Raw genomic sequence first — 60,948 nt, forward strand, 5'->3', positions numbered from 1 at the left:
ATACATGGATTTTTTGGTTTTGAAAACATTGTTTATTATTGCATAAAGTAAAAGATACTGTAGCCCAGGAAAGCAACAGGCACTGTAAATCAGTGCATCATATGTAGCAAACACAGATTCCTACTAATGTTGGAACCACTGCACTTCATTCCCATGCAGGGCACCAACATTACTGGTGGCTTTCAACATCAAATTGCTCCCTCAAGGCATCCCTAATCATTGCAGCCCCGTATTGGGCCTCTCTAATAGCCCTGCTCTCTGCTGGCTGTTCAAATTCAGCCTCCATGTTTTGAACCTCCAAGGTCCAGGCCTGAGTGAAGCTTTCACCCTTCCCTTCACAAATGTTATGGAGGGTACAGCACACGGATATAATAGGGGGGATGTTGTCATCGGCCAAGTCCAGCTTCCCAGACAGACAGCACCAACGGCCCTTTAAATGACCAAAAGCACACTCCACAGTCATTCTGCACCGACTCAGCCCGTTGTTGAACCACTCCTTGCTACTGTCAAGGATCCCTGCGTAGGGTTTCATGAGCCATTAAAGGATAAGCGGGATCTCAAAGGATCACAATGGGCATTTTGACTTCCCCTACAGTGATCTTCTGGTCTGGGAAGAAAGTCCTGGCTTGCAGCTTCCTGAACAGGCCTGTGTTCCAAAAGATGCATGCATCATGCACCTTTCCGGACCAGCCTGCATTAATGTCAGTGAAACACTCCCGGTGATCCACAAGTGCCTGGAGAACCATAGAGAAATACCCCTTCCGATTTATGTATTCAGAGGCTAGGTGGGCTGGTGCCAGAATTGGAATGTGTGTTCCATCTACTGCCCCTCCACAGTTAGGGAAACCCATTTGTGCAAAGCCAGCCACAATGTCACACGTTACCCAGAGTCACGGTTCTTCTGAGCAGGATGTGATTAATGGCCCTGCAAACTTGCATCAACACGATTCCAATGGTTGACTTTCCCACTCCAAACTGGTTAGCTACCAATCAATAGCTGTCTGAAGTTGCCAGTTCCAGACTGTAATAGCCACTAGCTTCTCCACTAGCAGGGCAGCTTTCAATCTCATGTCCCTGCACCGCAGGTTGAGGGCGAGCTCATCACACAGTCCCATGAAAGTGGCTTTTCTCATCTGAAAGTTCTGCAGCCACTGCTCATCATCCTAGACTTGCATGACGATTTGACCCCACCAGTCAGCGGCATTCCATGGTGGTGAGCATGTCCGTGAATGCCACAAGCAATCTCGTGTCATATGCATTATGTGAGTCAACTCCTCACTGTCAGTTTGTAGCTTAAGGAGTAACTCGACTGCAATTCGTGACGTGCTGGCGAGACCCATCAGCATATTCCTCAGCACTTCGGGCTCCATTCCCACAGACCTAAAGGGAAGACAGAGCATGCAGTACAAAAAACGTTGAAAGATGGCGCCAAATGTGGACTGAAGCACAGAGATTGCTGGGATGTGAAGCGATGCATCATGGGGCATTAGGACAGGACCCAGAATGCCCTGAACCCACTCACCCCCTTCCTGCAAGCCACAGCGCAAGAATGGGAAGAGGTGCTCTGTGTGATAACTGCCCACAATACACCGCTCCCAATGCCGCTGCAAGTGCCGCAAATGTCACCACACCACTGCTCTTGCAGCTGACAGTGTGAACACACTGCAGTGCTTTCCCTGCTGCGGTCTCCGAGGGCTGGTTTAACTCACAGCACTCTACATCTGCAAGTGTAGCCATGCGCTGAACATTCAGTTATTTGTGACTGTAATTGTATACAAGTATCAGAGGGGTGGCCGTGTTAGCCTGGATCTTTAAAAGCAGCAAAGAGTCCTGTGGCACCTTACAGACTAACAGACTTTTTGGAGCATGAGATTCTCCACCAGCAGGGCAACCTTCAATCTCATGTCCATGCATGTCATGCATCCGACGAAGTGGGTATTCACCCACGAAAGCTCATGCTCCAAAATGTCTGTTAGTCTATAAGATGCCATAGGACTCTTTGCTAATTGTATACAACTCTGAAAAATTGAGCTTAAATAGCTCAGTGGTTTGAGTATTGGCCTGCTAAATCCAGGGTTGTGAGTTCAATCCTTCAGGGGGCCATTTGGGGATTGGTCCTGCTCTGAGCAGGGGGTTGGACTAGATGATCTTCTGAGGTCCCTTCCAACTCAAATAATCTATGAACATAATTTACAACATACTTCCCTTGTCCCTGACTGCAGTGTAAAATAAAAAGGAGAATGCTGAAGAATCGGGTGCCCTGCCCTCATTTTTATTATGGCTTCTACGTACATTCCTGTGCAAACACAAAGAGAACTGTCTTTATGATTAAAGTTTCTAAATTTGCTAAAGCAGGAGCTAAACTTGAATATGGCAGTGATAATTTCTGAACACATCTATTTCTTTTCAACAGCTGCTAAAAAAGGGTGACAGGTTATTTAGCCATAGCTAGGCATCATAAAATTACCTTAAAAATACCTATTTAACAAGGGGGGGAGGTTGTTTTCCACAAGAGTTCTGGTTCCAATATAAAAGAAACTTCTAATTAGCAACACAAAACAGCCAGTTAAAACAGCTGCAGTAATCTGTCCTGCTTTTACAGAATTATGGGTAACCACATACACTGGAACTGGAACTTTCCACAGGGGAGAATCTCCCCAGAGTATATTAGTGTAATATATTCTCATCAATTCATCCACATAATGCCAAGAAAAAGTCTTTTTTTAAAGTAGCCTCAGAAGCAACTGAGCTGCCTAAAACTGGAACTTCTAAAGGGAAGAGTTGAAAGTGTTGCACGGGATTTGACTTGCATTGAAATCAGCAGTGGCTTTGCAGCTACAACCCTACACGTTGCTTTGAAAATGTAGAGATTAATGTAAATACTGTATGGCTTTGTCTGATCATCCAGTAGAAAAGTATTAAACTCCCTATGTAGCTGACACCCAGTTTGAATTCAGATTACAGCTTTAGGGGTCTATTTCTCTATCAATTCATATTCATAACTTACATTAACAGCAACATTTATGTCCCAGAGACTGTAATGTTAATGGTAATGGGATCTATTCATACACATCAAAGAGAGAATTAGACCCATTAGGTTGAAAGGGAAGCATAGTCTAGTGACAAACATTTGTATATCCATGAAAAATACTCTTAACCAAGGTACTTGCTCCATAAACACACTAAGCTGAAAATACATGTAACTGGCACTGAAAACCATGACTCATCCAGACTGCTCTTTGACTATATAAATGTGGGTAGCCTGGCATATTTCCATCAGCATCATCAATGCTGATTTGATTTGATTTTCAACATGTTACTATGCCACATTTGGCATTTCTGATTCTGTAAATGCTCTTATATTCTAAAATTAGAGTTGCTGAAGGAAATTTTTAGGAAAAATTAAATAAATCTGCTAAAAAAGTTGATATCCGGTTAATTATAGATGAGATGGTATCACCACTTATTATTAAATTTGCCTGACCCTTCCCATTATAAGAGCCATACAGCTGCTTATAATTTTGCCAAATTTTAACCATTCCATGCTGGGTGTCTGTCTCAGGCTGAATTTTTTCTGGAAAATTTCAGCCAAAATGGTTCAGACATTTCTGAGAATGAGGTTAGGAGAAAATACATTGTTTTGTTTTGCCATTGCTAAAAATTCTAGTGACCTTTTCTTTGAAGCACTCTACCATTCATATTCTCTGGAGCAAAAACTTCCAATCTGGCAGAGCGTGGCATTTGTGTCAGGGGTGTATCCTTGGCTGTTCTTGTGGAAATCTGCTCAAATTTGGCCAAATGATAAGCCTTTGAAAAATCATTGTTCACACATACTCAGTAGAGATTTGCAAGGGCTTTGCAGTTAAAAACTCCAAAGATTCCATCCACACTGAGTATGCTCCATCCCATGATGGAGCAGGGCTTTTCTTGCAACTACAGCTCTGCGCTACTGCAGGACGCACTGGGGCTGGGCACCAGCCTGTCTCCCCTGCTAATGCCCAGGCAGTGTAGAGGAGGAAGCTGCCTAGACCTGAAGACAAAACCAAAGCTGAGCTGGATTGAGGGGGGAGTATATTGGGAAAAGGAACTTGTGAGATAACAACACATGACTAAGACTGGAGGCTGTATGGGAGAGAGGAAGACTAGGACTGGAAGCTGTAGGAGGAGACTGGGACTGGCTGGAAAAGGTCACGAGGACTGGGAGCTGGTGGGGGAGGATGGGGACCATATAGGAAGCAGAGGATTTATAGACTCATAGTTGTTAAGGCTATGAGACCATTAAATTATCTAGTCTGACCTCAGAAGAGACAGACTGGCTGGGCAAAGAGACTGGGATAGAGCTGTGGGGAGGGAGGACTAGATTAGATGAGGAGCCCAGGGAAGGAGACTGGGAGCCTTTGGCAGTGGAGAATGTAGGTGAATGGGGGACAACTGGAGACTGGGGAGAAAAGAGAGAGATTGTGCAAGGAATGGGGGAGGGATCTAAGACTGACTGGTCAAGAGACTCAACTGGGCATGGAGAGGACCGGTTAGCAAGGATGGAGCAAAAAAGATCAAGCTTGGGAGGAACTGGCGGAAGAGATTGTGCTCACTAGTGAATACTCTCTTCCAAAATATGGAATGGAACCCAAGAGTTCTGAGTCACACCATTCCTCTGCTGTCAGCAAATATCTGTGAAACCCACCAGCAAGGTGTCTGATCCCCCTCCAGTGCTGGTCCACATAGAAGATGACAACCTGCTACTGCTATCAGTTATTCTGTTAGCTCAAGTAAAAAGAAGATAATTATACTTCTCAATGTCACCAGGAGGGTTGCAAAGCTTAATTAATCAATGTTTGCAAAAAGATTTGGTGGAATATCCTAGATGGATGTGAAATATGAATACTATTACATATTTTCTTTCCAAAGGACACTGACAGTATGTTGCACATTAATAGAATTAATTCAATGAAATTAATTGAACTATACATTACTAATTTTATTATAGAATGAATGATGTTTATTTCACATGATCTTAGCAAAAACTAATATCAATTTTACCAAGAGCAGAGCTATGCTGTTATGTAATAAGATTGCACATAAGTAAAATAGCTGGTTTGGTTGAGGAAAAGCAATAACCTGAACTTTTGCTGGGGTTTAAGGTGAATTATTTAAAACTTTATCATGCCTTCCACTTGTTGCACAGTATAAATCCTGCCCTCATTTCATGTGGCCAAATTGGCCTCTTCAACTGTTCTCTAGGAGTTTACCTAATCAGTGTCTCTGCCATCACTAATCAAATCATGGAGAATTTTAAGTGGTTTATCCTTTATTCTTCACCAACACTAATCAAAATATTCTGTATTAGCACAGCAGGAAAACAGTTACAAACTGCTGCCATCTGGCAAGTGAGGGCCCAGTTCTGAAGACTTTTGGGAAGTAAGAGACTCCCTTTGACTTCAGCAGGAGTTATACACATGGAGCAATTGTAGGATCAACCAAAAATGTCAAGGAAAGGAGGAAAGAAGTTACTAGTGTGGTCTGGCAAAGGACTCTTCACATTTTCCTTCACCCTCTCTGCACACTGTCCATGTTCCCAGCCTCATCATTCTGTCTGTCAGCTATTTGAACAATTGCCTCTGTGCTTTATTCCACATAGCCCTCTACGTGGTGCGCCCTCCTTCAGCACATCAGCAAGGCCCTTGCCCTGTCTACATTTTAAGTCTCCCTTAATAAACTTTTTCTGCCATGGTTCCTACAGTGAATCTAGGTCCCTATTTGCTGTTCTTCTTCCCCTAACCTCTGTCCATCTGACTGTCTATCCTTGCATCATGAGCTTCTCTGGGCAGGCACTATCCCTTCCTGAAATTCTAGAAAGTGCCCAGCACATGGTGGGAGATTCCATAAACAGATGATGACAATGATGATGATGCGGGGGATAGCTCAGTGGTTTGAGCATTGGCCTGCTAAACCCAGGGTTGTAAGCTCAATCCTTGAGGGGACCACTTAGAGATCTAGGGCAAAATCAGTACTTGGTCCTGCAAGTGAAGGCAGGGGGCTGGACTCAATGACCTTTCAGGGTCCCTTCCAGTTTCTATGAGATAGATAGGTATATCTCCATTAAAAGACTGCTTAATACTTCTGTCTTCTTGCCCATAAAGTGGCAAAAGTGTTCAGTTTTCTTTCCCATGCCGGTTTGTTTTCAGACTGCTAACAGTAATCCAAGACTGTATGGGACAGGTAGCAATCTTATTATATGAATGTGTACATCAGTTAGCTTACAGTGTCCATGAGAAATGTGAATGACATTGTATCTTGTTGAGCGAGTTATACCTGCCTGTCCAGACCAGCTGTGCTCTGTGCAGGACTGGAGGGGGATAGATAAGTTGGACTTTATGCCACTTCGGCAGTTTCCTTAGAATGGCTGCTGGGCAGGTTAGACCTTGGAGCAATTTACAGCTGATACCTCAGGCCTGCTCTATATCCCACCCTACTGCCTATGGCCCAAAAGGACCATTCCAGTGGCTGGTGATAGTGGAACACAGGGACCTTTTTGCTAAATCCTTATTCACCAGTGATATGGTGGCATAAACCTTATGTGTTGGCTCCACATCATCTCTGGCATTCCCTCTACTCAAGGGAAATCATCAAAGGGACTACTAGGCTGATTTCACACCCCTTGAACTGCCCTCACAGGGCAAAGGATGTCGCCAAGTATTTCTGGGCCACACTATCATGTCTTGATCCTTGTCTTAGCAAATTTAGAGCTCTGGGACACTGAGGCAGACTTTACTACAGTAGCTAAATCACAAATCACTATTTCATTCTAGGAATCGCTCTCCCTGAACAAGATGGTTACCCAGCTGACAAGCATGATCCCTTTGAGCTAGAACAAGCTGAAACCTACACGGAGATGAAATAGTATCACGTTACATATAACATAATGCCTGCCAAGTTGTCTTTATAAGAACAAGGAGTTTAATTATGTAGAATGATTTTAAATGACTCAAAGAGAAAAGTCTGAATTGCATATTTTGCTTCTCAGGCAAAGTGTCATCTTTGTCTTAACGAAAAAAAAACCAAAACACTGTCAGGCAATCAGAACTCAGTAAGATTCTCAGAGACACAAGGATCTGGGATGACTGGAAAAATGGTGGATGATGGGGAAAATATCCTTCCTAAAGTGCAGCAGATCTATTTTCTAATAGATAGCCTTATTATACCTAGTTACAAAAATAACATGAAAATTGCACAAACATTTGTTAAACAAATGTGTTATCATTGGGCTGCATTGAATAATTTTACTGCTCCAACTGGAATCTGAAGCCAATTTTCAAGCTTAAAATGAGAAGCAACACCACCATCATGTGGTAGAAAATAATCAAATCACAAAAAGCTCAGAAGAAAGTTGGAGATTTAAACCTACAAAAGCATGGCTATTCAGTTTAGCTTCCCTCATCCTTCCTCCTCTGCTCCTCCCTATTTTTTGTTACACTCACTGGGCTGCTTCTTGTCTTGAGTTAGGCCCAGATCCTGCCATCAGATCTGCTAATTCAGAATCCTGAGTCCATGTGCAGTCCTATTAGCTTGAAGTCACTCGGGTTCCATATGGACACAGGGCCCCATGCTAGTGGATCCCATTGCAGTTTGGCCACTAGACTATAAACTGTTTAGGGCAGGGACTATCTTTTTGCTCCATTTTTGTAAAGGGCCTACCAGTCCAGATTGGGGTCTCCAGATACTACCGAAATGCAAGCTAATTAATTAAAGCTCCAGGGGAGACAGGGGGAGGGAATGGGACTCTACCAGCTCTGCTCTTCCTACACAGCAATCGTTAGCACTCAGGTCATTTTGGGGTAGGCCCAAAGCAGAGCTTAGGCACTGCGGGGATAAAATGTATCAGAGGAAGGATGGGGTTGATCAGCACTCCAGTGATTCTGCACCTCCCCCATGCCCATATGGGCTACTGAAGCAAGAACTCAACTTATCCTTCACCAACAACCCCACCAGACCCTGGCAGCTCCTGAACTGAGGAGGCACAAGCCATCTCCTCTCTATAACTGTGTCAGCACCTGTGCCAGGGCAGAACTAAATCTCGCCCTGTCACTGTAGTTTGTCTTTCTTTAAATATTCTTTTTTTCTACTATTATTTAACATATGGACCAAATTCTCCTTTAGTTATATCCATGCACCCTAACTGATCTCAATGGAACTTTGTGGGTGCAACTGGGCAGAATCTGTCCTTAATGCTAACTATTTTGTTTTATTTTTGACCATATAGTCTCCCAATATCCAGGCAGGAATGGGCCTTTTTCAGACTGCTATTTCAGATCTAGTGTAGCACTAGTGGAAAATCAGCTACTCCCTCTGTGCTGGAATATATCCTGATGTGGTAGAGGATATACCTGGTGATCTAGTCTTGATGGTCTTTTCCATCTGACTTTATGGCCTTTCCATCTTTTCTATGAATACTAAGACCATATCTGCAACGTCTATTCCAGAGCTCCAAGAAGATGGAAAGGATGGATAGTAGTTTATTCCAGAAAACAACTTCCGCCAGTGGTTTCTAAGCATTTTCTTATATCATTCTTTCAAGCTGTACTGGTCTTTCAGGTCACTTTACAGGGTCACAAGATCATTACACTACAAGTTTTGAATTAAAGTAATACAGCCCCAGGTAACAGAAAGACAAAGTTAACAAAGAATTCTGCTTGCCATGCTCTGCTAACAGCATCAGCAATAATGACCTTAAGATTGTGTGAATGCAATAGCTTATTCCTCTGCCAATGTAAACAAATTGGGGAAAATATATATATTTTCACAAGTTAAGAAAACTAAATAGCCTTAGAAAAATCCTGAGTGACTATTTAAGGCATATAGAAATTATCAGTAGTTGTCAAGAGATCCAATTATAAGTAAACCTAGTATTGAAACTACTGCTTGCTACAGTGTTTGAAGATATATAACAAATTTATTTTTCTTATAAGCAGTCTAGGAAAGAGTGAAAGAAGAAAAGACCTCTGACTCGGTGAGTGAAAATTACCCATTTTGGCAAACACTGAACACTCACTCACTATGTAGTTCTTATTGTTCAAAAACGAGACAGTGTATTCAATCAACTGCTATAATACTTCTGATTTAACTGTCTACGTCAACCCAAACATCTGCTTAAGTGGAAATTAAAACATCTTGCTTGTATCTCCTAACGGGGAAATTTTACTGCCCTCAGTGGGAAGGGCAAGTACTTACTTGATTCAAATGAAAGAGAAATGAGGATCCTCCAACACAGAATGGCTCTTAACCAAGAAAACAGCTGAAAGGTCCCATAAGGAGAACAATAAGGATGAAGGAATGTCAGTGCTAAGTTTCTGATAGCTAGCTACAGTGTTTTGTTAAAGTGAAACACAGTGTACACAAAGCAAAATTAATTGTAATATAATACGTTTATTCAATAGTATGTCACATTAACCAGTATTGTAAAAGTGATAAGTAATTGGCACTAGAGTCTGATTCAGCAAAGCACTGAAACATATGCTTAACCTTACAGACAGGCTTATGTGTTTTGCTGACTTGGGGCCTTATCATCACTTCTCATTTCCAAATCACTTTGCAGACATTAAGGTTCCAGTCCCGCAGACTTTACTCAGGCAAAACTCTCAGTTAAATCATAATTTTGCTTGCATAAGGACTAAGCCTCACAATACTGCTCTGAAGTAGAGAAGACCTTATGAAAATGCATAAATACAAGGGCACAGAGTAAAGGTTTACATGGAAGCCTCCATTTGCATTTTTTAACTTTTGTGAGTTCATACTAAACTCATTATTAATGAGTAATTCAGCTGTTTGCACCGGAGTCGTATCAGTGGTGAGGAGCTGTACTGGTAAATTAAGGTTCCATGGTTAAGGAACTGACAATAGTTTCATTATAGCCCCCAACATGGGTACGGAGTTGGTTTAATAATGGGACCCCAGTAATGAGCAACTGTTGAAAGACTGCGGACTCGGTCAGTGCTACGCTCGGCTGATGTGGCAACTCATGGTGTCGGATGCCATCAGGTGGTCGAGGGACATCTCCATAGAACACATCACCAGACATCAGCAATACTGGGAGGGATGAGCTGGAGCGTGGATGAGAAGTAAAGTGGGGAAAGTAACTGAAATATTTCCCTCATGGATTGTATTTTCTAAATGGACAACCTATCCTACATTTTCAATTACTGAGGGACAATCTTTACTTATTGCTATATTTGCTTTCCACAACCAACTCTCTGTATAACTTTTCATGAGTGATGTACCTGAATACTTGGATGCTAACACCTAAACTGTATTCTTAAATTTATTCACCTATATTTTGAGTTAGTGCTGATTATGCACTATATGTATCGTATGACTTTAAAAACAAACTTTGTGTTTGTGGATAATCTAAGCACTATATCCAGATACACAAGACACTCTTTTCTTAAACTGTGTACTATATAATTTTTTAACATTAGCTTTAATAAAAATTTTAAATATCTAGACATCAAAAAGAGGTTGCTAGGGAGACTAGATGGCTCAGGAGACTGATAATTGCCCATAGAGTCTTTCCTCTCTAAGTTGCAAATTCAACTCAAGTCCAAAACAGAAGTGACTGAAAGTTGTTACTATGGCTGTCAGGTATTGAGTTAATGAATTGATAATCTAGTCCATTTTTTAATGAATAGGTGACCAAATTTCTTGCCCCTTCCCCCATTTCCGTTAGTTGAAAAAAGCAGAGAAACCAAGCACTGAACAGTATGAAAACTGCACTACCCTTTCAGCTGAGGTAGAGAGAGAAGTTACTACATCTGCTGTACTTGTTCAGTGCATAAATCAAGCACAGTGATCTCCAAAGCTGTTAAAAACCACAGAAAGGCAATGTTGGGTAGTTTAGTCTTACCGTGTGTGCGTCTTTCCCATTAGCATCAGTGGGAGTGATATTTGTGTACTGAATAAGGAATAATAGCCATATCGCGTCAACTCAGTGATAGGGATAAGTCATCTGTCCATGAGATTTGGCATAGGCAGACTCCCTGGAACAACAGATTTGAATCCTGGCAAGGCTAACTCAGCTCTTCTGATGTAGATAAACTGAGTATTATAGACTCATAGACTCATAGGTCAGAAGGGACCAATCTGATCATCTAGTCTGACCTCCTGCACAAGGCAGGCCACAGAACCCCACCCATCCAATTTTATAACAACCCCTATCCCAGGACCGAGTTATTGAAATCCTCAGAATTGATTTGAAGACCTCAAGCTGCAGAGAAACCACCAGCAAGCGACCCGTGCCCCACGCTGCAGGGGAAGGTGAAAAACCTCCAGGGTCCCTGCCAATCCGCCCTGGAGGAAAATTCCTTCCCGACCCCAAATATGGCGATCAGCTAAACCTTGAGCATGTGGGCAAGAGTCACCAGCCAGCACCTAAGAAGGAATTCTCTGCAGTAACTCAGTTCCCATTCCATCCAACATCTCCCCGCAGACCATTGAGCAGACCTATCTGGTGGTAATCCAAGATCAATTGCCCAAATTAACGATCCTATCATAACATCCCCTCCATATACTTATCAAGCTTTGTCTTAAAGCCAGGAAAGTCTTTTAAAGCCAGGAAAGTCTTTTGCCCCCACTACTTCCCTCGGAAGGCTGTTCCAGAACTTCACTCCCCTAATGGTTAGAAACCTTCGTCTAATTTCAAGTCTAAACTTCCTAATATCCAGTTTGTACCCATTCGTCCTCGTGCCTACATTAGTACTAAACTTAAATAATTCCTCTCCCTCCCTAACGTTAACCCCCCTGATATATTTATATAGAGCAAGCATATCCCCCCGCAGCCTTCTTTTGGCCAGGCTAAACAAGCCAAGCTCTTTGAGTCTCCTTTCATAAGGCAGTTTTTCCATTCCTCGGATCATCCTTGTAGCCCGTCTCTGAACCTTTTCCAGTTTGAATTCATCCTTCTTGAACATGGGACACCAGAACTGCACACAGTATTCCAGATGTGGTCTCACTAATGCCTTGTATAACGGTACTAACACCTCCTTATCCTTGCAGGAGATACCCCGCCTGATGCATCCCAAAATCGCATTTGCTTTTTTAACAGCCGTATCACACTGGCGACTCATAGTCATCCTGCTATCAACCAGTACCCCAAGGTCCTTCTCCTCCTCTGTCGCTTCCAACTGATGCGCCCCCAACGTATATCCAAAATTCTTATTATTAATTCCTAAATGCATAATCTTGCACTTTTCACTATTGTATTTCATCCTATTTCTATTACTCCAGTTTACAAGGTGGTTCAGATCTTCCTGAATAGTATCCCTGTCCTTCTCCGTGTTAGCAATACCCCCCAGCTTTGTGTCATCCGCAAACTTTATTAGCACATTCCCGCTCTTTGTGCCAAGGTCAGTAATAAAAAGGTTAAATAAGATCGGTCCCAAAACCGATCCTTGAGGGACTCCACTAGTGACCTCCTTCCAGCCTGACAATTCACCTTTCAATATGACCCTCTGGAGTCTCCCCTTTAACCAGTTCCTTATCCACCTTACAACTTTCATATTCATTCCCATCTTTTCCAATTTGACTAACAGTTCCTCGTGCGGAACCGTGTCTAACGCCTTACTGAAATCTAGGTAAATTATATCTACCGCATTTCCTTTATCTAAGTAATCCGTCACCTTCTCAAAGAAGGAGATCAGATTGGTTTGACACGATCTACTTACTAAATCCGTGTTGCAATTCGTCCCAATTACCATTGACCTCTATGTCCTTAACTACTTTCTCCCTTAAAATTTTTTCCAAGACCTTGCATACTACAGACGTTGAGCTAACAGGCCTATAATTACCCGGATCACTTTTATTCCCTTTCTTAAAAATAGGAACTACATTAGCAATCCTCCAGTCATACGGCACAACCCCCGGGTTTATCAATTGCTCAAAAATTCTCGCTAACGGGCTCGCAATTTCACGCGCCAGTTCCTTTAATATCCTCGGATGGAGATTGTCCGGGCCCTCCGACTTCGTCCCATCGAGCTGTTCAAGTACGGCCTCTACCTCAGTTGCGGTAATATCCACTTCCATATCCACATTCCCGTTTATCATCCCTCCATCATCGCAAGGTTCCTCACTAGTCTTATTAAAAACTGAAGCAAAGTACTTGTTTAGATGTTGGGCCATGCCTAGGTTATCCTTAACCTCCATTCCATCCTCAGTGTATAGCGGCCCCACTTCTTCTTTCTTTGTTTTCTTCTTATTTATGTGGCTGTAGAACCTTTTACTATTGGTTTTGATTCCCTTTGCAAGGTCCAGTTCAATGTGGCTTTTAGCCTTCCTCACTTTATCCCTACATGTTCTGATCTCACCAAGGTAGCTTTCCTTACTGATCCTGCCTTTCTTCCACTCCCTGTAAGCTTTCTGCTTTTGTCTAATCCCCTCTCTGAGTTGCTTGCTCATCCAATTTGGCCTACAACTCTTGCCCATGGTTTTTTTCCCCTTTCTCGGGATGCAGGCTTCCAACAGTCTCCGCAGCTGCGACTTAAAGTAATTCCAGGCCTCCTCCGCATTTAAATCCACTAATTCCTCAGTCCAATCCACTTCCCTAACTAATTTCCTTAACTCTTTAAAATTAGCCCTCGAGAAGTCAAAAACCCTAATCCCAGATCTACATTTGTTTATCCTTCCATCTAGTTTGAACTGAATCAGCTCATGATCACTCGAACCAAGGTTGTCCCCTACCACCATTTCTTCTACGAGGTCCTCACTGCTCACCAACACCAAATCTAAAATGGCATCTCCTCTCGTTGGTACTTCAACTACTTGATGAAGAAATCCATTCGCTATCACATCCAGAAAAATCTGACCCCTATTATTCTTGCAGGTACTCGTCCTCCAGTCTATATCCGGGAAGTTGAAGTCCCCCATAATCACACGTTTCCCCTTTGTGTTTACTTCATTAAAGACATTAAAGAGGTCTCTATCCATATCCCAATCAGATCCCGGCGGTCTGTAGCACACGCCAAGCACTATCTCAGGGGAAGCTCTAGTTGCTTTTTTACCCAGTGTGATTTTTGCCCAGACAGACTCTGTCTTATCCATTCCATCGCTTCTTATTTCGCTACAGTTAATTTCATCATTGATGTACAAGGCTACTCCACCACCTTTGCCTTTCTTCCTGTCTTTTCTAAACAGCACATAGCCTTCAATACCTGTGCTCCAGTCATGAGTACTATTCCACCAGGTTTCAGTTATCCCTATAATATCCGGTTTCACTTCCTGCACCAGTAACTCCAGTTCCTCCATCTTGTTACCTAGGCTCCTCGCATTAGTGTACAGACCTTTTAATTTTCGGCGTTTGGCATCAGTGACATTCTTTCCCCCGTCGTGCAGAGACCTTTTACCACCAGCATCACCCGTTTCTCTGGTTTCTACTCCACTATTCCTCCTTGGATCAAATCTTGGGACCGCAAGGGTATCCCCTCTCACTTTGTTTACTTCCCTCTCCAGGTTATATTCCGGCGTGGAGATCTCCCGAACATCTCCCAACCATCTCCCCCAACTTCCTAGTTTAAAGCTCTCTTGATGAGGTCGGCGAGCCTCCATCCTAGAAGTCTATTTCCCTCCTTGCTTAGATGAAGTCCATCCTGAGCGAACAGTCGTCTATCCGTAAACGCTTCCCAGTGACCGTACATCCCAAAGCCCTCCTTATAACACCACTCCCTAAGCCATCTGTTGATCGCCATAATCTTGTCACTCCTTCGTCGCCCCGCTCTAGGAACCGGCAGAATCCCACTGAAGATCACCTGAGCCTCGATGTTTTTGAGCCTCTTCCCCATTCTGGCATAGTCCTCCTTGATACAATCCAGCGAGTAACTAGCCGTATCATTCATACTTTACTGTGGATTTTTTTTGGAAAAGACCTTAAAAAACCCAGATCCTGATAAGTCTTTGTGAATGTTAAAAACCCTACACATCACTTTTCCTAAAAATAGTTTCCCTTCAGAATCTCTGATCAACATTTGCCTTCCCCTGCTGTTGTACTGTGTACTGGCTGGCTACCATCTTCCACCCTAGAGGTAGCTGCATTTCAGTAAGTAGTGCTGAATATATATTATATGTAAGCAGAGTCAGGATAAGCTCTACCCTGACATCTGGTGGAAAGAATTTCAGAGAGTGTATTTGCATAGGCACGCCTACCCTGTCCCAGACAGCCGAGCTCTGGGACTGCTTGGTGACAAATGACTCACCCTCAGTTGGGTGGTACTTGCTAGACAAGGGACATGGGTTCCAAAACCCAGTGAATTCAGAGAGGCTGGGGACAAGTATCTGTGCCTGGTGGTGCAGTCTCCTTGTGGAGCCAGAAGCACCAGTTCCACCCCCCTCCTCTCTCCACTGTAGAATGTCAGAGTTGATTTTTTTATTCCCTCAAGAATCTAAATACAGCTTACTGAGCTGAACTCACTTTGGGCTAATGGTGCACTAGCACCGGGGCTCCCCTACTAAGAGCTGAGATCACTAAGAGTTGAAATCACTAAAGAGCTGAAATTGCCGAGCTGAGAGCACTGAGTACTGTGCTAACTAGTGGGGGAGCCTGAAGATATACTGTGGAACAGAGCAGCTGGCGGAGCAGAGCAGTTGTGGGGACGGTTGGAGCAGATCACGGGACAGCTGGTGGCAGCGGAGCGGCTGGCAGAGCGGAGTAGCTGTGGGACGAGTGGAGTGGCCCACAGAGCGAGCGGAGCTGAGCAGTTTGCAGGGAGAACTGGAGCAGCTCATGGAGCAGAGCAGCTGGTGGAGCGGAGCAGTTTCTGAGGACGGCTGGAGGAGCAGAGTGGAGCGGCTGGTAAAGCGGAGCAGTTCGTGGAGAAGGTGGAAGCAGAACCCACGGAGAGGCAGGGCAGTTGGCCTGGACCACATAAGGTGCCCCTTTCTACCCAGGCTGGGGGGAGGAACCTCTACAGATAAACTCTCGAACTCTGGGGTGGCATTGACCAAAGACTTTTGGGTTGTTGGACTTTGAGGTGATTGGACTTAAAACCCTAAGGGGAAAAAGGACAGTGCCAAACGTACTTGGAGGTGGGTTTTTGTTTATGGTTTGTGTTATAACCCTGTTTGTGGTGTTTCTCCAATGGGATGCCGCATTGATTCCTTCCTTTATTAAAAAGATTTTGCTACACTCAGACTCCGTGCTTGCGAGAGGGGAAGTATTGCCTCCTAGAGGCGCCCAGGGGGGTGTGGTATGTGAGTGTCCCAGGTTACTAGGTGGGGGCTCGAGCCGGTTATGCATTGTGTTACTGAAACGGAACCCCTGGATACTGAACCTGGCCCTTGTTGCTGCCAACTCAGAGGGGCAGAAGGGTTACATATATATTTTGTGAAATATTGGGAATCTTTGTGATGAAGTGCCCATATAAATGTACAATATTAAGAATTATATATTCTCTACAGATTTCAAATTTCATAATGCTTAAACTGTAAATTATCATTTCTGTAGACTGGGCCAGATTCTTCTTTTGATGTGTGCATGAGATTTCCACTAACACCAATGGGAGTCATGTATATGCATGAAAAAGATAATACCCTATTTAGTAGTCTACTCTTGTTAAAACATATGTGTTCTCATCCTTTGATGTTCTGAACAATTGGTTTTCCAATTGCTGCAATATGAAGTATATTTACATACACTTTGTATGGATGGTTAAAACCAAATGTATGATTTAGCAACAAAATGTTTGGAGTAAACCAGTTGAGTAAAACAGTAGAGGATATGTATAATCAAGCTGGATTTGAGTATCAGCTGCTTCACATTTACGGAATAATAGACCTGATGAATTAATCTGTGACAAAACTGGGCCCAGCTGTACTGCAGTTTACAAATGACAAATTGTGAGCTACTGCATAAGGGAACTAAATTTTTCAGAACAACTTGGCTAAAACTGTGTAAAGTTTTAAAATGAAGAAGTAGCTACGTGGATCGCAGTAACAGGAAAAAGCTATTGTTTGTACTCAAAGTAACAATTATTTAAGAGTTCATAACCGAATCAGAAAAATAATTGCCTTTTGTACAAGTGGTTAATTCAACTGAGTTTAATAGAAATTGCATGAGCAAGATGGACAGGTGGAAGCAAAGTGCTATTGGGTCCCAGAGAAACTTCACTATAGCTCTTCAATGTGTCAGGCTACAAGCATTAAATTATCAGAACTTTCATTGGCTATTCATTGTCAGAAACAGGCCATAGTTTACATCTTCTTGAGGTAGCAGTTACCTTTTACACATTAACCTTTTAATGGATGTAACATATATTACAGAATTCCTGACCCTTGCACAAAGCCTATGGAGCAGTGCTTGCCAAAGGGTATGTCAATATGTAGTGAATCTATAATTTAAGTTACTAAAATAAAATGCAGTTAAAACAATCATATGTTGAAAAGTTGAAGTACCACTATCAGGTCACTTTACACCCAAATTTAAACTGAGCAAAATCAGGCATTTGTTTTTTCAATTTGTTAGCTATTGTAAAGGAACTGGTCCTACGCATGCAGAGATCAACCTGAGAAATAGCACTGAAAGCACTTACTTTTTCTTAAAACATACAATTAACACTCTGCTTTTGATGACAGCGGAGACTGATCTGACATGATTTTCAGTGAGAAAATAAATACCCCAAAGAGCTTCCTTATGTCTGGATGGAAAAGGCTACGAATATAGTCTCTCGGAACATTAATAGGCTTACTTTGTTTTTCTGCGAGCAATCTGTGGTCATTACACAATAATTCTCTACAAAATATAGGTAGTTTTAAACTACTCCTGCCATACTCTGAAAAGGGATTATTTAACTAATATGTAGTAATGCACATAAAATAAAAAGATACAGCAACCCACACTGCAAAGTTGATGCTATCAAAGGGACCAATTTGGCAATTTAATGGCCTAAAAACTGTGGCCAATTTTAAACATTACAATAATTGCAGCAAAGGAGGTCTGCTTCTAGGATTCATATCTTTTCTGCTCTCTTCCTGCTTCCTAGGGCTGTTTATCTGTTCCATTTTTCATTCCTCTAGTTCAGAGATTGTAAAACACATACAGCCAGCTCTCCCTGTAACACAATGTGCACTAATAATAGGCTTTTTAAAAGCCTCTAGCACCTAACTCCCAAATCCTACTATGAAAACTGGTCCTCTAGTATTAAATCACCTCCTTTAGTTTGAAAGATATATGTCAGTCAGTGGGAAGGAAATACAGCGCTTGCTTAGCTGTGGCTATACTAGCATTCTCTGGAATATCTCCCACTGTTTCACATCCACTGGTGAAGCTCCACAGAAGGTACTAATAATTAGAAAGCTAGTGCAGACAGGGCTCAGCATTTTTAACCATCATATATCATCTAGGGCTAGATTTTTAAAGGTATTTAAGTGCCTATAGATGCAGGTAAGCACCTAGTGGGATTTTTAAAAGCACCTAAGCAGGTTAGGTGCCTGACTCCCACTGAAATCAATAAAAGTCAGGGGGACTTATGCAACTAAGTCATTTTTGAAAATGGGACTTAGCCATCTGAGTCACTTAGGCTTTAAAATGCAGAGCAGAGCAATGCGTAAATACCTTTAAAAATCTGGCCTTAGGCATCTAACCTGTTTAGGTGCTTTTAAATTCTCACCAGTAGCCCATCTGCATCTTTGGATGTCTAAATAACTTTGAAAATCTGTCCCCTCACCAGATAAATCCAAGGACACTTTACAGATTTATCCACCATAGAAATGAGGGCAACTCTGTGGTAATTGTTTAAGAGCACACACTACACAACAGTTTAAGACAAGATGTGAAGAAAACCATATTCACTTAAATCTGCAGAGAGACTGGTAAGCAAAATGTACTTACCAGCATTAGAATTTGCTCAGGAAACCAGGGATAACAACCTTTCTGTCATAAAGAGTGCCTTGAGTGCTTACATGATCACAGACAGCCAGGACTTCATGTTTTGTCTTACCTGAAAGGTAAATAAATAATACATGCACAGCAAAATGACTCTCTCTTATGATTGGTTCAAATTACTTCAAGCTTTACAGTAGCTGTATACATTAAATGCTTGGACCCACAACATCTTATGTGTATACTCCATTAAGATGTTGTTTACAGCAGCAAACTTCAGCAACTGTGTAAACATTAGTGTCTTGCAACTGCAGATGTTGCAGTGGAAATAGACATCATATATGGTTTATCATTTTTTGTATTGAATGAATCTGAGTCCTATGAAAAATAAAATTTGGTATTAAAACTCTGGCCATTTTCCAAGAAGGGTGTAATGCCGTAGTTATTAATTATAGATTAAAAATTTCTGTAAGGCTTGAAAGTATATTTGAAGTTAATGTTAATAGGCTAAACTCTAAACCATCCCTTTCTGAACATATCTTACAATTCAAAGATCACATCATCTTAATTGTTCACATACATTTGATGTTAAATTAACATGTCCTTGCAAGGAGAGCAAACTGTAGACATCAAGCAACCTATATGAGTAAAATATTTATTGTATTAATTTACTGCTCACTGCTACAGTTATGCTCACTTTGCTAAGTACAATCTCTTCTTCTCCAAAGCTATTTTCTGTATCTCATCTTAAATATCTTCTCATAATTAGTTGTTAATTAGTCACTGATCTGCCAGTAATTGTTGAAACATTTTGTTGAATTTTCTCTGTTTGATATTCAGCTAAAAATTGAAATGTTTACATTCCTCCGATGGTGAAAAGGCTACAACTCTCGCTACTCCTTAGGTTTGCCATCATTTTAGATTTACAACAAAGATGGCGAATAAGATACAATTAGTGCTCAATTTGTAATGAAAGAGGTGCCGGAGCTCAAGCAATTTTTTTACATTAATGACAGATGCAGCAAGTCTAGAGGTGCCAGAGCTCAGCCCTGGCAAGCCTGGCACAAATTAAGAACTGGGTACATTGATTTTCTCTCTCTTTCAACAATTAATTTCACTGGGGGAAAATATATAAGGTGTTTTTATAAAGTAGGGGGCCTGCTTTAAAACATTTGGTCGGAAATACATTCTAGGTATTTGAATTTTGAATAGCAGAAATTAAAGGCTTGTAGGGGAACCTAGGGGCAGGGATTGTGCCTATCAAATCCAAGGCCAACACAGATTTCAGGGCTTTCCTGATGACCCCATCAGTTATACAAAATATAAATGTATTGTCTCAGTTTTTGTTAATTGCTGCCGAATGGCCACTTGAAAGAGCCACTGGTAAGCTGAACTGATGAAAGTGGCAACAGGCTCACTGAGGGCATGTGCACCTGCATGGCAACCCCACACCAGGCCTGCCACATGCTGAGACCTTGCCCTCTCTGTAGCAACCTCCATGGAACCTGGAAGGAGGAGCATGGGTTGAAGGAGGGAGGAGCTTAGAAGTGGCACCAGCAAATAGGTCTGCCTGCAGCTCTACAAGTAGTTGTTTGAATAAAGAGTTTGATTTAATAAGAATGGCATCGCCCCATGTTATTCAGCTCATAGAATGAAAAACTCCCCACTTCAGACTCTCCAGTAAGCCTCCCACTACATGATGTCTTAAACCAGCCTTTCCTTGCATGTAGAGTCAAATTCGCAGGGTAGCGGGAAAAGAGTGGGGGGCTTGGCTGACGAGTTAGAAAAGTGAAAACTTTGTCATGTATACCTCCTGATGCCCACCAGAACCATCCCTGCATTCTTTTATCTCCTCTTCCCCACAAAACTCTTCCATGATAGGTGTCCCACTTTTCAGTGGGAAATTCTGGTTAATCTATCCCCAGGGATCTGCTGGTGTTGTTAAAATATGGCATTTTGTACAAACTGGTGAATTCCAGAGGCAAATAATTGCTTTTCAGAAGAATTTTTATTATCATGAAATAGTGATAATTCCTATGGGCTTTTTTCAAAAGGGATTTTTCCTATAGGCACAAACTCAAGGGGTTAGACCTCATCTTCAAATAGCACCCTTTGTATAAAGTCTATGTCCTAACTGAAAACAAAACAGCACTCACTACTAAAAATATTTAAGGAATGGCACGAAACTTGGTTTGAAAGAAAAATGAATTTCCTTCAATATTTTATCTGCAAGCATACAGGGATGACTCCTTATCTTGTAAATCCCACTGACACAATGAAAACTTTGCATAAAACAACACTAAATACCTTTTAGTGCTATGTTTTTATACTAATTGTTTTATTTTCTTTGATTAAACATCAGATTGATTTGTTTAGTCTATCATAGGTGTAAAACTCATGTTCTAAATCTCAAGCGTTTGGAAAAGAACTGACTAGATGCTGCAATTCTTCTCAAGCTCTGACAAGTCCAGGTGCCACACACTACATACTGTGAGAACATTATAAAGACTGAGAAATTATCTCTGTAGAAGATCAGAGGGGAATGTTTATATACATGTGTGCTAAAGTACAGATGTGCAAATATTATGTTGGAAGCTTATATTTAATTATATGTAAGTAAAACAAAAGTGGCAAAGTCTGTATAAGGAATAACTGTAGATATACTACCCAACAGGTCTTTTTTTAATAGTTATTCATAGTATTCCAAATACTATTTATATTGTTTTCTGTGTGCATTAATTTCAATTTACTGGAAACAGTATTATACTCCAAAGCTGACTAGGAACTATTAACACATATTTATCAGGATCCTATATACAACAGCTCTTAAGTTTAAGTCCATGAGATGCCTTCTGAAAAGAAGGAATCCTGGCTTGTGCTTTAGCAAATAATTAAACTGAAGTGCAGGAAGAAGGGGGGAGAGGCTTAGTTATACATAATACTGTCTCAGCATCTCTCTACCCCACAATAGAAGCAGCATTCAAACATTCTTCTCACAGTATAATCTATGTTTGTCCGGAGTGTCTTGGTAGACTACTAAATGTAGACCTCTGCTCAAGCAAAAAAACTAACAAACATTAGATGCACAGGAATGAGATGATGAACAATACAAAGAGTCTTATCATACCTTTACATAAATCTATGATGTTGCCTTAGCTGGAATACTGAGTGTAGTGCTGATTTCCTCATCTCCAAAGGCCACTGCAGACTTGGAAGGGGTTCAAAGAGTGACCAGAATGATCAAGGGCACGGAAAAGCTCTCTTAGGAAAAGAGATCAGAAGGACTGTGATCGTTTAGCTTAGAAAAGACATGAATAAAAGGGAATGTGATAAAACATATACAATTATTAATGATCTAGAGAAGGTAGTTTGGGAGCTTCTGTTCTCCCTATCTCATAAGGGGCCATTCAATTAATTAAAAAGTGGGAAAATTAAAACCAGTAAAAGGAAATATTTTTCACATGATGTGTAATTGTTGAACTCACAGGAAGTTGTTGAGGCCAAGAACTTATTAAGATTCAAAAAACCACTGAATTGTATGAATAAAAATATCCAGAGTTATTGTAAATAATAGTATAAATATTGTAAGTGACATTAAATCTTATGCTTTGGGGCTTAAACCAATCTCTAATTCAGTGGTACATAATCTTTTCCAGTCACGCCCCCCTTCACCATTAACAGAATGTGTCCATATCCCGTGCCTCATTACTGCACAGCCAAGGCTTCCTCAGAAGCAGAGCCTGGACTGAAGGTGCAGCTGCAGGAGGAACAGCGGATGGAGCAGATAAGTAAGAATATATGAGGGTAAACTCAGATCTGACATTTCAATGTGGACTAAAATGTGCTGCTTCTAATAGGGTGCAAGGTTATTTGACCCCATTTGGGTTCATAGGTAATTTATGACTGATATGCCTGCCAGTACATCACTCATTACCACTAAGGCCACGTCCAGACTAGAGTATTAAAATCGATTTTAGATATGCAACTTCAGCTACGTGAATAACGTAGCTGAAGTCGAATTTCTAAAATTGAGGTACTCACCAGTCTGGACAGCGCAGCATCTATGTCCGCAGCTCTCCGTGTCGATTCCGGAACTCCGTTCGGGTTGATGGAGTTCCGGAATCGATGTAAGCGCACTCGGGGATCGATACATCACGTCCACACTAGACGCGATATATCGATCCCCGAGCAATCGTTTTTAACCCGCCGATGCCGCGGGTTAGTCTGGACGTGGGCTTAGAATACTTCCCCCTGCATGTTGATGAGGCACAATGCAAATTCGTTTTTGCTGCCTTATTTGTTTTTAGGGATGATTTTCACAAGACTGCGCTGTTCCACAAGCAGAAAAAAAATCCTCCTGGGGTTCTTCTTGTGTCTTCTGTATCAATCAATACGATGTATGTTTTCAAGCTTTTCCTCTGCAACCTGGAGGACTAGCACCTTGAAAATAAAGCTGAGATACTCCTGTAATTCCCTGAATCCAGGCATTAGGGCTTTAAACACCGAACCTTTTGAGGCAGGCAATAAGAGTAGGCAACACGGCAAACGTGATTTCTAGAGCTGCCCTGTGAGTCGTGGCGTGCTGCTAATGAGACACATGGCTCCACCGTGTTACAAACAGCAGGGGTGGAGCTGCACTGGGGATGGGGTGACCCCCCCATGCAGTACACCACCGAGGTCGCTGCCTGGCCAGGTCTCGCAGCCAGCCCCCTAGCTGTGCCAGCGGGAAAAGCTTTGAGCAGAGGGAGGGTGACGCTGCCGTAGGCCCCACCCATCTCTTGTTCCATACCAACGTGCCTGCCCACCTCTCCCGTGCCGCCGGGGGCTGCTTCCTGCTAAGTCACCTGATCGCGAGTTCTGTCATGTGGCCGCCTGGCTCCTCCAATCAGCGGCCCCGGAGCGCTCGGGCCGTCAATTCAAACAGACCACGACGGTTAGCAAGTGTCATCCTGCTGGGTGGTCGCTCCCCCCAACCCCCATCCCCGGCCTGCGTACGGGGCCGCGGCGAGCAGCATGGAGAGCCAGATGGTGACAGCGGGGCCCTACCGCGCCACCAGGCTGGTTAGAGGGGATGGGGGCTGCGGGTCAGCACACGGGAGCGGGGGGAGGGGACTCTGCCGATGGCGGGAGAAGAGTCTGTGGGGGTCCCGGAGTGTGAAGTACAAAGCGATTCCTGGTGGGGAGGGGACTGGAGCCCCTGAGGGGACGGGGAAGGGCAGCAAGGAGCGATGCGGGCCGGGGGACGAGCCCCTGAGGGGACGGGGAAACGGAGCAAGGAGCGATGCGGGCAGGGGGACGAGCCCCTGAGGGAATGGGGGAATGGCAGCAAGGAGCGATGCGGGCCGGGGGACGAGCCCCTGAGGGGACGGGGAAACGGAGCAAGGAGCGATGCGGGCCGGGGGACGAGTCCCTGAGGGGACGGGGAAGGGCAGCAAGGAGCGATGCGGGCCGGGGGACGAGCCCCTGAGGGGACGGGGAAGGGCAGCAAGGAGCGATGCGGGCCGGGGGACGAGCCCCTGAGGGGACGGGGAAACGGAGCAAGGAGCGATGCGGGCAGGGGGACGAGCCCCTGAGGGGTCGGGGAAGGGCAGCATGGAGCGATGCGGGCCGGGGGACGAGCCCCTGAGGGGACGGGGAAGGGCAGCAAGGAGCGATGCGGGCCGGGGGACGAGCCCCTGAGGGGACGGGGAAACGGAGCAAGGAGCGATGCGGGCAGGGGGACGAGCCCCTGAGGGGACGGGGAAGGGCAGCAAGGAGCGATGCGGGCCGGGGGACGAGCCCCTGAGGGGACGGGGAAGGGCAGCAAGGAGCGATGCGGGCCGGGGGACGAGTCCCTGAGGGGACGGGGAAGGGCAGCAAGGAGCGATGCGGGCCGGGGGACGAGTCCCTGAGGGGACGGGGAAACGGAGCAAGGAGCGATGCGGGCAGGGGGACGAGCCCCTGAGGGAATGGGGGAAGGGCAGCAAGGAGCGATGCGGGCCGGGGGACGAGCCCCTGAGGGGACGGGGAAACGGAGCAAGGAGCGATGCGGGCCGGGGGACGAGTCCCTGAGGGGACGGGGAAGGGCAGCAAGGAGCGATGCGGGCCGGGGGACGAGCCCCTGAGGGGACGGGGAAGGGCAGCAAGGAGCGATGCGGGCCGGGGGACGAGCCCCTGAGGGGACGGGGAAACGGAGCAAGGAGCGATGCGGGCAGGGGGATGAGCCCCTGAGAGGTCGGGGAAGGGCAGCATGGAGCGATGCGGGCCGGGGGACGAGCCCCTGAGGGGATGGGGAAGGGCAGCATGGAGCGATGCGGGCCGGGGGACGAGTCCCTGAGGGGATGGGGAAGGGCAGCATGGAGCGATGCGGGCCGGGGGACGAGCCCCTGAGGGGATGGGGAAGGGCAGCATGGAGCGATGCGGGCCGGGGGACGAGCCCCTGAGGGGACGGGGAAACGGAGCAAGGAGCGATGCGGGCAGGGGGATGAGCCCCTGAGAGGTCGGGGAAGGGCAGCATGGAGCGATGCGGGCCGGGGGACGAGCCCCTGAGGGGATGGGGAAGGGCAGCATGGAGCGATGCGGGCCGGGGGACGAGTCCCTGAGGGGATGGGGAAGGGCAGCATGGAGCGATGCGGGCCGGGGGACGAGCCCCTGAGGGGATGGGGAAGGGCAGCATGGAGCGATGCGGGCCGGGGGACGAGCCCCTGAGGGGACGGGGAAGGGCAGCAAGGAGCGATGCGGGCCGGGGGACGAGCCCCTGAGGGGACGGGGAAAGGCAGCAAGGAGCGATGCGGGCAGGGGGACGAGCCCCTGAGGGGACGGGGAAACGGAGCAAGGAGCGATGCGGGCCGGGGGACGAGCCCCTGAGGGGACGGGGAAAGGCAGCATGGAGCGATGCGGGCCGGGGGACGAGCCCCTGAGGGGACGGGGAAGGGCAGCATGGAGCGATGCGGGCCGGGGGTCTGGTTTGGAGGGGTGGGGACCCGTGGTCTAAGTGCGTGCGATCAACTTTTTGCTTTAATCTTCTCGCCCCCCTGCGTGCCCCGTCCCCGCTCCCTTGCAGTGGAATGAAGTTACTAAATACTTCCGAGCAGGGATGCCATTGAGGAAGCACAGGCAACGCTTCAGAAAACACGGGAACTGTTTTAGTGCCGTGGAAGCCGTGGACTGGCTTCACGAGCTGCTAAGGAACAACAGGAATTTTGGTCCAGAAGTTACTAGGCAACAAACAGTTCAGTTACTAAGAAAATTTCTCAAGAATCATATAATTGAGGATATAAAAGGAAGATGGGGATCAGAAAATCTAGATGACAACAACAATCTATTCAGGTGCTGTACCGGTGTACACACATTGCTAAACTGTGAAAACTAACCAAGAGTACTTTGTAAGGAGATCAACAGTTACTTTCTGTGAGGACAGTAATTGTCAATCAAAAGCAAAACTGATTCACCAGGAAGTCTGCTTTTCCTCTACCCCTTCATTAATAATGCTGTTATGGGCTGCAGCCCAGCATTTCTGTAGCACTAAGTGCAAGGGGCCTGTCACCAACCCCACCCTGGCCCCAGAGCAGGCATAAGCATCCTACATTGTGCTGTCTCCCTTCTGCACCAGTGCCTTCTACAGTGGTACAGAAGGTGTAATCAGAGGAGAATCTGCTCCAAGGACTTAACTTGAAAGTTGAACTTTCCCCTACTGACCTCCAATGAATTTGCGAGAAGGGAATGATCGTCCAAAGCTAATTTGGAATTTTGCCTAATTTAAATTATGTATAAATTGTAGAGGTGTTCTGTGTTTTCTTCTTTTTATTTTAAGCCTCTACAGAGTCTTACTGGAATCATCACTGGGCACTAAATTTTTTGATGACACTAAGTTCTTATTTTTTAATATATTCTGAATGTATTTACATTTCTCTTGTTAATTATAGATTCCCTTCAACCTCTCCAGTTAAAACTTTGCAAAGGAGGTCTCTATTGAAAGAGAACACAGAAAATATTCCAAAAGAGGAAGGAAGTCTCTTTAAACTACCACATTTCTCCAGGAGGACTCCCAAAAAACATGAATTACTTCATACCCTGGTAATAACTTGTGCTTCTTATCGAACATGTGTTCCTTTCAGCATTGGGAAAACAAAAATAATTACCTCTTTTAGTGGCTGCATCATCTACTTCTGCAGAATCTTCATCTCCAGTTGAAAAAATAAGCTTGCAGTTTCCTCTGGACTACTCTCAGGCCTGGGCTACACTAGCGGGGGGGTTCGAACTAAGATACACAACTTCAGCTACGCTATTCGCATAGCTGAAGTCGAGGTATCTTAGTTCGACTTACTGGCTGTCCTCACGGCGGCGAGTCGACTGCCATGGCTCCCCCATCGACTCCGCTTACACCTCCTGCCAAGGTGGAGTACAGGTGTCGATTCGCAGATCGATTTATCGTGTCCAGATGAGATGCGATAAATCGATCCCCGATACATCAAACACTACCTGCCGATCCGGTGGATAGTATAGACGTACCCAGAATGAAGTACAACAGTATGAGAATGCAACAGAAAGCACAGCAGCCCTGGTAACAAAAAGCCTTTATGCTATATGTGGCTGCTTACAGCTTGGAGTGCAACCTAAGATCTTAAGAAACTTGAACAGTAGATGTTCAAAATATTGTTTCTATGAAAACCATCTTAATTGTAAACTTATGTGTACTTGCTGAAATCTGGCAAATTGAAATAGTGAAATTAAGTATATGTGGCTTTGAACTGTATGTAGTAGATGGAACTACACTGTACAGTACAAGCTGAAATCTATATATACAAGCTCTTCTCTTACCTACAACTTTAGATTAGATTAACTGCAGACTAGTATTCGCTTCTTTTTTTCTCATTTAGTCACATAATAACGGAACTAAAAAAGATCATTTAATGCTCCTCATTCCCCCCCAAATATGTTTTATATCTTTAAATATTTGATTCTTTTTTGTCAAATGATTAAGATTCCTCATAAATTCTTAGAAATTTTATATATTTTAGGAACACTAAATCAGGGTACATTACTTAGCTGGTAACTTGCCTAACTGTACAACCTTGAATGTAGCTGCCCGGTCATTATTTGTTTTGTTCTTTTGCAGATTTTTTTTGTGCTTCTGACTTTTTGAATTTAGGCCCAGTCCTGCAAGCACTTATGCATACATTCAATATTTAGGGCCTCGGTCTCCCATTTCATTCTGCATTTCGTTACTTTTGCCTTTAAATTTCAAAATTACGAATTTTTTTTTGCTGTAGTGAACAGTAAACATTAGCTGGGGATGGAAAAGAGCTTTAGCCTTCTATTTTAAAATGGGAGAAGACCCATTTAGTGATAAGAAAGCTTAAATTATAAAAAAGAAAATTTAATGCATTCTTTATTTTGGAATAAAGCCTTTTATACAAGTGTATGTGAGTAGGTTTTTGTTTTTAAATAATATTTTACTAGAATTTTGAGTTTGGCTTTTGAGATCCTTCAGAGAGTCAACAAAATATAATACGTATGATTGCTTATTTGTAGGAGAACATAGAAAACACAAAAAGTGAAATAATGGAAGAGGATAAGGAAAACTTACATAGGAAGAAAATAAGTCAAGAGGAGATAGAAGAAATTTGGCGAAACATAATTTTGATACAGTAAGTCAATAACAAACTGGAAATAGTTGGGGAGGGTGTGTGTATATATCTTTTCCTGCCAGTACATAGGGATTAGGCCATTTTAGCTTCAACGTACCATCACAGCAGAAGGTACATCCATGAGTACATGCTGTGTCAATAATCAATGATCTAAAGAAGTATTTAAATTTTTTCAGAAAACTTTTTCATCATGCAGAAGGAGTAGTTCTGCTAAATTACACAGGTAACCCTTGCACTTTCAAATATATTATCAAGGACCACAGTATTATATTTAGGAAAGCTGCTAAAATAAATGTTCTAGGGAGTCAGAATTGCACAGTGAGTAGCTGCTTTTCTTTCCTCCTTTCCTTTGTGGAACACTTCCTCAAAACCTGAATTTATGGCTTGCTTCTTGCTGTTGGCTCTTTCTATTGATTCAGACAGACCTTTAGTCGTCTGGCATAAAAACTTACCTCTGACACTTGGAAGCATTGATCTTGGACTAAGAACTTAGAGTTTAATAAGTTAAATTTTGAGTTTTTCCTTGTTGAAGAGGCCTTAAAGTAATTAGCTTGTGTTCACATGCTATCAAGACTTCTGAAACATTTGTTCTCTTCCACCCTACAGCTTGCAAACCATTTTAGGTCTACCATCTTTGGAAGAAGTCTTGCACTCAGCCCAAGTAATTCCTCAATATGTCATGTACAACATGACTAACACGAGTAAACATGGTGTTGTTGTTCTGCAAAACAAATCAGGTTTGGTTTTGTTTTTGACATTTGCTTCAAGTGCCAGTATTTAGTTATTGTCAAGTGGGAGATGACAGTAATTAACTATAGTAGTACTTAAAACAGATTTGCTTAGGGTGATAACTTCTGTAGTCTACTTTTCTTTCAAAATTAAAAAGTAGGGCAGGTGAGAATGTAATAAGTATAGTGATTTAAAAATCATTCTATGTGTTCTTTTAAAACTAGTTAAATTCTATATATGACCTTTCTGTATTTAAAGTTTAACATCAGGTGGCTAGTTTATACAGAATATAGTGACAGTTGCTGAACAATTTTCCTTTTTTTTTTTTTTTTTGTAGAAGACCTCCCTCATTGGGTATTGTCAGCCATGAAGTGCCTTGCATACTGTAAGTTATACAAAAGTAGTCTTTACAATTTCAGATATGAAGAAGCTTATTTTGGGGAGTAGAAATTCTAAAATGTTTGCTTATATGTGAAGATACTAGGCTTTTCTACACAGGATGCAAATTCAATTATATCTAACAACCTGACATATTCAGAAGATCTAACAGTAGACTGCGTAAAACAATTGTGTACAAAGGTGACCTGTAAGGAAGAAGAGATAAAGATACTGAAATTACGTGGTGTGCATTAAAGAGGAAAGAGATCTTCTAGACCAATGTACTATTCCAAATCATTGAGTAGACTACCTAAATCTCCTAGTGCCAGATTGCTTTCTATGGATCCATGCATGAATCTCTCCCTGCCCTTTCAGAAGGGGATGATCAGCTGGGGCGTTTAACTGAAGTGAGGGAAAGACGGCAACATTCCCCAACCAATTAGGAAATCTGCAGGAACGTACAACTTAGAACTCTATTAATGTTATATGGAACTCTGCTATTCTGGAAGACCTCCCTATCTCTTCTCACCATAAGGAGGGGTCCAAGTGGTAGGTCCTGAGTCATTGGAAGAAGCTATGCTGACAGGGAGCTGGGCAGAGATGAAACTTGAGTCTTCAGGCACAGTGCCTCTGTGTGTTCCTTCTCAGATGTGGTATTTCAGGGACTAAGCTACCTGCTTCTTGCACAGAACTGCCTGCTTCTCCCAGGCTGTGAAATAATTCAGAAAAAACTCTGAGCCAAACCTTAAAGAGTTTGCTAGTTTGGCTTGGCCAAGCCCATAATGTGATTATTTTTATTTTTTCTTAGTAGGCATCAACAGTGCTCAAGATTTTTGCCATTTTTAATGTAAAATCTGTTCTCATTGCAGAAAGGAATATTCCATAGTTTCCACTCTAAAGAATTATCTTTATTAGCTACTATCCTTAATTGAAGGTGTGACAAACTTGCAGCACAGTTCTCTCCGCTCTAGTATTTATATAGAAAAGAGGGAATGAAATGAAGAAATGGAATATTTTCAAGACATAGGTATATGTTCCTGCATTGTAGAATCAGTATAGCAAAATTAAGCAAATTCTTTTGAGAAATGAATGGTTGTCACTTCTATCTATGTAATGATCTGCACTGCATTTTTCAGGTTGTTGGCTTTGATCTGGATTAAAATAGCCTTTTTAAAAATAATGTAAAATTTAGCAAAAGTTTATAAACTTTTTTAAAAAAATACTTTGCACATGTGAAGTGGGCTAACAGAAATGACTTCACTTGGGCTTTTGGGATATCAGTCTTTCACTTAAAAAAATAAAAAGCACACAATTTATAAATGCTAATGAATGAATATGCATGACTGTTGAAAGTGTTGTATCCAGTTGAATTCTTCATCAGTTGTACAGTGTCTGATGTAACTTTTTTGAGAGAGAGAGAGAGACTTTGGAGAGGTAGGGAAAAAATGAGTTTGACCTCATTGAGTTTCCTGCAGAGCAGTTCTCAAAGAAGCAGTTTGGGGCATGCAAAATTTAGAAATGTCATGTCTCCCAACTCAGTTTTCACCATTTCACATGTACTGTATCTGCACTGGTGCCTATGCCATTTTGCGGCTTTTTTGCTGCCTCTTTCCCCACAACCTCCAGCAAAGCTCCTTAAGAAGTTATGGTGGCACTGGCTGTGTCATTGCATGCATATATGTATCTCTCTAACTATTCAGTAGCAGTTGCAGGAGGGCCCCATATGCAGCTAAGAGAGCTTGGAGTTGAGTTTGCAGCGGGTGATTCACAGAAAGTGACATTTCCCCCCATTCCATGCACAGCACCTAAAAAGCCAGAGTCCATTTGTGAAGAAAACTATAAAGGAAAATGGGGATAGGGCAGAGGATGCTGCTTTGCTTCATCCTAGCCCATCTTTCTGTGGGAGTATGGTGGAGACCCATCTGCAGGGAAACTCTGGTTCAGTTTATTCTCTCCTTGTCCTTACCCATGCCCATAAATTGGTTAATTACATGGTTCATTGCCCACTTTTGAAGATGCTATATTGGATGAAGAGCAAACCTGAAGTGCGCAGTTGTGATCATCCAGGGGAGGGTGATACAGGTGAACAAAGTTTGCTGTTATTGCACCAGTTATGTAAGCTTTCGGTAGTGTGTGCGCACTTTTTTAAAAACAAAAAAAGCACACCTGTCGCCCAGCTAAAAAAAAAAAATTAGTAGCTATGTTAGTGAATTGAGCCCTAAGCATCTTGAATATGAAAAAAATCTTAGATTTATTCTGAGTATCTGAAAATAAATTCCTAGGTGCTTGTAACTTTTGTTTTATTGCTTATCTGTATGTAATCTGTTTGATCTGGGGTATTTTGGGGGGGGGGAGGGGTAGTAATTTTAACAGAAAAACTAAGATTAATTGCTTCTTATGACTCCTTTTTTAGGGGTGGGTGAGAAGGAGAAAGGGTTGAAGTAGTCAAATAAGGGACTTCCTCTAAATTATTAATATTGAAGTATCTATCTTCTAAAGTTGAGTGAGAGCTTCTTGCTCTTCTGTTGCTATATAAACAGTTTTATTCTGTTTCTGCATACTAGTTACTCAAGGCTGAACACTGGGCCAGTGTTTGTGTAAGGAGATGGCTGACATGACACTCCTTGAGAAATACTAGGCCGTCCCTATCATTCTTTCAGCTAATGTTACAGAAGTTTTTGTTGTGTGGTTTGGTGGTGTTTTTTTTTAAAAAGGTGGTTATGAGAATAGTCCTGTCATGAGCCTTCTTTCCTCGCCTTCTTTTTAGGGCCTAGAAGTAATGACATGAGCCAGCCAGCTTACATTGGTTTTGAACGGGATGTGTTCAGAACAGTCGCTGATTACTTTCTCAATCTACCTGAACCATTGCTTACTTTTGAATACTATGAACTGTTTGTGAATATTCTTGGTATGTATGACTTGAGAAATAACCTATTTCGTTAAGAGTTAAGTACAAATTTGGGTCTAGTGGGTTGCACATATGTAACTGTGTGCAGAATTTGGCCCCCGATCTGTATGGCAGTATGAATTTGTGGGAGGCCACCAGTGCAGTAGTAGCTCTACATTACAATCTGAGTGAAAATACAACTACATTCTTGTGACAGTAAATCTATATAAATTATCTGGTCTGACACTGTCAAAGTATAATAACCACAGTCTCAAATAGTGTAAACTAATCTTAGACTTGGTTTTAAAAGCTAAATGTAAAGTTTTATTGTCCTTTGTCTTGCATGTATGGGCTGTTTGTTGCATGTCTTGTTTAATGCTTTTTTTTTTTTTAGCTACAACTAACAATGTGGACTATATTAATGTCTTATATTTGTTCTGTTTTACTTAGCTACTTCAGTTCATTCTTATCTTGTTCACTTTCACACCACTTGCATCTTAACTTGTATTTCATTTTCTGATAGTTGTGTGTGGCTACATCACAATTCCAAATAGACCCAATGGAAAACACTGTATCCGAGATGAGGCGTGTGACTCACAGCCTTCAAAAACTCTGCACTTGAACTCTTTCAAGTCAACTGAATGTCTTCTACTAAGTTTACTTCGAAAAGAGACTGAAAAACAAGAGGAAGAATCTGAGTCTTCTGGAAATATTTCCCAAAATGAACGTACTCTTCAAAAAGAATGTGCTAAAAAATTACAGCACTATAACTTGGCATGTAAACGAGCCAGTGCTCATGATCTAAGAGGAGGAAGCTGTAAAAATCTGTCAGGTTTAAGGAATGAACAGGCCCAGTCTCTCAAACTTAGGGCAAGGTGCTATTCTTTGGAACGAATTGCAGCTACTACCTCAAGTTTGTGTAGTGAAGTGGGATCTAACTCCCTCTATCAATCTGACATTAACATAATATCAAGCAAAAATAAGGAAAACCCACTACTACATTCTGGGTACAAAGCAGAATCACTGTTGGATCTTGGATCAAATAGCAATGGGCAGAAACAACCGTGTGGTTCCAGGAGAGTGTCTGCATCAACAGTTCACAACCAAGAGCTATGTAATGGGAATCGCAAATCTAAGCAACTCTGCAGGTCTCAGAGTTTACTTGGAAGCAGCAAGTCCAGAAACTGCAGTGGCATCAACACACCAGTTGCTGAAATCACAGTAAACCCATATGCAATAGTTCATCTTGGACAGAGGAAATCAAGTACTACCAGTGTGGTTACTATAGTAGAAAATGAGCCTAGGGATTCTGATATCACAGTCAATAAAAGACTCTGCAAAAGTGCAGTAGAACTTTCAGAAAACTCTTTCACTCCAGCTTCCTTTATGTTGACTGGCACGCAAAGTAAGATTGCTCTCTAAAGCATGTGGTATTTGCTTACTGTGTTGACTAACTGTCTCTGCTTTCCTACTTTCTTTGTCCCCAATATTGGATTTTTAAATAGCAAAATCGGTACTTCATGGTTTGTTTAAAGAATATTCTAATGGCTATGAAGTTAAGTAACTTAACTAATTATATTAAATGCAAGCTTTTGTATCTTCTATAATACATGCTCATGGGTAGTATCCTCTCTTCCCCAAATAGTGATGTCTAAGCAATTCACCATTGCTCTTTGTTCGAGTAAGTACTATTCCCTGTGATACAAACATCTGAGAGAAAGGGAGGAATCAGCATAGATTTCCCTGCTTCTAAGTGATGTCTCTTCACATTCTTTGAAACTGGATGCTGAATGAAGTTTCTAGGAGTCTTTAGAAGCCTGGAAATTGGCCAAACAATATATAATGTAATAACAAAAAGTACTCAACACTAATGTGCAGAAATAGCTTCAGTTATATTCCTCAGCTGGTCTTGACCTGTGTCAATAATATGTGTCAGAACAAAATGAGATTAACTGGGGGTGAAGACTATGCAAAAAATGTTGAAATAACGGATCCCTTTTTATGTTAGAGCAGACTGTGCTATAAAGTGGCTGCTGTCTTAATTGAATAAAATGAAATTGCTGATATTGAGGTACCACTGTCCTTCATATTGTTTCAAAACTTAATTACAGCTGTTTTTATAATTATTAACTTCTAGATCTTCTCCGGCCTCATTTAGAAAGAGTTGCTGTTGAAGCACTACAGATATGCTGTTTGTTGCTTCCTCCACCAAATCGTAGAAAGCTTCAACTCCTAATGCGTATGATCTCTCGAATCAGCCAAAATGTTGATATGCCTCGACTTCATGATGCAGTGGGCACGAGGTCTCTGGTAAGACACCTTTTTCTAAGAGTATGGATAACTTTATTCAATAGCATAAAAATAATGCTTAAATCTGAGAAAAGCAAGAATATTCAATGTTAACAGAGGAACTTAGTCTTTGTCTCACTAAATCTAGTATGTAACACAAATATGTTACTCCTGGTATACGTGTGAAAATCTGTATCAAAGTAAACTCTCTTGTTTAACTCCATCTGAACATATTCTAAATATATTTTTGGGAAAACTTTTTATTTGAATAGCCTTTATTAACTTTTTAAAAGAACAGAAAAGATTCATTATCCTTTTGCTACAATGATTTCCTATTCCTTCTACACCTCACTATCAATAACTAAATTGATATTGTGAATTAAATTCCTACAAAACCTTGTAAGTAATTTTTAATTGACTGTCTGTTTTAACTGATATGAACACAAAACTTATTTTGCTTTTCTGTAATTGAAAGGTCTAATGGATATGTTTTGAAAACTAGATTTTGGCTAAAACTCTTGCAGTGTGTCTACTTGAGGTAGTTTATTTTTGTTTTGTGCAGTGTGGAGTGAATTTCCATAGCCGAGCGTCAGCATAGCCTTTTTATTATATAAATGTTATGTCAGGACTCTAGCTATTGTACACAGATGCCACTGGATGTTAAAATTAAAGAATAGACCTAACTGTAGGGTTTACATTTTGAACTCTAGTAGGTCCGATGCCAAAAAGGAAACAGAACTGAGTTTGTTAAAGGTTTAAAGAATAGCTGTAAGGACTGAATTTAAGCTTGCAGTGGAAAAAATAGAGGTATTTACAGTTGTTAGAATGACATCAAACCTTTGTTTAGTTCTTTTACCATACTACCAACAGTGATTTTAAAACAAATTAAACAATACTGATTAAAGAATGTTAATTAAAAATGGAAAACAAGAAATGAGTATATACTTGTAAATTATTGCAAGTGATGAAACAGAGGTTCTGACCATTTATTTATGCCATCTTGAACTCTCATAATGTTCTTTTTTGTGTAAGAGACAAGGGTGTTAGCCAGTGAAACTAAAGTTTTCCTACATAAACTGAAAGGATGGTGAAGAACTTAGTATAGTTTGTTTGAGGTATGGAACTAGAACAGTGGTTCCCAAACTGGGGTTCGTGAACCCCTGGGGGTTCGTAAAATGTTACAGGGGTTCTCGGGAAAAAATTCCCTCATGGTGGACAGAGCTGTCCCTAGGGACCCCAGGTAGCTTGGGGCCAGCAGCCCAGAGCTCCTGGACTTCCAAAAGCTAAGCAGATCAATGCAAGCATATCTATCACACTGAGGAGATTTAAACTTCAAGACTCCTTATAAGAAGTGGAAAGGGAGGTGGATATTTTTTGCTGTTTTTAAAATTAAATAAGCCACTAGTATTGTTTTCTAAATTATTATGAAGAACAAGTTTAAGATTTGTTGTAACGTGCATTGTTTGCCTGGACTGCTCAAGACTTGAATGCTTGTGTAGGAGGAATTCTTTGACTTGGCTTCTTAAATACCTTCATGCTGTTTCACATCTGATACTCCTTGATGAAACATAGGAGCCTTGTCTTATAACAGGCTTATTCAAAGTGATACAAGCTATGAAAGTGAGAGCTAGGAAGACAGTTGCCTTTTCATAATGTAATAAAAATACTGTAATGATAAATAATTAATAATTAATAGTGTGTAATAAGCATGTCATAAAAACAAATCTTATATTTCCAAGATCACTGCTTTTATAATTTATACTCAGGTAAAGGAGAAAATCCCTGGAAATATTCATTTTCAGGAGGGGGTTCGTGAGACTTGACATTTTAATAAAAGGGGTTCACAGGTTGTTGAAGTTTGGGAACCACTGAACTAGAAGCTAGGGAGATCTGAGTTGTATTCCCAGATCAGTGTATACAGCCCTTACTACAGTGGGGCCTTTATCACTGATTGTGTTGTGGCAGGATCTAGAGGCCCCAGTCTGTAATGATTCTGGGGAGTTCATAAATATTATTAATAAAGTGATTTGAGATCTGCAAATGGAAGACCATGTATAAGTGCAAATTATGTGTTGTTTGTGATTGGCTTTTTTTTAAGGAGAGCACTTCCCCTAACTTCAACTGAATATTGTTCACTTCTTACCTAAACTATTGCTGTATTGCTGCAAAATGTTCAGCAGCTGCCACATTTCATCCCAAAGATGACTGTTTCATAGACAAACTTATTCCTATTGTATTTTGTAAGGCACTTGGGATCCACTAATACGTTTGGGTGAAATGTGCCAAATAAATACACCTCTACCCCGATATAACGCGACCTGATAGAACACACATTTGGATATAACACAGTAAAGCAGTCTCCAGGGGAGCAGGGCTGCAGACTTTGGTGGATCAAAGCAAGTTCGATAGAACATGGTTTCACCTATAATGCAGTAAGATTTTTTGGCTCCCGAGGACCGCGTTATATTGAGGTACAGGTGTGCTAGTTCATTATTCATATAGAGCTGTTGGCTTCCATCTGCTACCTTAAGCAGAGGGGAGCTAAATTTGGAAGAACCTAGTGGGCAGGTGAGGAATAGAAATATAGACTCTGTGGCATGTTAACCTCTAGATCAGTGGTTCTCAACCTGTTTACCATTGTGGGCCACATATGCAGCTCTCTATATGTTATGTGGGCTGCATCCACACTATATACTATCTGTATGGCCCTGAGGATGTTATGTGAGCCACAGCTGTGTGCTGATTGGGCCAGGGGTTGAGAACCACTGCTCTAAATTCTGCAGTATTAACTCCCTCCGAGTCTCCTTTTCTGCTGCTACTGTACAAAACCAGGAGATGTTTCCGTGGGGAAAAGTAACCTCGATAGCTATTTCAAGGTGTGTGGCTTTTCCTACACAGCGGAGAATGTGAATGCAGTTTTCTTGGACTCTTCTTCCTGGTTAAATTTTTTTGAATTTGAAACTGAAAACTATAAGCTCTAGTTAATCATAAAACTAGAGTTATACTCTGTTCTTATACAAGAATCACTTTGTTTCAAATGGGGGGAAATGGCAGATTTCCTTCTAGCTTCATCAATATATGTCAATAGTGGAGGAAGGTGAGGTACTTTGATGCAAATTTGTAGCAGGGAATGCAGTATGGAGCTGCAGGGAGAGGGAAAAGAATCCAAATGCCATAGCTGTACATACTAACATCCTGTTAAATACTTCTAGATGATACAGACTTTTTCTCGATGTGTGTTATGCTGTGCAGAAGAAGTGGACCTTGATGAGCTACTTGCCACAAGATTAGTTTCATTTCTAATGGATCACCAGCAGGACATTTTTAAAGTTCCAACTTACCTACAGGTTGCAGTGCAAGATCATATAGAATCTCTAAAGACAGCTCAGGTGAGTCCTGTGACAAAAAAGTTGAACCCCCTTGGCTAATTGCTGTTTATGAATTGTAGGGTATTAAACTACTACTGTCAGTTTAAAAAACAAAACTATATTCCATTCCTTTTTTTTAAAGTACAAACTTTCATGCAACTAGCTTTACTATTATAGATAGGTTTTTTACTTTTTTTTAGCAATTTAACTTTTTAAAACTTGCATTTAATTTACAATGTAACTGAATGCCAGTGAGGCAATAACTTTGCAACCAGAAAAGATCCTTCAAGCATGTGTAGACTTTTTTGTTGCCCTTCTTGTTTCAGTTCCAATATTCAGGAGAAGAAATCAGTGCTATTTTGCCAACTTATTCATATTGTAAGCGGATAACTCCTCAGGAATTTGATGAACAAAAAGTTTCTACCTCTCAAGCTGCAGTTGCAGAACTCTTGGAGAACATTATCAGGGACAAAAGCTTGTCTCTGAAAGACAAAAAGAAAAAGCTAAAACGGGTAAGAAAAGAAATGGGCTGTTCTGTGTTTTGTTTTTTTTGGAGGGGGAGACTCTGGTTTGGGGATTTTTTTTAGAGCGCTCAGTTGTAGTGTGCAAGATGGTTTTAAAAAATGCATAAAAGAGGAGGAGAGAGTTATCTAATTACTAGATCCTGGCACATCAGCAAACTCTTAAAAAATGAATTCTAGTCTGATAGCAAAAAGAATTGGGTACAGCCATCTGGATGAGTGCTTGTTGTGATGGCAAGTTCTGATCCTGTTTTGAAGGGAGCTTGGTCTCCACTATAAGAATTCATGTTAGTTAGCAACAATGTTTTTCAAATTAAGCACAGTTTAAGAGTAAAACACAAATCAATTTTTTTCAAAGCCCTCTGCGTTAAATACCAACTCTGTGGTAGGAATTAGAGTTATTTCTTGTGATATACTAAATATGCCAGGTTTCTTGTTTAATTTTTGAGCCAGGATCTTCACTAGGTAAAACTCTGATGTAAAGGGTGCAAAAATAAAAATAAGTGGTTTTGGTTAAAATTTTAAGACTAGGTTATTCGGAATGAGATTCAGATTTGGCAGGGAGGGATAGCTCAGTGATTTGAGCATTGGCCTGCTAAACCGAGGGTTGTGAGTTCAATCCTTGAGGGGGCCATTTGGGGAGCTGGGGTAAAAATCTGGGGATTGGCCCTGCTTTGAGCAGCAGGTTGGATTAGATGACCTTCTGAGGTCCCTTCCAACCTTGATATTCTATGAGAAGCCCTCTTCTGACTAAGTAACTGGTACTTTCTAACATTCTGATAGAGTTCTGAACAACTTACATATTGCTTCAGGTTATCTGATATTTCTAAGTTCTACTAATCTGCTGCCTAACAGTCAAACTAAAAGCTCAACAACTTTGGCAGGACTTAATGCTGGAGGATTTTCTTCTCTTGCAGAAAACCTTTGGCAAATATCTCTGATCAGTGAATAATGTACTTGTCCCAGAATTTACTGAGCACATCTTGTGACTCAAACACAGCTCCACAAAAGCTGTTTTTAAATTTTCAAGTTGTCCCCCTCTCCTTCTTCCCCTCCGCCAGCCTCCACAAAAAGAATTATTTTGTAGGACTTGAAATGTTTCTTAAACTTGGTCACAAACCAAAAGACTGGGCCTCTATTTTTTTTAATTAATTGAAACTGGCTGTATGAAATAAATAGTACCAGCATTGGTAGATTAAACCTTTTGACTTACCCCAAATTTCTGTATGGAGACGGGAGGGAATTCCCCATGCACCCCTTGCCTTTCAGCCCTGCAAGGGTCAGGCTACAGCCCCTGCAGAGTAGGGAGTGTAGAGAGAGCTCTAGCAGTACAGCTGCTTCCTGGGGTGGGGGCGGGGCTTTGATCTTGGGGCTCACTACATTTGCTCTAAAATGGCCCTGTATGCATGTGTATTTTTGGACAAAAATGCTCTCGTGTTGTGATTTTGAAATGCACAAGTTTGCCTCAGTAGCTCAAGCTGAGGCCTAGGTCTAACAGAAAGCCACACAGATAAAAGTACAGTGCTCATCTGCACAACCACAGCACACTGTAATTGCTAAATAAAATTACTGTGCTGGAATAGTCAGTGAATGTTGTACCTTCATTATGCCTGAAGGCAACCAGAAAAGTGCAAATTGCTTCTCTGGCAATTTTCTGGCACACTGCAGTGCATGCAATGACTTTTTATTTGAAACTGAAAGGTTGGGGTAGGGGGTTATGAATATTGTTTGGTTTTGGTGTACCACTTCCAACAAGCACATGCACCACAGTCTGAGAACTTCTCATACAAAGTCAGTTAATTCGTAAGACTGCTTGAGGCCATGAGAATATGTAAGAATTAGTAGTTTTACTCTCAGCGACTGAGGCAGACACTACATACATTCCTGAAATGATAACCCTGTGGAGCATGTTGGCTTTTTTGTTGTTGTGGGGTTTTTTTAATCCATATGCTCTTTCTTTTAGGAGTAGGTCCAATTATTTCTGCCACCCACCCCAAGCCTATAACTGTGCTGACATTTTGAAAAAGCTGACTTCATCAGCAGAAAGTTTTTGGTTTGTGGTATAAGGTGTATCTGTGTATATATATATGCACCAAAAAATAGGAAAGTAGCTTGGTTTCAGAAACCCATTTTTGATGTGCTATTCCATATCTACAGATCTGTAGATATTCCAAGCTGCTTTCTTTTTCTCTCTTCTATTTTTTGGTCCAGTGGTCGGGAAGATATCTACAGCTGTGGAAAACAGGATGAATAGGAAGCTTTCCTAGTACCATCATTATTTGCATAATCTAAACTTTAATGCAAAAAACTATATTTCTGTTGTTATGGTCATAAAAGATTCCAAATGAGAACAGAATGTGTGCCAATGCAAGACTGTCTTCCTTTGTCTGCAGATAGCTGGCTCCAGTTTTGCTATGCTGCAGAAGGGTGAAAGCTGACTGGAATGTTCAGAACTTTGTGTATGGTGCAAACTGATAAGCATCATGTGTATGTCACTGCTGTTTGACAAAGTCAGGAGCAACAGCAGAGACTAACATTTAAAATGGAGAGATGGGTGTAGTTCTGCCTAAGGGTAACTGGCATTGGCTGAGTACAGGATAGAGGAGTGCTTGCACTTACGTCCATCTCCAACACAGTAGCCAGGAGACCATGGAGTGGGAGTAGGAAAGAAAGAGAATGTACTTCTTTTTTGTGTGTGAGAGAGAAACTTCAAAGTTATCAGAGTCAGATCTGAAAGCTAAAACCCATGAACAGGGTTCAAGCAAGCCATCCTGGTAGGTATTCTAGCACCTCTTTCCAAGCAGCTGTTGGAGGCAGAAAGAGAAGGTAAAGAGGATATTTAGCACTGGAGAGGAACTAAAGAGTTACACCATGCTATGTTATAGAAAAGAAAATGTAGAGTAAAGCCTTGAAGGGAAGTAAGGCCTGACAAAAAAACAAAATAAGAAGTACTATACACTTTTAAACAATGCATTAAATAGAAATGGGATAATATTACAGCTGAATGCAGTACAAAATGGTTATTTTCCTGTAGGGCAGGTGCCAGAGGTTTGGTAGGATATCACAGCAAAGATATTTTTAATCCTCGCTAGTGGGCTTACTCCCCAGGCTATTAGGTGTCTAATCAGGTTGTTATATTTTTCAAGCTCTCTGTATCTTCTTTTAAATAGCTTTTTATAATTACTCTTTTGTTTTTTAGTTTCAGAAGGAATATCCACTGATCTACCAGAATAGATTTCCAACTACAGAAAGTGAAGCAATATTATTTGAAAACAAACCAACAATTAAGCAGCCAATGCTTAGCCTGAAAAAACCAAAGTTTCGTAGCGTAAGATACTATTAGGTATTCAGCTATACTTCTTGAATCTATTTGTCTGATAGGTATATGCATAGTCTAGTGAAGGACACTTACGTACTATGAAAATATAATATTTTCTTTGTGGAGGGGGAGAGAGATGTGCACATGCACACTTTATGTTGAAAGGTGCCAAAATATCTTTCTTCTGGAGATCACTTTTCACTTACCAAATCTTGAAATGAGATAAATGTTTAATGTTTACAAGTTACCCAACACATGCAAACAAATATTGAGTTGTATGTGTTGAATCTCAGAAGTAAAAAGAAATGTGAAAAGAAATATGAAGTTATTAGTAACCAAAAAATGTCTGTGTTATTACTACAGTCTGGGAAACCAATGGTATACATATTATTGTAACTTTTGTGTTAAATTGTTTTGAAAATTATGCTATTTAAATTGTAGTTTTGGTTTTTAATCATTTCTTGTGTACTGTATAAATGCTCTGGTTAGCTATTCTGTATAGTGTGTACTTGCCACAAAACATTACCTTTTGGGATTGAGAAAGGTGACATCCGGGCCCCACGGACTTCAGTAGGACTAGAAATTCACCCTAGGTTAGGGATTAATCTGTTTATCCAACTTCAAACTCGTATATACTTTTCATTTGCACTCATTTGTTAATCATTAAAATCATCTTAAGTTTTTAATATATTTATACATGTTAAAACTATTATACTTGATTTTATATGTATTTCTAATTTTTGATGGAAAGCTGATCTCAAATACATGGATAACTGACTTGGTATACTGCTCAAACAAAATAAGAAAGAGTGGAGGATGATATATGCCAGTTTGGTTCAGTGTAGGTATATAGGTATTATATATTAGGCTTCAGTGTTTTATTTATAACACTGCTGAGCTGATTTTTAAAAGACTTCTGGAAAATGTCCGTATTGTTCCCTCTCTTAAACATCATGGGTGATATTATGGTCCTAATGAAGGGAATGGGAGTTTTCCTGTTGACTTGTTGGCTAGGATTTCATCCCTTATCTTCAGCAGGATTTTAAATCTCTGTGCAATAAATTTCACATCTTGAAAGTACGGTTTTTTTCCAGGTATTTCCATATATTATGCTAACATTTGTGTACTATTTTTGTTGTTGTTGCCAGGGTTTTTTGTGGGTGGGTTTGGTTTTTGTCTTTTAAATTCAGGACAACATATGCATGTGGGGGGGGCTTTTGTTGGGAGGGCGGGTTTGTTTTCATCCATTCAGTTTTATGGATCACTTATTTGTCTATTGTATTTAAGCACTTTTGTGTCTTGTTAAAGGTATAAGTTAGATGTAAATGGTCACTGTTAGTTATGCTGGTGATTTAATGTAGTTAAATCACAGTGTATTATCTATCTAATGCAGAAGCCTTGTCATATTGTTAAACTCTTTTGCACACTGTACATGCATATTAAGCCATACCGAAACTAAACTTTGATTGTAGGGAGCACATGTTTTTGTATGTGTGGTTTTTAAACTCTGGATTTGTAGATAATCTTTTTGGGTGAAGTCCTGGCCCTATTGTAGTCAGAGTTATACCATTAATTTCAGCAGGATCAAGATTTCACCCTTTAACAATCCAGATCCAGCCCCTAAATTCAAACATGTGGAACTGTAAACATGTGAGTAGCCCTACAAGGGGATTACTCTCTGTAAGTGTTTGTTGAATTGGGCGTGCAGCTTGTACATCAAGTAGCTGCACTACAGCTGTAAAACAACAACCAACTAAATGATTTAGAATCTTAGTGACCTGCAAAAAGGTGGGGTGGAGGGAGGGGGTTTCTGCCATTCTTTATGCATTTATAAAAACATAGCCTGAAAGTCATCTTGCCCACCCCTCAAAAAAATGAAAAAATCCTGATTGTTTTTTACAGTAGAAATGCGGGTCTTGTCTGCCTTTGACTTATGGGAGATGGTAGAACTAGTGAAACTGATAGAAGAACAGAAGGGATTTTCTTTTAGGGTGGTTTTAAACCTAGTGTTTGTTAATGCCTTTATACAGTATATAGTAGTAAAAATGCACAAACCTTCTTCCCTTTCCCTGTGAAAGTCACCTTTAAAAATTCCGAATCAGTAGCTATACACTGTGAAATACATCAGAAGTATTATAATATCACCTGTGAAAGATAAGAATTTGTATCCAACAACAATTAGCATACATGATGACAGAGGGATCATGAGATTCATAGACTATCATAGACTATTAGGGTTAGAAGGGACCTCAGGAGGTCATCTAGTCCAACCCCCTGCTCCAAGCAGGACCATCCCCAGATTCATTCATGGACAATGTTGCTTGAAAGCTGGAAGAGTGACTTATGTAATGGAATATTCATTTTGAGACCTGTCTGTTTTAGTCTTGTGGGAAATCTGTGGGATGGGAGAGTTTTTATTACTATATCATCTGAACTTGCTCAGAGCAGGATGGGACGATGTGGAAGTAAAAGTGCATGGAGGTTAAAAACATTGTTCCATTGCTGCCAACTGTGTGGCTGCATCAGTGGTCAAGGTGAGGTATGTGGGGAGTTTAGTTACATTCCCTCCAAGTATCTCAAAATGCATTAAACAAAAACTAAACCTAAAGGCACTCAGCCTGGCTCATCACTAAAGTGTAAAGTATAATTAGTCTTCAGGTAGCAGTCCATAAAGACACAAGAATGACCATACTGGGTCAGACCAATGGTCTATCTATCCCAGTACCCTATCTGGTGACAATGGTCATGCCATATGCTTCAGAGGGTATGAACAGAACAGGGTTATTACTGAGTGAGCCATCTCTCATCATCCGGTCCCAGCTTCTGGCAGTCAGAGACTTAGGGATATCCAAAGTATGAGGTAACATCCTTGACCATCGTTGCTAATATCCATCCATGGACCTATCCTCCATGAACTTATCTAATTATTTCTGAACCTAGTTTAGTCTTCACAACATCCCCAGCAACAAGTTCCACAGGTTGAGTGTGTATTGTGTGAAGAAGTACTTCCTTATATTTGTTTTCAACTTGTTGTCTATTAATTTTATCTGGTGACCCCTGTTTCTTGTTTTATGTAAAGGAGTAAATAATCATTTTCTTCACATCATTCATGATTCTACAGACCTCTATCCTATTCCTCGCTACATAGTTGTTTCTCTTCCAACCTGAATAGTCCTAGTCTTTTTAATCTCTCCTCATATGGAAGCTGTTCCATACCCCTAATCATTTTTGTTACCCTTCTCCGTACCTTTTCCAGTTTTAATATCTTTTTGTTTGTTTGTTTGAGAAGGGGTGACCAGGTCTGCACACACTATGCAAGGTGTGGGTGTACTAATGATTTATGTAGTGGTATTATGATAATAAGACAGAAACTATCTATCCCTTTCCTAATGATTCTTAACATTTGTTAGCTTTTTTGACTGCTGCTGCACTTTGAGCAGATGTTTTCAGAGAACTATCCACAATGACTCCAAGATTTCTTTCTTGAGTGGTAACAGATAATTTAGTATTTTGTATATATAGTTTGGATTGTTTTCCACTGTGCATTACTTTGCATTTTTCAACATTGAATTTAATCTGTTATTTTGTTGCCCAGTCACTCGGTTTTGTGAGATCCCTTTGTAGCTCTTCACAATCTGCTTTAGACTTTACTATCTTGAGTAGTTTTGTATTGTCTGCAAACTTTGCCACCTTAGTGAGGGTGACAAGGGAATTGGATTACCTAACAAGGTTGAAATCACTTCAGAAATCTCCCTGGGAGACCTCACATCCTGCTAGAGGTACCACTAAGGCTCCAAAGTCTGGGGTACTGAGTTGGTGATACCAGGAAAGAACATGAACTCAACACTGAGTGCTAAGCAAGAACATTCAGCACCATCTTCAGAACACACAGTATTGCATAAGAAGCCACATAAATCTAATATGGCTGTTTCCGAGGGAATATAGTGTGTGCAGAGCAAGACTATCCAAGCAATTGCCACAGCCTGTACATAAAGATACAGCACCATCTAAGTCAGTGGCTCTCCCTGAGCCAAGAATGGTAATGGTTAGGAAGGAAAGAATGCCCTCTCTTTTCCTTTCACAGGTACTGGGTAGGTTTTTATTTCCAAGTGACTTCTTGGTACCAGAAGAGCTTTAATCCCCATTTTTAGATATCTGTACAAGGTCACCAAAAAGGGGAACTACATAACCCAGTACTGCTGGACTCTCCAGTGCCAACAGGATCAGAAATGCCATTGTGAGTGCTACAGCCATCCACTGCTCCACTGAGAGATTCTGATGAATATAGCTCATTGGAGTCACAATAGAGCAGGGATGGGCAAACTTTTTGGTCCAAGGGCCACATCTGGGTATCGAAATTGTATGGCAGGCCATGAATGCTCACAAAATTGGGGGTTGCACTCTGGGAGGGGGTTAGGGCTCTGGCTAGGGGTGCAGGCTCTTGTGGAGTCAGAAATGAGGAATTCAGCATGTGGGAGGGGGCTCCTGCAGGGTGTTGGGGTGCGGCTCCAGCTGGGGGTGTGGGCTTTGGGGTGGGTCTGGGGTTGGGGGTGCAGGAGGGTGCTTGGACTGAGGGGTTCGGAGGGTGGACAGGGGATCAGGGCTAGGGCAGGGGGTTGGGGCACAGGAGTGGGTCAGGCATTTACCTCAAGCAGCTCCTGGAAGCAGCGTCACGTCCCCCCGCCAGCTCCTACGTGGAGGCATGGGCAGGTGGCTCCCATTGGACACAGTTCCTGGCCCATGGGTGCTTGAGGTGGCAGCAGCCTGTGGAGCCCTCTGGCTGCCCCTGTGTGTAGGAGCCAGAGGGGAGACATGCTGCTGATTTTAGGAGCCACCCAGAGCAGGGCAAGCCCCCAACCCTGCTCCCCAGCTGAAGTGCTGGAACGGGGCAAGTCCTGGACCCTGCTCCCCAGCGGGAGCTCAAGGGCCAGATTTTTTTTAAACATCTGGGCTGTAGTTTGCCCACGCGTGCAATAGAGCACACAGAGCTCATCTTCATAATCACTGGGAGCCCTTCCTTCAGAATATTATTCTAAGGCTGAATACTCTTAAGTACTCAGAAGGACAAAACTTTTGGTATGGTGCCCCATGGGGGCCCCTTTCCCATATGGGACTCCTAGTGGAATTTTTGGAAACCCTGAGACCCTAATGGGACTAGGGCTGAGACAGGTCACAGACATCCTAGTAGAGAGACTTGGGGTAAGCAACCGCTTTCACCTTATCAGCCACAACAACTATCTCAGAAAGAAGTGATTCAGGAAGAGAATCAGCAGATAACAGAAGAGCTATTTCCCATAGATCAGAGGAGTAGCCGTGTTAGTCTGGATCTGTAAAAGCAGCAAAGAATCCTGTGGTACCTTATAGACTAACAGACGTTTTGGAGCATGAGCTTTTGTGGGTGAATACCCACTTTGTCGGATGCAATATTTCATCTTCCTCTCCAAATGAGGCAGTTTTGTCTTTCCGCTCCACTTATGATGAGGACTTCAACCATTTCTAGGAGCTGATGAAAAGAATTGCAGAAAACCTAAAAATTACCTTGGAAGTCATCCAAGAGTCTCAGCATAAGCTTTTAGATAGTCTTCAGTTGTCAACATGAGGCACTTAAAATAAATGTAGCATTATTGAGTCAAGCAAAAACTATATGGAGTACCCCAGCTACAATTCTTCCTACCTGTAAAAAGGATGATAAAAGATATGTACTACCTAAAGTCTCAGGATTTTTATTTTCTCATCCACCACCAAATTCCCTGGTGGTAGAGGTGACCAATGAATGAACAACACAGCATCATTCCAGATCAACACCACAGGGTAAGGTATACAAGCAATTTTACCTGTCAAAAATGTTACTCTTCAGTTTAGAATAGTTAATTCCAGGCTTTGATCTGAGGTCTGGTTATGTAAACTATAACAAATTATTGGATTTTTTTTTAATTACCACATGACAAAAGGGATCAGTTTCAGGGACTGTGAGGGACACTCTATAGCCAGTTCAGCATTACAAGGTGCTTTAGATATGGCAGATGCAACCTTGGGTTCAGTTGCTACAGATGATGTGCAGATTATTCTGGCTTCAGATGTCAAAAATTCCAAATGTAGGACTAAAACAATAGAAGACCTTCCCTTCAATGGGTTGACTCTTTTCAATGACAGGACCAATGACTCTCTGTGACATTGCAATCCTTTGGAATAGATACACCTGCAGTCAAAAGAAAACACAGACTTCAGTCCTCCAAAGGCAAAGGTCCTTCCAAGCACCTTGCTACAGATCATCGAAACTCCCAGGGAAATGACCAAGGTTCCAGAAGAAGACACCAATGTCTTTGGGTGCAGGTAACACATGATCTTCTTGAGCAAAGCAACAATTTTGATGGAAAGATTGAGAGCTGCATACCACCCAGCCATTTGGATCTAACAATTTCCTATGCTTTTCCTGTTCCTCCCTATGGAAATCATCATTCAGTCTTCTGAAGTGTATGGGGAAGCCATAACATCAGACAGATGCATCTTAGAAGTAATTACCACCAGTTATTATCCACTTTATGGCTATCTCAGTGAGAGTCTTCTAAAGCAAGAAATAGACTCTGTTGAAATTAGATAGAACCAGTTCCTCTCTCTTAGAGCGAAAAGTGGTTCTATTCAAGGTATTATCTGATACCAAAGAAGAAAGGAGGATGGAGACCCATTCTAGACCCTTCATTCAAAGGGTAAGATTCAGGAAGTGTGATGGGGTATACAAACCCCACACTGAGCAACAAGGGGTTAAGGGATTATTTTGGGCCCATCCAGCCCCATCCTACCATACCTGCAGCAAATGCTCCATCTGATGGAGCAATTAAAAGTCAGGGAAACAGCTTATTTGGGGGGCAGACCTAGAAGAGAGCAGACCTGCAGCCCACAGCTCCAGCAGCACCAAGCAGAGGGAAGGCTGAAGTCTTTAACATAACTGCCCCAAAAAGCCCCCTCTTAGGGAAGGGAAGACTTATCCCAGAAACAATCAAAGAGGAAGTATTCCCTTCTCCCCCACATGTGGACCCTGGACATTGGTAATCCCTTTGTATTTTCTTGGTTTGGACTACCCCAGTGTGATGCAGTAGGGACTGTCTGTGTGGGGAGTGGGAGAGCAGGGGAGGACTTTAGGGGATGGACGATGCCAGGGCCTGTAATCTGAGCTAGGTAAGGGAGGGGAAAGGTCAACACCTTTGCCCGGGAAAGGGACAAAGGAAGGGAGCGGCAGGAGGGAAGCAGTTTGAGTTTGGGCTTGGGGCTGTGTGGGCGGAATCAGGGTATCCTAGCTAGGATCCAAGCACCCTGAAAGCCCAGAGGGACTCGGTGGAGGGGTCCTGACTGTGCCTGCAAGCTCTGCTGTAACCTGTGTTCCTGTTGTCCAATAAACCTTCTGTTTTACTGGCTGGCTAAGAGTCATTGTGGGTCCCAGGAAGAGGAGTGCAGGGCCGGACTCCCCCACACTCCGTGACAACTGGTGGCAGCGGCAGGAGATACTGCACCCCGTGGATGGCGCTTCCTGCAGTAAGTGACTGGGGAGTAGTAAAACGAAGGGATGATTAACCCCTGGGAGTGTGTGCCCAGTGAGAAGGACATTGCAGTAACAGGGTCCCCCGGGGGATTGCAGCAAGCGGTCCCAGGGGCGGAGGAGTCTACAGCTCGACCCTGGCAGAGAGGTGGTGACCTCAAGAAGGGCTGGTGCACTAGGGATCCCCCTGGAAACTGTGGGGAGCGGCGAGCACCCCGGCCTGTGAGTGGTCAGCAGGAAGATGTATGCCAAGCGGCGCAAGTGTGACCTGGTGGAGCTGTGCAAGCAGAGGGGGCTGCACCCAGGGAGGCTCAGCAAGGACCAGCTGATTGCCCAGCTGGAGCAGGGAGACCGCATGAATGAATGGAGCCCTGTCTCTGAGGGAAGCAGCTGGGCAGATGCAGCGCAGGCACCAGTGTCTGTCCCCGCTGGGAGTGGTGAGCCGGCGGACGAGGGCTTCCCAAGACCCCCCCTTCCTAGGCCTAGGGGAAGGGCGGGGAGGAGCCCATTGTATACCGAGGGCACCGTGACACCCCCGGCCAGCAGGGGATCCTCCCAGCGAAGCCCACCCCCCAGCAGGGGATCCTCCCGGCAACGCTCGGCATCCGTGGAGCGGACACGGCTGGAATATGAAAGGGAGAAGCTCGAGTTAAAGAGGCAAAAGCTGGAGGAGAAGGAGAAACAGCGTAAACATGAGCTGGACCTGGCCCAGCTGAGGAGAAGTGAGGCCCCGGCTGCGGTGAGTGAGGGGGGACCCAAGCCTACAAAGAGCTTTGATAAGCACTTGCTGCCCCGGCGTAAGGAGGGGGAGGACACAGATACCTTCCTGACGGCTTTTGAGAATGCCTGCGAGCTGCACAGGGTTGACCCTGCAGACAGGATCGCAGTTCTCACCCCCTTACTGGACTCCACAGCCGTGGAGGTGTACCGCCGACTGAAAGGGGCGGAGGCAGGGGACTACGAACTGTTCAAACAGGCCCTGCTCCGCGAGTTTGGGCTGACTCCTAAGATGTACCGGAAAAAGTTCCGGAGCCAGCGTAAAACCCGTGAGGTCACATACCTACAACTGGGCGCAGGGGTATGCCCGCAAGTGGACAGCTGGGGCCCAAACTAAAGAGGACCTGCTTGACCTATTCATACTGGAGCATCTGTACGAGCAGTGCCCGTCCGACTTGAGGCTGTGGTTGATGGACCAGAAGCTGGAGAACCCACAGCACGCAGGCCAGCTGGCCGACCAATTTGTGGACAATCGGGCCGGGGATGGCAGGGAGGAGTCTCGAAGGAATAAGCCTGCCTCAACGCAGAGAGAGAGTCATCATGGGACCTCCCAGCGGGATCCTATGGAGAACCCCCGCAAAAGGGGAACATCCAGCGGCAGGTCCCTCCGACCCACTCAAGGGGACCCACGAGACATGGGTTGCTATCGCTGTGGCCAACGAGGTCACATACGGGCCCAGTGCCCCAAGCTCAGGGACAGACCAAGCAGACCCAACCCGCAGAGGGTGGACTGGGTAAAAACCCAATCGGAGGAGGGGGTACATTCCCAGGAAAGGGGGGCTAGCAACATGCCACCTGTGGATGCTCCAGGCTCCGGGTTTTTGGTTTACCGGGTGGGCGCGGGGCTGCCCCTCCGGAAGGAGTGCATTGTTTCCCTGGAGGTAGATGGGAGGAAGGTCACTGGGTACTGGGACACGGGCGAAGAGGTGACGCTGGCCCGGCCCGAGGTGGTGGCCTCAGATCGGATGGTGCCCGACACCTACCTGACCCTGATGGGCGTGGGCGGGACCCCATTCAAGGTGCCCGTGGCAAGGGTAAACCTGAAATGGGGGGCCAAGGAGGGCCCCAAGGATGTGGGGGCACACCGATATTTGCCCACTGACGTGTTAATGGGAGGGGACCTCGAGGACTGGCCTAGTAACACCCAGAGTGCCCTGGTCGTGACTCGTAGTCAGAGTCGGCAAAGGGCACTGCACCCCGACAATGGGGAAGGTACTCGACCCGAGGTGCAGGACCCTAACCCAGGGAGCGGGGAACGCCCAGGGGCACGGTTCAGAGAGGCTGCGGCCTCAGACCCAGCCAGCAAGAGAGTGCCGGTCCCCATCCCTGTCCCAGCTGCTGAGTTACAGGCCGAGTTGCAGAAAGATCCCTCCTTGCGGAAGCACAGGGACCGGGCTGACCTTAGTGCGGTACAGGCCATGAGGAGAGGTTGCAAGGAGACGTTCCTGTGGGAGAAGGGGTTCCTGTATCGAGAATGGGCTCCCCCAGGGGAAGTAGAGTCATGGGGGATCAGGAGGCAGCTGGTGGTTCCGCAGAAGTTTCGTCACAAGCTGCTGTACCTGGCCCATGACATCCCTCTCGCAGGGCACCAGGGAATCCGACACACCAGGCAGAGGCTGCTACAGAACTTTTACTGGCCTGGGGTCTTTACCCATGTCTTACAGTACTGCCAATCCTGTGACCCCTGCCAGAGGGTGGGGAAGGCCCGGGACAAGGGGAAAGCGGCTTTGAGGCCTTTACCCATCTTAGAAGAACCTTTCCAGAAGGTGGCCATGGACATAGTGGGACCCCTCAGCAAGATGACCCGGTCAGGGAAGAAATACATCCTGGTGGTGGTGGATTTTGCCACTCGCTACCCCGAAGTGGTGGCCTTGTCCTCTATCGAAGCAGACACAGTGGCAGATGCGCTGCTGACAATTTTCAGCTGGGTGGGGTTCCCCAAGGAGGTCTTAACGGACCAGGGGTCCAACTTCATGTCGGCCCTGCTCCGGTCCTTATGGCAGAAATGTGGGGTCCAGCACAACTGGGCCTCAGCGTATCACCCCCAGTCCAACGGGCTGGGAGAAAAGTTCAACGGGATGCTGAAGATGATGCTAAAAACATTTATGAACCAGCACCTGCAGGATTGGGACAAGTACTTACCTCACCTGCTGTTCGCGTACAGGGAGGTACCCCAGGAATCTACCGGGTTTTCACCTTTCGAACTGTTGTATGGAAGGCGGGTAAGGGGGCCCCTAGACCTGATGAGGGACGAATGGGAGGGGAAGGCCTCTCCCGAGGGAGAGTCAGTGGTGGAGTATGTCCTGAGCTTCCGGGAAAGACTGGCCGAGCTCATGGGCCTGGCCAGGGAGAATCTGGCCCGAGCCCAGAGGAGGCAGAAGGTCTGGTATGACCACATGGCACGGGCCCATGCCTTCGCCACCAGGGATCAGGTGATGGTTCTCATCCCCGTGAGGAGAAACAAACTCCAGGCCACCTGGGAAGGGCCCTTCAAGGTTATCAAGCAACTGAATGAGGTAAACTATGTGGTGGAGCTGTCAAACCGGGCACATCACCGTCAGTGTACCATGTGAACATGATGAAACCATACTATGACAGGGGGAATGTGGTGATGGCCGTGTGTGGACATTGGGAGGGACAGGGAGATGACCCCTTAGTAGATCTGTTCCCTGGGACAAAAGCTGGTTCCCCCCTGGAGGCGATTCCCCTCTCTGATCAGCTGACCCCGGGCCAGCACGCTGAGATCAGGGGGGTGCTGCATCTATACCGACAGCTGTTTTCCAACCAGCCTGGACGCACTAATTTGACTGTCCACCGGGTGGAGACCGGGTCACATCCCCCTATAAGATGCTCCCCTTTTCGGGTCACTGGTAAAACTGCCCAGGATCTTGAAAGGGAGGTCAGGGACATGCTGTCTTCGGGGGTGATCCAGCCGTCTTCCAGCCCTTGGGCCTCACCAGTGGTGCTGGTTCCCAAGAAGGATGGGTCAATCCGGTTCTGTGTGGACTATCGAAAGCTCAATGCCATCACCGTATCTGATGCCTACCCTATGCCCAGGCCTGACGAGCTCCTAGACAAGCTGGGAGGTGCTCAGTACCTCACCACTATGGATCTTACCAAAGGCTACTGGCAAGTGCCGCTGGACGCAGATGCCAGGCTGAAATCGGCCTTTATCACCCCTCTGGGGCTCTATGAGTTTCTGACCCTGCCCTTCGGCCTCAAGGGAGCACCGGCCACCTTCCAGCGCCTGGTGGATCAGCTACTGAGGGGGATGGAGAGTTTTGCCATGGCGTATATTGACGACATCTGCGTCTTCAGCCAGACCTGGGAGGACCACATGTCCCAGGTTAAACAAGTCCTGGACTGACTCCGAAAGGCTGGGTTAACAGTAAAGGCTGAGAAGTGCAAGGTGGGGATGGCTGAAGTATCTTACCTGGGCCATCGGGTGGGGGGCGGCTGCCTGAAGCCGGAACCAGCCAAGGTGGAGGTGATCAGAGACTGGCCTGTTCCCCAAACCAAAAAGCAGGTCCAGGCCTTTATTGGGATGGCGGGGTACTATCGAAGGTTCGTGCCCCACTTTAGTGCCATAGCCGGCCCCATCACTGAACTGTGCAAAAAGGGGAAGCCAGACAAGGTGATCTGGACTGAGCAGTGCCAGGAGGCTTTCCGGGCGCTGAAGGAGGCTCTGGTTAGCGGCCCAGTTCTGGCAAACCCAGATTTTGACAAACCCTTTATGGTGTTCACCGATGCCTCAGACACGGGACTGGGGGCCGTGTTAATGCAGGAGGATGAAAAGGGGGAGAGACACCCCATCGTGTACCTGAGTAAGAAGCTGCTACCCCGGGAACAAAGCTACGCGGCCATCAAGAAGGAATGCCTGGCCATGGTATGGGCCCTTAAGAAGCTAGAGCCATATCTCTTTGGGCGACACTTCACCGTGTATACCGACCACTCTCCCCTGACCTGGCTGCACCAGATGAAAGGAGCCAACGCCAAGCTCCTGAGGTGGAGCCTGCTCCTGCAGGACTATGATATGGACGTTGTCCATGTGAAGGGAAGTGCCAACCTGACAGCGGATGCGTTGTCCCGGAGAGGGGACCCTGAACTTCCCCAGGTCACTGGGCAGAGTGACCCTGCTCAGTTCAGTCTCGAAGGGGGGAGAGATGTGATGCAGTAGGGACTGTCTGTGTGGGGAGTGGGAGAGCAGGGGAAGACTTTAGGGGATGGACGATGCCAGGGCCTGTAACCTGAGCTAGGTAAGGGAGGGGAAAGGTCAACACCTTTGCCCGGGGAAAGGGACAGCGGCAGGAGGGAAGCAGTTTGAGTTTGGGCTTGGGGCTGTGTGGGCAGAATTCAGGGTATCCTAGCTAGGATCCAAGCACCCTGAAAGCCCAGAGGGATTCGGTGGAGGGGTCCTGACTGTGCCTGCAAGCTCTGCTATAACCTGTGTTCCTGTTGTCCAATAAACCTTCTGTTTTACTGGCTGACTAAGAGTCATTGTAGGTCCCAGGAAGAGGGGTGCAGGGCCGGACTCCCCCACACTCCGTGACACCCAGCAGGGGACAGGTTGGACTGAGCTGGGGGGGAATAGGAAGTGGCCTAGGGAGAGCAGCCTTGGTTGCCCGATGGGAGCCCAGTGGAGTGGAAGGGCCTGGGCTCCTCTACCAACAACACACCTGCTGGTCACAGGTTGTGACCCAGCCACTGGGAAGGGAGCATAAAGCCCCCAGACATAAGGGGATTAAAATAATTCAAAGCCTGGAGGTAGGCGATGACCACTGTGCCCAGAGTCAGGGTCAGAGACCTGAATAAAGATCCAGGAATTATTTGTTGGACTTTTGTTTGTTGAACTTTGTTTTCTTGCAAGGGGCTGCCTTTAATACCATGACTTGGCCAGAGGACTGGTACGGAAGAGAGACCACCACAGCAAAGGAGCACTTGTCAGCACGGGTGCCAGAGTGAAAAATAGCTGCTATGCCATGCCTGGCCACAGGGAGGCATTTCTATGGTGAGTGAATCCCATTACAGGGCCACATAGTATTCTCTTGTTCCACTTTGGGAAAATTTATTAAAGGACTGAACCAGCTTTTCCACCTGTTGGAGAACACCCTGCTTCATGTGGTCTCAGTGTAGTGCTGGGTGGTTTGATGACTTCCCCTCTGATCCCATGTCTGCCTGCTCCTTCCAATACTTCTCAATGAAGACAAAACGTCAGCCAGGAGAATAGAAGAGATTCAGACCCTCCTATGCTATCTTTCAGAAGAACAAAGTCACTCTTAGGCCTCATCCAAAGTTCTTGACTAACAGTCTGATTTTCACATTAACCAGTGTTTTCACTGCTGGTCTCTTTTACCCAGATTTCATTCTTCACCAGCCAAAGCAAAACTTCACACACAGGTTGTAGTCAGAGTGTTCTGTTATTTAGTCAGGATGAAATTGATTAGCACCTAACTAAGACTGTTGCATTTGTGAAACAAGTGAGAACCACCAGTATCCTCACAGAGATTATCTATATGGATCTCTAACTATATATGCACCTGCTATGTGTTAGCAAAAAAAGGAATCTCTGTGGCCACATCAGGTCTCTTTCAACTTGAGCCCAGGCAGCCTCCACTGACATTTTGAATAACTTCTCTCTGACTGAAATATATAAGGCAGTGCCATTGAGTTCAGTCCATACTTCTTTCTCACTGTGCCTTGGTACAGGCCTCTGGATCAGATGCAAGCTTTAGTAGGGTGATCCTTCAAAAGATATTTATACACGACACCTTTAACTGCTTCCAAGCCTGGAATAGTGCCTGCTAATCACTGAGAGTAAAATCCATGTGGACAATGTCTCAGTGAAAAGAGAATGGGTAACTAACTTTATAGTAACTGTGGTTGTAGTTCTTTTGAGATGTGCTATCCATACAGATTCCATGATGCACCCTCAGTCCCCATGCTGCCATTCAGAGTCGTTATTGATAAAGAAACTAAAAGGTGATTTAGGCCACCCTGACCCTTATAATCTCTGCTACGGTGATTGTGAGGGCCCCCAGAGTCCAACCCCAAAGGACACTGCTATTTAAAAAAGATCCAATGTCATGTATAAAGAGCATGTACGTTAAGAGAAGAATCTATGCAGACAACACATCGTGAACCAAAAACAGTTACTATCCTTTCTGTAACTTCTTTGAGATGTGTAGCACTTATCCATTCCAATGTAGGTATGTGTGTGCTCTGAGCACAGGCGCTGGAAATTTTTTCCTTCAGTAGTACCCGTCAGAGTGACTTTGGTGCCCTCTGGTGCCATGCACTCAGCCAATCCCATGCCTCCTCAGTTCCTTCTTTCCAGCCAACTCCAAATGAGTTGTGGAATGGACATGTGCAACACATCTCAAAGAACAATAGTTTTGGAAAGTATTGTGTTTTTTTTCTGAGTGATTTCACATGTCCATTCCAATGTAAATGACTCCCAAATAATTGCCTAGGAGGTGGGATTGGGGTCCACAGACATGCTGACTGTAAAACAACTCAGCTGAAACTGGCATCATCTCTAGTTTGTTGAATAATGGTGTAACAAGTAGAGAATGTACTCACTAATGACCAACTTGCCACTCTGCAAATGTCCTGAATTGGGTCCTGAGCCAGGAGTGCAGTTGATGATGATTGCGCTCTCATGGAGCGGGCAGTCAGGATAGCTGGTGGCGGAACACCTATCTGCTCATAACACGTACAAATGCACGATGTGATCCATGACAAAAGTCTCTGAGCAGAGATAGGGAGACCTTTCATCCTTTCTGCAACAGCTACAGAGAGTTGGGTGGATGTACGGAATGGTTTGATCTGCTCTATGTAGAATGCTAGGACATATCTAACATCCAGAGTGTGAAAACATTGCTCCTCCGTACTCAAGTGTGGCTTTGCATGGAAAACAGGTAGGAAGATTGCCTGATTACTATGAAACTGGGAAACCACCTTTGGGAGAAAGCTAGGGGGAGGGCACAACAGCACCTTATCCTTAAAGAAAACCATGTATGGAGGCTCTGATATGAGGGCACGGATCCCCGAGACTCTTCTGGCTGAAGTAATGGCCATTAAGAAAGCCACCTTCCACGAAAGGTACAACAGGGGACAGTTGCCAACTGCTCAAATGGGGGACATGTATGTTTTGATAAGATCAGGGTTAAGTCCCATGGAGGGACAGGTTTCCATCCTTGAGGGTATAGTCTTTCCAGGTCCTTGAGGGAATGTATGGACATCTCGTGTGAAAAAATGGACCAGCTTTCCACTGGGGGTGGAATGCTGAAATCGCAGCAAGGTGGACCTTAACTTAAGGATATGGCTAAATCTTGCTGTTTCAGGCATAGCAAGTAGTCGAGAATGTCCTGCAGAGATGACTATGTGGGTGAGACTTCATGCTGGGAGGCCCATATGGAGAACTGCTTCCATTTTGAAAAGTACATAGCCCTGGTGGAGGGCTTCCTGCTCCTAATAGGACCTGGCGAACCTGCTCCAAGCAAACCAGCTCTCTGGGATTTTGCCATGGAGCTTCCAGACTATGAGATGGAGGGAGCTGAGGTTCGGGTGGAGCAGATGACCGTGGTCCTGGGAGATCAGGCCCAGATGTAGAGGGAGCGAAATTGGAGCAGCCATGTAAAGGCTTAGCAATGTGGTGAACCCGTGCTGACCCGGCCAAGCTGGGGCTGAGAATGACCCTCACCGGTCCCACTTGATTTTTAGCAGAATCTTGTGCACGAGCGAGATAGGGGAGGAAGCAAAGAACAGGTGACCTGTCCATAGGAACAAGAAAACATCCGTGAGTGAACCCGGGCTGTGGTTTTGGGGGAAGCAAAACTGGTGACACTTCCTGTTAGACCTGTTTGCAAACAGGCACATCTGGGGAGTCCCCACCATTGCAAAATGTCCCTCATCATGTCTGGGCAAAGGGACCACTTGTGGTGATTGAAGAAAGTCCTGCTGAGGTGATCTGCCAGTTTGTTCTGCGCTCCCAGAAGGTGAGAAGCCTTGAGGTGAAGTGAGTGGTCTATGAAGAACTCCCATAAGAGGATGCTTTCTGACACCAGGAGGAAGGGAGTGAGACCCCTCCCTGCCTGTTGAGGTAGAAATATGGCTGCAGTGTTTATCTATAAGCACCAGCATGCTCCTGCCTGAAATGTGAGGCGGGACTGCTTGACAGGGCAGGCAAACTGCCCTGAGCTCTATGATGTTGATGTGTAGCGAGAGCTCTTCTGGAAACCACAGACCTTGGAGTCTGAGTGGCCTAGGTAAGCTCCCCAGTCTAGTGCTGACTAGGGCTATCGACACAATGGGCCAGAGGTAATCGATGGATGGGAGCCATGAGAAGGGAACACCTGTGCAAACTGTCAGTGGGTCCAGCCACCAAGCTGAGGGAGGTGAGAACCAGGGAAGGTATCATGAAGACTGAGTCCAGATGGTGACAGTTTGGCAAAATACACTGAGGCCTGCCATGTCTGAAGGGGCCTAAGTAACCTGGTGTACTACATACATGCAAAAGGCCATGTGACCCAAGAGCTCAGCCAAGAATGGGCTGTTGTGGGTGGTCCCTTAGGTACTAACAGGGACATGATTATTTGAAACTGACCTGAGAGGAGGAGTCTGACCTGAGTGAAGGTGAGCGTGACGGGTTGGATCACAGAAACCCCCTTTGGGCTTGCCACCTGATGTGCCGAGACTGCCTCTGAGTCCGTTTTCCCTGGCAGCTTGGGACTTCAGCGCCCTGCCTGGTTTGAGCCAGACACACTAGCCTGCTACAAACACAGACCCAGGTCTGAACAACATCCCCCAAAAGCTGCAGGCTTAACTGAAAACAGCTTAAGAAGTGTTCCTGTCTCCAACAGTCAGTTGCCCAGCTCCCAGTGGGTTCAAACCCTAAATAAATCCGTTTTATCCTGTGTAAAGCTTATACAGGATAAACTCATAAATTGTTTGCCCTCTGTAACACTGATAGAGAGATATGCACAGCTGTTTGTATTATTAAATACTAAAAGTTGGATTTAAGTGATTCCAAGTAATAACACGTCAGAACATAAAATAAAACACGCAGTCTAAACCTAATACAGTAAGAAAACTGAATACAGATAAAATCTCACCCTCAGATGTTTCAATAAGCTTCTATCACAGACTAGACACCTCCTAGTCTGGGCACAATCCTTTCCCCTGGTATAGCCCTCGTTCCAGCTCAAGTGGTAGCTAAAGAATTTCTCACGATTGCAGCCCCCTTTGTTGTGTTCCATCCCCTTATATAGCTTTGGCACAAGGCAGGAATCTTTTGTCTCTCTGGGTCCCCACCCCTCCTTCTAAATGGAAAAGCACTAGGTTTAAGATGGATATCAGTACCAGGGGACATGGTCACATGTCCTGTGAGACCCCAAGCCTTCATTCCTCCCAGCCTGACTCTCAGGAAGGCTTACAAGCAAACAGAGCCATCCACAGTCAATTGTCCTGGTTGATGGGAGCCATCAAGATTCCAAATTGCCACTAATGGCCCAGATTTTGCATAATTACAATAGGCCCTCAGTTATATTTCATATTTCTAGTTTCAGATACAAGAATGATACATACATACATACAAATAGGATGCACACAGTAGATTAAAAGCTTTGTAATGGTACCTTACAAGAGACCTTTTGCAAGAAGCATATTCCAGTTACATTATATTCACACTTATTAGCATATTTTCATAAAATTATATAGAGTGCAACATCACAGTGAGCACCATTCCAATAATCTCTGTCCTCTGTACCGGAATGAGGGTAGACTTCTGTGCATTTATCAGCAGGCCTAAGACCTGGAACATCGACTGAATGAGTTGGAGGCTGGACTCTACTGAGCCATGGACTGGCCTCTGACTAGCCAGTCCTCCAGATAAAGGTAGACTTGCACCTCCTGGCTCCTCAGGAAGGCCACCACTACCACCATGCATTTTGTGAGCACCCACAGGGTTGCTGACAGGCCAAACGGGAGTATGGCAAATTGGCAATGCATCTGGTTCACAATAAACCTGAGGAAACTTCTGTGGCCTTGGAAGATGGAAATGTGAAAGTAAGTGTCCTTTAAATTGAGGGCAGCATACCAGTCCCCAGGATACAGGGAGGGAGTAATGGAAGGCAGGGAGACTGTGCAAAACTTTAGTTTTTTGAGGTAGCCATTGAGCAGGCGCAGGTCTAGAATAGGTCTGAGACCAGCCTTGGACTCTGAAATTAGAAAATAGTGAGAGTAAACCCCCTTCCCTCTTAAATCTGTGGATCCTCTTCTATGGCTCCCACCCAGAGGAGCGTTTCACCTCCGGACTTAGGACCTGCCTGTGAGAGACAGCTCTGAAGAGAGATGGGGAGGTTGAGATTGTAGCAGTAAATTGGAGGGTATACCCCACTTGCACTGTGTTTAGCAACTACCATGCTGCGAAGACAGAGTGACAGGCAGTCTGAAAATAAAGGGGAAACAGGATCTGGAAACATGGGAACTGGTACAATGTCCTTGAACTTCCCATCAAAAGGCCTACTTGGAGCTCCCTGGGTGTCTGGGAAGGGCAGGCATTGATGCCAAGTTAGAGGCAGGTGGTGGTCTATATTTAAAACATCTGCTCCAATGCCTCTGCAGGTCTTGGTGGGATGGCAGGGTGGAGAATAGGGAGAACTGCT

General features: G+C 44.0%; 1 protein-coding gene across 4 annotated transcripts; it reads left to right on the forward strand.

The window, feature by feature from the left end:
- The first annotated feature begins 23,777 nt into the window (after positions 1-23,777).
- On the forward strand, positions 23,778-43,562 carry DEPDC1 (DEP domain containing 1). 4 transcript variants are annotated; one of them, XM_030573893.1, is made up of 12 exons: positions 23,778-23,914; positions 25,896-26,161; positions 26,758-26,908; positions 28,367-28,482; positions 29,089-29,219; positions 29,549-29,596; positions 32,357-32,497; positions 33,000-33,881; positions 34,614-34,786; positions 37,978-38,154; positions 38,460-38,645; positions 41,854-43,562. In XM_030573893.1, exons 1-12 carry the CDS (start codon positions 23,867-23,869, stop codon positions 41,995-41,997), a joined length of 2,463 nt encoding a protein of 820 aa, XP_030429753.1. In that variant the 5' UTR covers positions 23,778-23,866; the 3' UTR covers positions 41,998-43,562. The 4 variants fall into 4 exon arrangements, with proteins under 4 accessions (XP_030429753.1, XP_030429754.1, XP_030429755.1 ...); XM_030573894.1 differs by having other exon boundaries at positions 29,552-29,596; XM_030573895.1 differs by having other exon boundaries at positions 23,778-23,881.
- The last annotated feature ends 17,386 nt before the right edge of the window (positions 43,563-60,948 follow it).

This window comes from Gopherus evgoodei, chromosome 8 (assembly GCF_007399415.2).
Source record: "Gopherus evgoodei ecotype Sinaloan lineage chromosome 8, rGopEvg1_v1.p, whole genome shotgun sequence".
NCBI classification, from domain to species: Eukaryota; Metazoa; Chordata; order Testudines; family Testudinidae; genus Gopherus; species Gopherus evgoodei.

Coding starts and splice junctions, on each gene's coding strand:
- DEPDC1 (XM_030573893.1), top strand. CDS start 23,867: ATGGAGAGCCAGATGGTGACAGCGGGGCCCTACCGCGCCACCAGGCTG. Junction 26,909..28,366: donor ATGAATTACTTCATACCCTG/GTAATAACTTGT, acceptor GCTTATTTGTAG/GAGAACATAGAAAACACAAA. Junction 29,597..32,356: donor CATGAAGTGCCTTGCATACT/GTAAGTTATACA, acceptor CCTTCTTTTTAG/GGCCTAGAAGTAATGACATG.